This window comes from Lentinula edodes (genome assembly GCF_021015755.1).
Source record: "Lentinula edodes strain Le(Bin) 0899 ss11 chromosome Unknown C8R40scaffold_2, whole genome shotgun sequence".
NCBI classification, from domain to species: domain Eukaryota; kingdom Fungi; phylum Basidiomycota; class Agaricomycetes; order Agaricales; family Omphalotaceae; genus Lentinula; species Lentinula edodes.
Window position 1 is genome coordinate 152,755 of NW_025764308.1, and position 55,703 is coordinate 208,457.

The window sequence follows — 55,703 nt, forward strand, 5'->3', positions numbered from 1 at the left end:
AGGTGCGTACCCCTTCAATGACTGTCCTGTTACCTCTCTCTGCCATCCCGTTTGCAGGGGAGGAGTATGGGGTTATTTTTTCGATAATGATCCCCCGGTCGGCGCAATAGGCTTCCAGGAGGCTGTTATCGAATTCGCCTCCGCCGTCGACCCGTATGATCCTCATCCTCTTCCCCGTTTGGTTTTCAGCCATTACCCGGTACTTATGGAACTCTTTTAGTGATGTTTCCTTTCGTTTATCCTTGAGAAATGCGGGGACCCTCACTGATGATGCTCCGTCAGAGAAGAGCATCATGTATCTTGCCCCACCCATGCTTGTAGTGGTGGCTGGTCCCCATAGGTCGATGTGCACCCTCTCGAGTACCTCTGTCTCATGGGTGAGTCGTTCGTCAAATGGTCTACGCGTCGCCTTTCCATACAAGCAGTCAACACACATTCCGGCTAACGTTTTGGACTTGATTTGTAGTCCGTCCACAAGGCCTCGACTCTCCATTCGCAGGATTCGCGGTACGGCTACGTGTGCCAGACGCCGGTGCCAGGTGTGTATGTCGACCGCCTTCTCGTGAGACCTTGCTGAGTTAGCCTGCGTTTGGTGCAGGGTTTCCACTTCGTACATCTTGGTCTGGCCTTTCCCCAGCATCGCGATCTGTCCTTCCGGAGTCTTAACACTCAATACCCCGTCGCCCCACTCCCCTTTGAAGTTTCGTTGGTCAAGAGTTGATAAGGAGATCAAGTTGTGCCCGAATTCCGGTGTATGTTTTACGTTCGTGAGTCGGATTCGTCGCGCTGCCTCCCCTACTCTCGTTGTGAACTCAACCGTTCCTGTCCCATGTATCTTGAACCTTCCTGCATCACCTGCCAGTGCGCTAGTTCCGCTCTGCCCTTGTACTTGGTTGTAGTCTACAAAATCTGATCTGCTCACCCAGCAATGTTCGGTCGCACCGGAGTCGATGAACGTTCGAGTAGACGATGTTTTCGCAGGTGCATAGAGGAGTGTATTACTTCGGCGCGTTGTACATGCCATTGGGCTCGGTGCTACGTAGTGTGTATGTACGTCCTCACTCCCATTCGCGCCCCTCATCCCCTGATGCTCCCACCCTCTCAGAAAGGTATGATCATTGCTATCGAGGGGTCTGTTAGTTAGGGATGTGCGCTGGTGGGGAGTACTGGGGGACAACGTACTGGCGCCATCACTGGTTGCTTTAGCCGACAGGACATATGTCTCCAGCGGGGTCGCAGTCGGGTTCGTCGTGTTGGCCGTAGCTGCTATGGCGTTTCCGGCATTCTGGTTCCTATTCGGCTCGTTGTTCTTGTTGAACCTCCAGCCGTTAGGTCCTTTACCCTCTGCACCCCCTCCCTTCGCCCAGCACCTTTGGATGGTGTGACCGATTTTCTTACAGTTCGGGTTCGCACATGTCGGCCTGTTCTTGTCTGGGGCCTGGGCACTTGCTACGTGCATTGCGAGTAGTGCTTTTACTTTCTTCTCCTCTCGCTCTTCCTCCGTTCGTCTCTTTTCCCTTTGTAACCAGATTCCTTGGAGGTAGATGAACGCTTCGCTGCTCGTCTTTCCGGGGAGGTGCCTGATGTCGGCGTCCCAGTCCTTAGGGAGTGACGCAAGGACAATCACTCGGAACTGGCCATCTGTTATCACTGCCCCGGCGTTCGTGGCCCTCCGAAGTAGGTTTCGCATGGTTCTCTTGTGTTCCTCCATCGTCTCTTCGGGGTAAGCGTATCGGTGGGCTCGGAGGTTGCTGTCGTGGAATAGTAAGAGCTCTTCCGATTTTTGTTCGAATTGGTTGACGAGTTCCTGCCAGATTGCCGACGCCATTTCGGTGTAGTCTACCCCTAGTCCTGTGGGGTCGATAATATTCGAGACTATTGTACTCGCTACGTATCGGTCCCGGGCGTACCATTCCTCGGGTGAGGGTGTCTGGCTGTATGGTGGTGTCGTTACTGTGGTAGTAGTCGTAGTTCCCTCTGGCGAGGTGACAGTTACCGCGGGCTTCCCATCGCTGGGCTTGGCTATTGTTCCATGTAGGTACCCTTGTAGTCCTTTTGATTCTACTGCCAGACTGACTTCCCTTTTATAGGGCCACCAGTTATCCTCCCCTTCGAGGGCTATGCCTGTGGGGAATCGTTGGACATTCGGCATGTTTGATGACGATGACATCGTGGGGCTGGGTGGTTCAGAGGCTTTGTGAGTATATGTGGTTGCTCTTTCAGAGATCGAGTCTCATAATCTGTTAAGTAGTGAATACTCAGTTAGATGTAAAATAACTCTATTCGGTACCTGTTAAGTAGTGAATACTATGTACGTCGTGAGTATGTTATATAAGGCTAAGTAATATGGGGCTCACCTCAGTTAGATGTAAAATAACTGAGGGAGCCCCGTCCGCCGTTCGTTGGTGTGGCTGATAAACTGTATAGTACGTATGTAATCGGGCGGAAGCAAAATATGTGGTCAAAGCTGAGGACTGTGCGTACGCTGTGCGGAGGTAGAATCTAACACTTCCTGGTTCCGTGAGGCGGCGGCAAAGTAAAGCATTCGAGACATGAGAAATACTGATCACGTGCAGCAACAAACCGTTCGGTGGTTTCGGTATACCACCGCGATTCTGATCCAAACCGCCACAGTTGGATACACTTTCTCGCCGCCTGCTAGCCTCTCCATATTTTGAACTATCACCTCCCGGCGGTCCCAGTACATTGACCCGTATTGCCTGGGTGTTCTGTCGCCCAAATCCCCCCGATCGACCGAACCTTTTGCAGCGTAGATTGGAAAAGGGTGCGTGAGGTCGCAGGGGTTATCAATGAAGATGTTGCACCTAGAATAGGTTCAAAGAATTCTAGCTCAGATTCGCCCTAAACAATGTCCGCTATGGATTTCAGTCCGTATTCACCCAGCGCCTATCTACAAACTTGACACTTACCATATTCAATGTATCAAACGATGTGAGATTCGACTTATAAGTTTCCCAGTGGCAGTTTGCCAACCCAATTTTTCTCTCGTCAACATTGTTACCTGAGCACCCAACTAGCCTTCCGTTGGCCAAAGAATGGAATCAAAGGAAGTATCGAATCGTGCACAAACGGTGTAGCGCCTGTGAGGGTAGTGACAATTCTTACTGTTGGATTGACGTCGGTGCCTGAGGGTGAAAGATCCACCTTTTGTTGGAAGAACACCTTCAACGGCGCATCCTCCGAGAACGGGAACAATCCGCCTTTGAAGCCTTCAACACTTCCAGCCCATGGACCGGACCAGGGGATCCACGCCAATGCTATGCAGACGACCCACACGAGACCCAATATCCAGAACAGATACCGATGCACTCTCCGAGAGCCGATGAACGGAATGGCAGGAGGAGAAGCAATAAGTGAAATGAGAGATATCACGGCGTAGACTGTGATGCGTAGGTTTCCTTGCAATGGGACTCTGTAGCGTGAGGGTTGATGAGGATGCTGATACAGAGGAATTATGTCGATGTCCGAGTGAGTTGAGCCTTGCGCGTATACCCAAAGGTGTAGTGCCACTTCCACGGGTTATAGAAGGTGAGAGCCGTGTATTCAGTCTACCTGGCGTTCGTTCTGCTTGGTTTACTGAAGGTCCAAAAGGTGAACCAGGACGCGCATTAGGAGATATAGGACTCGACACTCGGCATAATTCATTTCCGAGAGGAATCATTTGCAGGAGGAATCATTTGCAGGAGGAATCATTTGCAGGAGGAATCATTTGCAGGAGGAATCATTTGCAAAATGTATCGGTAGCAAGACGAGTCGTCGGCAAAAGAAATCGTTGGCGAGACGAATCTCATTGGCAAGACAGATTGTTGGTGAGTAGATTGTTGGCCAGATGGATCGTTGACACAACGGATTGTTGGTGAGACGGATCGCTGGCAAAATGGATCCGGCTAGTGAAAAGGATCGTTGGCAAAAAGAATCGTTGGTGAGACGGATCGTTGGCGAGACGGCGAGAGATTTTCAAATGAAGAGCTCATGTCATGGATCTGTATGGGAAGTTATTGGGAGGAAAAGATAAGCACGTTAATGAAAAATTAGGAACTTTGGAGCGTACAAGTTCCTGATGTTCCCTGTTCCTTTTCCAACACTTCATGTAGGCAATTTGTTTGCAAGGATATAGCTGAGTTGTGAGAAGACTTCCTATTCTTGATAGGGCCCGACTTGAACCGTTTCGCGTACACGATAAGGACGCACAAAGTAGAGAACAGGATGACCGCCTCCATTCCAGTCTTCTTGCGCTCATCATGTTCAGGTTCAGCGACCCAATTCAAAAATGTCACTGCGTCCTTAGTCATCTGAGAGCTAATGGCGGGGGTTCCTGACCAGACGGTTTTAGAGCGAATAACAGAGAAACGAACGCAATCAATAGACAAACTATTATCAAAAAGGATTCGAGTCATCGACAGGGCGCTGCCGGGGAAATATGGGTCGTAATTCATGCCATCATGCACTTCGACACCAGCCGGTGGGTCGACGTAACCGGTCAGAAGAAAAAAAATATGGTCCTAGATAGATGTCAGATATTGTGTACGCGTCGGAATTCATACTAGACACTCACGTCGCCACCGCGACCCGTCTTGACGATCAGACTCGAGTCAAGAGGAGGAGCACCAGCATTGCGAGCACGAGCAGCTTCTTCATTGGGGTAGGAGCAAGCGAGCTTGCATGGACGTTGAAACATCTCTCCATTATCATTCGGTCCATTCTGCTATTGCGCGAGCTTCACCAGCGGTGTGGGGGACGGCGACGAGGTTAAGAGAGCGACACGTTGCACAGACTTCGCGGTAGACTTCGTAGTCTCGTCAAATGTTAGAATAGAAGACAGGAGAGACATAACGGGGCAATGGGAATCCGTAGAGGGCAGGATTTCGTACTCGGCATAATCGAATGTCTCGAAAAGCCATTGTGAGGCCAAGGATAGGCAACAGCATGCAATCCCTCATCGCTGAGGTGACTGGCGTGTACCTCACCAAGGAAAAGTAGAGTGCCGTAGAAGTGTGCATACCAGGCCGCGGCGCCAGCAGTGAATGAAGTTGCGGAATCAAGGGTTAAACGGGAGTTCGCGAAGGACTGATAATGATTACTACCAAAAATGAGCATAAAGTTCATTAATAGGCACCTCCAATACATTTGACGAAGACGGAGCACTTGAAGACGCAAAACGAACCTGGCAAAAGGTTAGTTGCAGAGTTTTTGATATAGTCGTGGATGAGCTCACGAAGCAGAACAAATAGTCCAGGGTGTGGCTTATGTGGGTCCTCGGGAGGTGCCATCGGAAAGCCACATAAGGATTTGAGTGGGTTTGAGAAAGAGGGGTGCAGAGGTGATGGTAAAGAGGTTAACTCGCGGCGACTTCCTTTGTAAGCTTCAATACGAGGGCATTTCCTCGCATTTCCAGATTGTGTGTTGTTTTTGCAGCGCATTCTTCCGTTCCGATCTGTATTTCGAAGCGGTATAGATGCGTGTAGAGGAAGCATGATGATTGGGTTAATGAGGTTGCCTATGTGAGGAAAAAGAGTGGGCGGGGACTGAATGCGGAAGCGGTATCTGGGACGATTGAGCTCTCAATGATGGCGCCGGCAAAATACTATCAGAGGTGTCCTAATGATTTGAACGAAGGATACGTAGCGTACTGAATCGGCCGGGCAGAGTGGATAGGGAGTCCGTCAATGGACCGAACGAAGGGAAGCCCGCCGGTGCTGATTGACATCGCATATCTTTGGTGGGAGCAGAAGGCCCAAAAAACGTGTTTTGTTCGAGACCAGCAGATAATCGACCACCTGGAGGGTGCAAGCCTGCGAACCCTCTTTCAAGGGCATATGCGCAAGACTAGAGATCCTCTAGAAAAGGAGAGACGCAGCAAACTGACATGATGTCATCCGCAGTTTGTGTTTAGCGAAGAATTATGACTTCGGTCTTTGAGCACTGAAGGCCGTCCTTGCTAGTGCCGGTATACTTAGGAGAAGTCTGTTGTTCGCTCAGGGTATCTCTGTCGTCTGTGTCGCCAGGAAGATATCTGGCCAGGCAGACTAATACACAGTATGCAATCCACTCTTCCTGCTTCAATCCTCCTTGCATCTAGCCCCGAGCGTTGATCATCACCCCGCCCGCTGCATACAATGCAAAATTCCGGGCACCGGCACCAATGCACCAAGAAGAAACGCTACTGATTCAGCAAGTGTAGAAAGTAGTATTGATGGCCCGATGAGAGACGGGGTCAGTGCGATACGAGCAGGCGGAGGTAGATATGATGGTTTTGGATACACTGAAGAGGGGGCGGATGAATAGAAGGAGAGTGAGGATGTATGATGATTATGTCGGGAGGAATTCCGAAAATATCGTGAAGAATGAGTGGTTCGTGTGGGCAACATCATGCGAGCTTCAGCATCTCCGTTTTCCGCAATGCCATCATCCTCATCAGCAGCAGCATTTCTTTCGTTGCCTCGACCTCTATGTCCCCAATTACCAGGTTCATTCAGAACATTGCTGTTCCCTGCATATAATCCATGTACTGCATCCACACGTTCCAGCTCTCCCATTAATAGGAAAACATTATCCACTCCTACTGCGAGTACCAAGAACGGTATAACCTCTGCAACCACCAAAGTCACTCTAACACCCACTAAGGAGAACAACGCAACGGACCTGCTGATCGATAGAACGACCAGGACAAGCGAGAATAGAGCCAAAAGCGTGTGCGAGGTCAAGGTGTAGCTTTGTAACCCCAAGATTGCTGCGCGCCAGTGGCGCCTCCAACGATTGGCATTATCAGGAGAAGCACGCCGAGTACTACTCGGCCCACTTCCACCTCCGCGCAACGTGAGCCCTACATATAAGAACATCGCTATATAGCTCCCCACCACAATCCTCACGTCTGTGTTTCCTTCTTTCCTGATTTCCTCTTCCCAACTGACACCAGTGCTAAAATCCACATTTAACCCAGCCTCTATTGGCGCTCGTATCTTCACTTATTCGAGGAAGACGCGCAAAGTTCGTTCCCATTCCTCAGCAGCGCGTTCGAATGTCTGCTGCTGTTCTGGATCAGGCGGGCTCAGTGACGAAGGTAGGACAGCGGTCATCACTAAAGCTGGAGCATTGAGGTAGGTGTTGAGGTTCCCGTCGCGCGTTCCACCAGGAACATAGTATGGCACCAAGGGTTGACCAAAGTCAGGCAAACATTCTACCGGGCTCCGCGTGCACCTCTCTATCCTGTCCTTGTACGTGTTTTCATCGTAACCATCTAAACTATCACCAAACCATCCCAGAACGCTTTGTACAACACATGGCGAGCCTGGACCTGCTGGAGAGAAGCACATGTCATCGAGCGTGAGGTTGTTGGGTAAAGAAACGAGTTTGTGCCGAGTGTGCTTCTCGAGTGCGAATACGTACTGTAAATGCTCAAAGGATAACACTGGCTGGTTCTCTTGGTCGGTAGAGATAATGAAAATTTGCTAAGGACGGTAGAATGGCCCGAAATGCTCATCGAAGAAATCTTTCTGTACTCGTGTTTCTGAATTTGGCGCGACCCAAAGCGGGACAGGGTCTGTTTCTATGTCGAATTTTGTCCAACTAATATTTATGAGACCAATGAATGTGAAAACCACCGCGCAAGTGAGCATGGGGTATGTAGCAGTGTTGAAACCGAGTTTATAGAAAATTTTACGAAGAAGCGTGTTGAGTTTGTACTGCTTTGGCTGTACCGTTTCTACAGGGTCAATGGGATCTCGAGCAAGATCTGCATTATGGTTGTCTAGTGAAGCAGCACCGACGAGTGCGCGTGGCGACGTTGGAGTTTCACCGGACAAAGCCAGGCGCCCGTAACGACGTTCTCGACGTTTGCGGATGGTTCGTTGGATAACGAAACCAAGAATGAAGCCACTACGGCAATCGAATATGTGAGAATGAGGGTGAAGGACAAGCAAGATAGTAAGCCGACGTGAGATGCCGAGCCCAGGTCCGGAAGGTCTGGAAGAACAGGACAAATAGAAGGACAGTCGATGCAGGTACACTGAGGGGCCAAGTCATTATCACTGCAATTCCTCGGTGAAGGACTGCGCGGCGTAAAAGACGGTGTTGAAGTGGATGGAAAGTTAATCTGGAATGGACTCCCCATGTCCTTTTCTTCTTCCAAGAACTTGAAGAAGTCGTGATAGTTCTTAGCTCCTCCACCTATAAAATCCATTGCATATCCGCTGCTAGCATCGAACTTGACGTCCTTGCAACTCTCGAAGAAACCCTGGACGAACTGAGGTCCAAAATAAAAGTCGACAGATTTGACAGCAATCTGGTCGTTGTTCGTAGTCTGTGTGGATGTAACGTTGAGAAATGAGCCTTGATTGGGTGAGCAAGTGAACTTGCAGAAGAAATCGTGAAAGTTGTTCTTGCAAGCTGGACAAGCTGAGACAATCTTGTCCACAATTCGAAAGTTATCCTCAAGAGTTGTGAGCTGGTCGTGAGTGCAACATACAGGTCCAGAGCTAAATTCTGGACCGCAAACTTCTCGTAGGACATTTCGCGTGGATGTGGAGGGCTAACAGGAAGGAATCAGAGATGCATACTGGTGCAATGAGGAGATACAGACCTCTTTCGGTGGACCATCATAAGGACAAGGAAGCTGTTTACCAAATATACTCTTGCTTCAGCAAGTATCCCGCATGCCACATCATTGAGGAGGGTCCGACATGTAAATGGTAGACACAGACTAAACTTGAAGCGCCCAAAGCGTCTTCCCATTTCCACAAAAAACATGTTCTTTGAACTACTAGTGATGTGTGTAGATTATGTGTAGCTGTGTGAAGCAGAGGACCTGCAAGGTCAAGTAAACCTTAAGGCTCCACAGTAGCTATGCAAGTCAATGGGAGGAAGGCCGCAGGGCCTCCGGGTCCCAGTGCAAATCCCCGCAAGTATTCACAGTCAGCTGCGATTCCCAAAATTGTAGGAGTGCACGACGCATCCAGGGACTGTGGATACCCAACTCAGGAGGAGATGCACTCACCATGATCCAATATGTGAAGAACTGAATGTCCAGGGTTCATGGACTCACCAGTGGGTAATGATTGCTGGCTTGAAGGTTTTGACTGAGGATCTGCAATGCATAGAGATGCCCATATAGGTAGGAGCCTGTGACACATCAAGCAGAAGCAGATATCCAGTTTAAGTAGGAGCAGGAACCAGTATTGCATCCAAGATGTGAGTAGCAAGGCCAACACAGGAATTGGCAATAAGCAGCAAATGATCAGGAAATTAACAGAGGGACCAATATCTCAGAAATAGCAAAGGGGTTTAGAAAAAAAAACTTGGAAATAGCAAGTGGAAGTTATCAATAGGACAGGCTTAGAATTAGCAAGAAAATTAACAAGTAGAAAGTTAGCAGTGAAGACTTAGCAATTAGCAGTAAGTAAAGGCTTGGAATTGGCAGGAAATCTTGCAGGCAGAAAGTAGCATTGGGCAAGGGCTCAGAATGAGCAAAAGCTCAGGAAATCAGCAGAAGGAGCAATAGCTCAAAATTAACCAGGCAATTCAGAAATTAGCAAGAAAATAGCTCAAGATTAGCAAGCAAAGGTGAGCAAGGCTCAAAATTGGCAAGAAAATAATGAGCCAGTGGAAAATTAGCAATGAGCATGGGCTCAGATTTAGCAATTAGCAATAAGCAAAAGCTCAGAATCAGCAAGAAAATTGGCAGGTAGAACATTAGCAATGAAGAATTAGTAATTAGCAGTGAGCAAAGGCTCAGGATTAACAAGAAAATTAGCAAGTAGAAATTAATTAGCAAAATTGGCAAAGGAGTTCAGAAATTAGCAAAAATAACAGCTCAAATTTAGCAAGTAAAATGAGCAAGAAAATTAGCAAGTAGAAATTAGCATTAAGCAGAGGCTTAGGATTAGCAATTAGCAAGGAGCCAAGCTCAGGATTAGCAAGGAAATTTTAAATGAAAATTAGCAATGAGCAGGGCCTCAAAATTAGCAATTAGCAATGAACAAAGCTCAGATTTAACAGGGAAATTAGCAAGTAGAAATTAGCAATAAACAGAGGCTCAGAATCAAGAAGAAAATTAGCAGGTAGAATTTAGCATGAGCAGGAGCTCAGAATTAGCAAGTAAAATTGGCAGTGAGCAGGGGCTCAGGATAGGTAAAGGCTTGGGAAATTAGCAGAAGGTGCAATAACTTATAATTGGTAAAGGAGCTCAGAATCAGCAAGTGGAAGTGAGCAATGAGAAGGCTCAGAATTAGCAGGGAAATAGCTCAAGATTAGCAAGTAAAAGTGAGCAATGGTGAAAAGAAATGAAGTAGGTGCAAAATACTAAAAATGATGTGCACATGTAATAGGCGCACCTGTGCAGAGCATCGCGGGTGATGATCTTTTGTAATGAGGATGGATGAAAGGAAGAAAGTTGAAGTGAGAGAGTTGAAGTAAGAGAGGAGAAGAAAATGGAGCTCGAGACGCTAAGGCGCCGAGTCTCTGCACAGAGTCTTCGAATGGGTGTGATGGTGGTTTGTGGCAGGAGCAACGAACTCACATCACGTGCATGTTCGAAGATAGGCAGCTTTGGGGTTCGAACCCGAAAGGTAGGGACTTTGTGCGGGTTTCGCCCTTGCGAAGGGGCTCATCAGAGGGCTTAACCGCTGCCCTAACCCGCCGGTTCTACTTTGCAATGATAGATCATGACTCCCTATTCACGGGGTGGAGTATGCCATGTGGTGCCGTCCACATGGTTACCCGATCCGATTTGCAACATCGGCATAGCATCGGGGACCACGGCATATGTGTAGGTGTTTTTGGTGTGGGTGATGGATCTGGGGGGCACCCTCCCCATTAAGCCAATATCAGAGTGCCTGCCGCACAGCTCTGATGAGAGGCCGGTCCATGGCCACCTGACGTAAGCCAGGTGGACTTCTGTGTCCGTCTATCTGTAGCTTTACTGACCGGAAGCCATGCGTAACAGTCAGTTTGATGCAACATCAGTCATTTTGATCAATTCGGCTTTCCAACAGCCGGTCGCATGACGGCGGGAATTCCGGGCGGAGGCCGTGTAGTTATTCCACTTGAGAAGTGCACTGCGATTGTCGCACTTCATCTGTATTCCCTGACATGTTTGACACACTCTCACATTCCATGGTGAATTTAGGAGTTGCTGATTCATGATGCAACCGGTGTCAGTAATGCACTTCATTGAGAGAGAATATATCTGAGCTGTGAGCTGGTGAAGGGAAGCAGGTGGCACATGGCCAGTGATACTGAATCAAAAGGTTCTGAATTTAGTCAGGAGCTTGAGAGAGTGAATTGCAGCTCACAGATTATGAACTGACCATGAACTGACCATGGGAAACATGGGTCAATTAACTAGGGCACAGTTGAGATATATTCTTGTGAAAAAGAAAGCACCATCCAGGTACTGGTTGTATATGGAATTGAATGGTCTAGCATTCAGTCCAGAGAGTGAGGAGGTGAAGTTCAGCTCACTGATTATGGACTGGGGATGTCAAAAATTCTGGACTTCCGCAGCGCCTGGCACAGAAATATTCTGGTGAGAAACAAATCACCTGCCTGGTGCTGTTGGTATATGGAATTAAATGGAGGGGAATTTGGATGAGAGTGTGGGAGAGTGAATTCAAGGCAGTGGAAGACTGTTTGATGTAATCTCACAAAGCTGAGAAATATTGTTGCTATTAAATGGCACTGGTACTGGTCTTGCACTTAGTCAAATGGTCACCCAGTGTTTCTGGGAACTAATTGAGGTTGTTTGGCCAGATTTAAGCCAGAGGAACACTGTCTGAATTAATCTCACAATGCTGAGAAATGTTGTTACTGCAGTAATCACACAACAATGGTACTGGTGGTGCACTGATTTGAATGGTCTAGAAAGTCAGCTAGTGGTTGTGGGAAGGTAATTGAGACTGGTGGACTCAATTCAATCCAGGGGAGCACTGTCTGATTTAATCTCACAACTCTGAGAAATATTGTTACTGCAGTAATTACACAACACTGGTACTGGATGTACCTTGATTTGAATGGTCTAGAAAGTCACCTAGTGTTGGGGGGAAGGTAATTGACATTGGTTGACTGGATTCAATCCAGGGGAACACTGGTTGACTCAATCTCACCAGGCTGAGAAACATTGTTACCGCAGCACAACACTGGTACTGGTCGTGCACTGATTCAAATGGTCTAGAAAGGCACTTGGTGTTTGCAGGAAGGTAGTCAACACTGGTTGACTCGATTCAAGTTAGGCTGAGAAATATTGTTGTAGGCATGAGCGCACCACACTGATACAGGTCGTATACTGCATCGATTGGTCTAGAAGTTGATCTGTTGGCTCGAGGAAGGTAGTTCACCGTTCTGAGGTGGAATCAAGCCTAGGGAACCTCTCCTGATTCAATCCCACATGGCTGAGAAATATTGTTGTAGGAGTGAGCTCACCACACTGATACAGGTCGTATACTGCATCGATTGGTCTAGAAGTTGATCTGCTGGCTCAAGGAAGGTAGTTCACCGTCCTGAGTTGGAATCAAGCCTAGGGAACGTTGTCTGATTCAATCCCACATGGCTGAGAAATATTGTTGTAGGAGTGAGCTCACCACACTGATACAGGTCGTATACTGCATGGATTGGTCTAGAAGTTGATCTGCTGGTTCTAGGAAGGTAGTTCACCGTTCTGAGTTGGAATCAAGCCTAGGGAACTTCTCCTGATTTAATCTCACATGGCTGAGAAATATTGTTGTAGGAGTGAGCTCACCACACTGATAAGGAGCGCACCACACTGATACTGGTCGTATACTGCATCGATTGGTCTAGAAGTTGATCTGCTGGCTCGAGGAAGGTAGTTCATCCTTCTGAGTTGGAATCAAGCCTAGGGAACTTCTCCTGATTTAATCTCACGTGGCTGAGAAATATTGTTGTAGGCAGGAGCTCACCACACTGATACAGGTCGTATACTGCATCAATTGGTCTAGAAGTTGATCTGCTGGCTCTAGGAAGGTAGTTCATTCTCCTGAGTTGGAATCAAGCCTGGGGAACACTTCCTGACTTAATCCCACACGGCTGAGAAATATTGTTGTAGAAGTGAGTTCATCCTAGTCTCTCCTTATTGTCGTTTCCTCTATCTTGCAGGCACTATATGTATAGCCCCTAGTAGCTAGTCTGGTGCTCTGCCCCGATACACCAAATAGTAGGTATAAATACTCCTGTACTATACTGTAGTTCCTCAGTTTGATTATCGACTTAGACTGTCACTCATTTTCTCTCTGAAGTCTTAAGGATTCTCCCTTGAGTCCTCTCTGCTCTGACCTCAGGACTTATACATTCTTTGGTTTGCTCCTTGTTGTCGGCGTTACTGCCACCTACAACCTGGCTACTCCTAGTTACCTTCTTCTGGCTGCTCCTAGTTACCTTCTTCTCTACTCTTGATCTCCAGGGACTAGCGGCGTAACGGCGGTGTTGTTAATAACTTCACTACTGTCCCACTCGTCTTCCGCACTTAGACACCTTGTGGCTTTGGCACAGTTACATGGTGTACATGATCTTAACATGCTCACCCTGTGTTTGAAGCTGATTCCATATCTAACTGCGGTACTGGCCTGTCATGCCTTGACCACAACCAGGCCAGCCTAATACCAGCTCCATGACCATAGATCACACAAGTCCCCACCCCTTAGCCTCGGGACCATCTTTTCATGGAACCATCACCTCCCCCTATCACAACCTTCACAACTCGGCGGAACCTCCCTCAACACGCCTGATAATTCCATCAACATGCCCAAGACCTCCATCAACACGCCTCCCTGTCTGACAGACAAGGCTCCTAATGTTCTCTTGTTCACTTCCTGTACCTATATAAGTACCCTTGTAACACAAACATCCCCAGCTTGGTATATTTTGAACACACACCCTTTTGCATAGGTCCAGTCCCTGTCCCTTTGTACCTGCTAACCATGCAGATTTTTCTTTACTCTCTGTTTCACTATCTCAATTTCTCTCTACTCTTGTCTATTGCCTCTATGATCGTCTATACGGTCCAATATATGCTTTTACTTCACGTCTAAGCAACCCAAGTGAGTCTCCGAGCTCCCTCGAACAATACTAAAGCTCCCCAACGCCTAATGCCTTGGTGAGCTAACCTCCCCAATTGCTCCACAAGCTCTGGGACCTCGATCTAGGTAACGTCGAACTACGTACTGCTTCTCCGTTACACACTCAATACCCACTTCCACTATGACCTATTTGATCTTACGTTGACGTTCTAGCGAGTACAACTCCTACTACGCAACACTACTTGGTTCCGTACTTCTACCTCCCCTACCTATGCCTTATGGACCTTCCTGGACCTTATAGGAACCCCTTCAAGGGTCACACCTCCCTATCCCAGCCACTACTAGGTCATTGCTGTCCTTGGTCGCAGTTCCCGTAGCTCCCTTTGAGCTCCAGCCTGCTCCTAGCACGCTACAACATAAACTACTTATACCAAAACCTACCCTAAGACCCATTCTGACCCAGGTCTTACAGATTTGGTGAGAAACTCATTGCCTGAATGCTCATGTTTGGACCAGTGGTGTTGGTCACTCCTGCAGATGTAGCAAACATTTGTGTTCGGCTTTCCTGTGGCTGAGGAGCAGGAGGAGGATCCCTTCTGAGCTTTCTTGCCCTTGGAAGCTTGACCACTGGAGGAGAACAAAGTATTACTGTATTTGGCATTGTTTACAGACCACCTTTTATTGCAGTGCATGTTGTGTGCCCAAATCCTGTTGAAGAATGAGGGATGGAAGATGTTGATGCAGAGATTCATTTCCAAGTGGGAGAACCAGAAGGAATAGATCTTGTGAGCATATTCCATATATGACTCATATGCTTCATAGAAATCTGGTTGATCCGAGAGCATGTCAAAGAACCTCTTCAACATCTGGGCGATTTTGATGGCTAGCTCAGAACAAATGCTGCATTCTCCAGGGGGAACAAAGTAATCCATCAATGCCTGCAGCATATTCTTTGGTAAAGGGTGTGTAATCAAAATATACCAAGTTCACATTTGAGACACTACATGACTGCTTAGATAGGTACAGAGAAGTCAGAAAGGGAGCATTGGGGATCTGGTACATGTAAGGTAAGCAAGGTAGGTGATTGAGACTAGTTACTAATGGATAGGGTGCCGTGTATGTGCCATGGGGAGGTCCCAAGTCCTGTTGAAGAATGCAATTAAATGAATACTAGGCGTAACTCCCTTGATAGAGTATAGGCACAATGGGTGTCTATTGAACAAGAGAAGCAATTAGTTTAATCCAGATGAATCAGATTGATAGGATTAGAATCGAGGAGAGCTGATTTGCCTCTGGACGAGGTGACAAATGATCAAACTAAGTGTTGAACACCATTCAAGTCATTCTCCAAAAACAATTAAAATTAAATGAATATTGAAGTACCTACCTATGTTTGGAGGTATACTAGAATCTTGGAACCATTATGGACCAAATAAGGACATGTAGATTCAAGTTAAATGGTATCTGACCGATTGTAGAAGTTTCCTTGCGGTTCCGAACATCTATTTTATTAAATTAATTGTACTGTGCAACTCTATATCCTGTATGTATAAATAGCAATCTGATGTATCTGGAATACAAGTGATTTTGGGACAACGTTGCAGTGCTAATCCATAAAAAGGAAAGACACACTCCTGCCAGACTGAAACCTCTTTGCTAGCAGCCATTTGGGCCTGGCACTTGTGAGTATAGGAATGTCGTGTTCTGCTCCTTGTGACTGTGAGAAGTATATCCAGTTGTTGGGTATTCTTCGAACTTAGGATCAGTTGTTGGTCTTGAGGGCAAATCACGCTGTGTGGTTGTGCCAGCACATAGTTCTAGCCCTCTGTAGGGGTCTGTGTGTATTGGTTTTAATTTACTTTGATTCAAACCCCCAATTCTTGATATACCCATATCAATACAATCAAAGCACAAATCGTGCTGAATCTACCTTAATCAAAGGAATATACCGAATCCTTAGAACAATTCAAATTGATTGATTGAAGCTTCTTACTTAGCTCTCAAAGCTTTGTGGAACCTTTGACAATGCTACCCCTTGCTATTAAATAAATTTGATAGCAGTGAACTCACATATTGTGTATTAGATTGGTTGGTTGGAGTGCCCATTTGATTCCTTCCTTTCTCTTTCACACAAAAATGAGGCAAGCTCATTACCGCTGATGAAAAACACTTGTTCCACTTCTTACCGGAAAGGAAAATGCTGAGAGGAACAAAATCCGGAGAGGCTGCCCCGAAGGTGCCTTCAGGATCATTATCTGTTGTCTTGCCTCTCCCACTCATCTCAAATTCAAAAGCCCTGTGTTCAGCATGTTCGACCCGGTCAAGCAAAAAGTCAGCAATCCTGGTGTCTAACACCACAGCTTAACCCAAAGGTTCAATCTTCCAGTTGCCGGCGAAAGGTACCAAAACGGGTTCTGTGCCTTCTTCACCCACCAAATTTGCCAAGTCTCATTCAATGTTTTCTTATGTCCCAGTTAGTAAGTTTTTGAAATTATAGATATATCTAACATGAATGCCAATTTTTTATTACAGTGCCCCATTTAATCAATTCCAATACCAGTGTTCTAAGATGACTCAACCATGCATTGACAGCTCTTTCTAAACCTCTGCCCGCTTGGGAACCAACACATCTGAATACTAGTATAGGCTTTAGCCATGGAGATCCAGGTTCCAGGATTGAATCCGAATGGTGGAGTATGGATGGTGCGTCGGAAAAGGGAAAGAACAAATTGGTATTGACAATTAGACTTGGCTGGCTGGCACCAAGCACAAGTAAAATATTGACTGCGAGTTTCAATGGCCACTCTTTCAACTCCAACCCGCATCATCTACATTTTCCTCTTCCAAAGTATACGCATAGTCAATGGGGAATGACTTCATGACCAGGCACTCAGTTGCATTGAATTAATCAGTGAGTGCACTGCTGGATGGTCAGCCTCCACTACCAACACCCCCTTGCCGAGCAAATCTTTGTAGCTTCAGTAGCTCATATCCATCTTCTGGCAACACTTATCAGCCTCAAGTTCATCCAAAAATCGTTCCCAAATTGACCGTGGTGGAAGGCTGTACAGTGTTTGTGGATGTGTAGATGAGCAATGGACAGGATACCTTATTGCTTTATATTGATATTGCAAGGAATCTGGGTGCTCGGGTATGTGGCTATTGGAAACGAATCTTTCCCCTAGTCTTATTTTGAGTATTGCTAGGTTGTCAAGAGAATTGGGCCACAGTGTACGCATGTTGTCTATATGTCTGGTCATGAGAAGACTGTGAAGCAGTATTTGTTCCTCATATATATTGTGCTCTCTTTCTTGTACTGATTATGACACATTGCTGTTCATGCCCTAGACAAAAAAAAGAGACTGAAAGTGATCGGAGCATCTGGGCTCAGAGACTGCAAACAAGTGGCTGCGCATCTAGACGAGGAGCATTATCTGGTCAACCTGGAGGAACATGAACTTGATCTGACTTGCAATTCTCTCTTCCTTAAGGGTGATAAAGATAAACAACCCAAAGTTTGTCTTGTTTATTGATAAACCCCATAAGAACCTGAATATTTTTCCAGCGTTGTCAATTGTATATTCCAAAATTTAGTGGTACAGATGACAACAGAACCGAAGATGGAGACATCTCTGTTGACTGTAATACTTGTGAGTTTCGGATCTCTCCAGATCAATGGTTCATGGCTGACTTTCATTCTTCAAGCTAAAGTCAACGATGAAATAACACCTTTGGCGAAAGCACAATTGAGACTGTCATGAAGCGGCAGAGGCGGAGTGACTAGCGGAGCAGGAAGCGGGGTGACTAAGCCAGGCAGTGAGGCGGAACGACTAAGCAGGTGAGTGAGGCGGAGCGACTAAGCGGAGCGGGGGCGAACTGGTCCCAGATAATGACAGAGATATATTGAGTATCGTAGTCATAGGTAATAATAAGTAAGCACATACCTGGTCCCAGATAATGACAGAGAGGTCAAGATAAGGGACCAGGCTGTGGAGGGTTGGCTATATATACATAATCTAGTCTGCGAGAAACAACGATGTAATACTGTACAGTTCAGGGGCAAGGAAGGAGGCGGAAGCCAATAGAAAGAGAAGGTGGGTCAGGTGGATCAGTAATAGATAGATCAGTAATCGATGGAGATTGACAGCGATGGGATGATGTATTGTACAAGTAAAGGCGTCGAGACGGTGAGAAAGGGAAAATGATAGGGGCTGCGTACTTTATGACATTACCCCCCTCCTTATGACCATTGCCCCCGATGGTCAAGGTTTTGCCGCTGTCGGATGTTTTTTGTGAAAGGCCCGAACAATTTTTGGTGCCCGGCTGAGGTTGGGTGCGGGTTCCCAAGAGTTGTGTCCTGCATCGTAACCTTTCCATTTTACTAGATATTCCAACTTCTTCCATCGTACCCGACTGTCCAAGATCTCCTCCACCTCATATTCCGGTTCATCTTCATCTTCTAAGTACACCGGCTCTGGTGGTGTTGGTATTTCGCCATTGATGGGGTTACCTTTCCATGGATATAGTTTGTCGACATGGAAGACAGGATGAAGGCGGTCTAATGACAAGGGAAGGTCAAGGCGGTAATCCAGAGGTCCGACTTTCTCCAGAATACGGTAAGGTCCTAGCTGTCGGTCTCCTAGTTTTTCACTGGATAGCTGCAGGTTAATGTCCTCCGCACTTAGCCAAACTAGGTCCCCAACTTTGATTTGATGCGCTTTTCGCTTCCCACGTTCGTATCCCTCCTTTTGTTGCTTCTTTCCTAGATGTAAGGCAGCTCCAGCATCCTGTCGCGCTTCTCGGAGAATCCGTATGCGGTCATCCACTGCTGGAATGCCGCTGCGTTGACCAACCGGGATATTGAACAGGGGAAGGTATCCGTAGGTTAACTCGAACGGGGACATGCCTAGGGCCGAGTGAGTCCGCGAGTTAATCACAAACTCCGCCATGGGGAGGTGTTCTACCCAGTCATCTTGTCGTCGTCCCACGTAGAGGCGAATGTATTTTTCCACTTCCTGATTTGCGCGTTCAGTTTGGCCATTGGACTGAGGACGATATCCGGAGGTTAGATCTGATTTAATTCCCAGTCTAGCGAGGAGGGATCGCATGAGTTTAGCTGCGAACTGAGGTCCGCGGTCGGATTTGAAGTGGAGGGGAAGACCATGGAGACGGAAGATTTCTCGGTAATAGATATCGGCGACACCTTCGGCTGTAATGGAGCTGGTGCAAGGAATAGCATGGATTTGTTTTCCATACAGGTCTGTACAGACCAAGACTGCGTCGTATCCCTGGGAGTTAGGCAATTGTGTTATCAGGTCGACCCCTACCTCTTCCCATAGGCCGGATGGTACATCCAGTGGTTGAGTCACAGCTCGTGGGTGCCGTTGGATCTTCTTGCGGGCGCAAATCTCGCATCCCTCAACGTATTTCTCCACAAAAGAACGCAGTGTCGGCCACCAGAAGTGGGTGCTGACCAGGTCAAGTGTCCCATGTAATCCGGGATGTCCAGCAGTTGGATGATCATGGCATTGACGGAGTACCTCGGTGCGTAGATTGTTGTCTGCTGGTACATATACCCGGCCCCGGTAATAGACCAACCCGTTGTCCTCCTCCCATTCAGCTATCCCATTGGCCAAGCGTTGTAACCCGTGCTTCTTGACTGTTTCCAGACCTTCCAGTACTTGTGCTTCCCGTTCTGAGGCTTTCCGAATACGATCCTCTAGGGGGTTCCGTAGGATTGAAGCGGCAATTTTGGTGAAGTGGCCAGGTTTAAGGACGGTCTGTTGCTGATTGTCATCGCTATCTGATACATGATGTACTGCCATACGAGAAAGGGCATCAGCTTGGGTGTTTACTCGGCCAGGACGGTGGATCATATGAAAATCAAACCGTGATAGATAGAGGGCCCATCGGGCTTGTCGACGGGTAAGGTCTTGTGCTGTGCGCCAGAATTCGAGGTTGGAGTGGTCGGTGATAATGTCGAATGGTTGTGGAAGTCCTTCCAGGAAATTCCTCCAGTCCTTCAATGCTTCAATGATGGCAAGCATCTCCCGATCATATATTTCATAGTTCCGTTCTGCTGGCTGCATGGATGCCGATCTGAAGGCTACCGGGTGCCACTGACCATCGTCTTGCTTCTGCATGAGGGCGCCTCCCGTAGCAAAGCCTGATGCGTCTACCTCAATTTGAGTGGGCCGATCTGGCGCCCATAGAGCAAGGATTGGTGCGGAGATGAAGGCCTCTCGAAGGGTGTCAAATGCCTCCTGTTGTGTACCAGTCCAGTTAAAGCTGGTATCCTTCTTGGTTAGGTCGTTCAAAGGTCGAGCTATTCTTGCAAAATTTCGGATAAAGCGCCGGTAGAAGTTTGCAAACCCCAAAAATCCTCGCAGTTCCCGGAGGTTGGTAGGGACTGGCCAGTCACGAACAGCCGCTACTTTGACCGGATCCATTCTCACCTCCCCTTCTGAAATGATAAGTCCCAGGTATTTGATCTGTTGCTGTTCAAATTCACACTTCTCTGGGCGCAAATAGAGGTCGTGCTTTTCTAGTCGCGTTAATACTTCCCGTACCACTTGTCGGTGTTCCTTGAGGTCGTTACTGAATATGAGGATGTCGTCTAGGTAGACTGCCACCTTGCCAGCTGCAATGAGATCAGCAAATATCGCATTCATAAGTGCTTGGAATGTGGCAGGGGAATTCGTGAGACCGAAGAACATAACCTTAGGCTCGAACAAGCCCCGAGTTGTTGCAAATGCGCCTTTCCATTCATGCCCCTTCTTAATCCGCACATTATTGTAGCCCCAGCGAACGTCAAACTTGGTGAAATATCGCGCTCCCTGAAGCCGGCTAATGATATCAGCAACTAATGGGAGAGGGTATCGGTTCTTCACAGTATACTCATTCAGTTTCCGGTAGTCCTGTACGAAACGGAGTTTCCCATCCTTCTTCTTCACGAAGAAGACTGGAGATGAGATGGGTGACTTCGAGGGAACGATGTAGCCTTTCCGTAGGTTTTCTTCTAGAAAGCGGTCGAGTTCCTCCTGCTCGTTCAAGGACATTGGGTAGATCTTTGTCCGCATGGTTGCTGGTGCTCCGGGTACAAGATCGATAGCGTGATCCCAGGGCTGATGGGCAGGTAATCGCTCAGAGGCAGATTCGGAGAAAACCTTCTTGAAGTCTCGGTACTGCTCAGGGACCATCTCCTCAAAGGTTTTAATGGGTTTATCGCGGTTAGCCTCCTCTGCTAGTTGTTGAGAATATGTGAACCCTGCTGAGCACCATACTTCCTCTGTTTGTTCTTCCAATATCCCCGCTTTCACCCATGCCCGACGCGTTTTGTGATTGGCTCGTATTCGGTGTATTGGGGATTCCTCCGTTGCTGTTATGATTTCATTCTCCTCTAGGTCTGCCTCAGTGTGATTGGGTTCACGTTGGGATCCTTCGTTCAGGAGTTCCTGGATTGGACTATCGGTAGTAGACGCCACTAGGTGAGGGTGTGAAGTCTGCTCATCTTCTACTTCCTCTATATGTACCCGGGGTGGCTTTACTGAAAGTCGTCCCTTCTCCCAGTCAATCTCTGGATTTACCTTCCGTAACCAGGGGAGTCCGAGAATAATATCCTCTCCTCCTAAGTTTGTGATCAGGAAATCCATCCATCGCTCCTGGTTATCCACTGTGAGTGCTAAGCGTGCAAAGTGGGTGATTCGCCCGGCTCGGTTAGGTGTACCATCGATATTGAATACATCGATTGGTTTATGGAGGGGTGCGCAGGTTACGTGATTTCTGGTGGCAAAGTCTTGGTTTAAAAACAGGGCGGTAGCTCCACAGTCTACCATGGCTGCGGTTGTTATACTATGGTTCCTTCCTCTCAGTTTCGCATGAATTCGGAAATGTGGGGAGCTGGAATTTAATTCCCAAATAGATGATATTGTACATGATGGGAGCGAGTCATATGAAGAGGTAGCGGACATAGTAAACTGATTATGGGGTACTCTCGGTGCAGCCGGAGCGGGTACCCTCTTTAAAAACCCTGCTGAAAACCAGAGGACGGAGGAGACATGGCATTAGCACGGTCCAACAATTCCCTTATTTGTCCAATTTGGGTGGAGAAGTCCTGATTAGCGGGGCTCGGTATAGCAGGTCCAGCGACAGGTGTTGGGATTGAGGCGGCAATCTGAACTGATTCATTTGGGAATAAGGTAAATGGTGCCGCCGTGGCTGAGATCTGCTGACGGCGAGGCTGTTGGCGTCGGCCACGGTCGCGACTAAGTCCCATGAACTTGTCCTGACAGACGGATTCTAGGTGTCCCCGGCGTCCACAGTATCGGCAGGTAGTCTCCTTGTGTGGGCAATTCTGCTTAACATGGCCTTGAGCTCCACAACCAAAACATCGTCCGCGCATACGGGCAAGGAAGGCCTCCCTGCTATTCCCAGTGCTGGTATGAGTAGCATCAATGTCCATGGCGTGAGGGTCGGCAGGGGTAATGTGAGCGGTGTGTGCGGGAGCGTGTCCGGTGTTTCGGCCGGTCATGGTGGGATCATGCAGGTAGACATCCACCGATATGGCTCGTTTGATTGCCTCTTTCAAAGTCGGAGCGATTCCTTGGGCGATGTTTACGATGATAAGGTGTTGTCGGATCTCCGGAAGTAAGGCGGTGAAGAAGCGTTCCCGTAAATCAATATCAGACATTTCAGTCCGATCTCCGATATCCTTGAACTTCTGGGCAAATTCTGCAACTGTCTGCCCTTTACTTTGTCTGAGGTTCTTGATCTCGCTACGGGCTTCCATACCTGGGTCCATTGGTTCAAACCGCTGGCTAAATTCCTTCAAGAACGTATCCCAGTTCCCTCCGAAAGGGGGATTCTCTGCACTGAAGTGTAACAGATGGGGAGTTGCCCAATCTCCAGCACTTTCTGTGAAGAAGCCCAGGGCGGACTTGATAAGTTTAACTTGGCTCTTGGCGAGATCCGGTTGTTCTGACGCCCAATTTTGGAACTGAGCCATGAAGCGACGAGCTTCAGCACCATCTTTACCCTTGAAGACCTCGGGTTTGTTCATGCTTGACTTGGAGGATGAGCGTTCCTCCATGGCTGTAGCAAGGCTGGCTACTTGTCTGATGAGCTGAGCCATGAGATCCTCAGCAGAGGTATTTGGGGCAGGCGGAACAGGAGTCGACATGATGGGAGTAGGCAATCGGGGTTGGGGAATTGGCAGGAAGGTTATATTGCTCACAGTGAGTGGCTCTCGGATCGAGTTCGAAAGGGCGTTGGGGCAAGGTTGAGACTGGCAATCACGCCAAGTATCGTTGTTGTTGTGGGCGTGAGCTTGGTCTCTGGGGTCAAGTGCGTGCGGGAGTGTGGAGCAGTCTATACTGGCAGCAGGTGTTTCAGAATCGGGCGGGACTGGGGAAGACGTGGTGTCTACGGATCCTGCAAGGACAACCTTATCGGTAGGCTGTCAGTGCAGTAATGGATCTTGACCTAATGTCACGAAGCGGCAGAGGCGGAGTGACTAGCGGAGCAGGAAGCGGGGTGACTAAGCCAGGCAGTAAGGCGGAGCGACTAAGCGGGTGAGTGAGGCGGAGCGACTAAGCGGAGTGGAGGCGAACTGGTCCCAGATAATGACAGAGATATATTGAGTATCGTAGTCATAGGTAATAATAAGTAAGCACATACCTGGTCCCAGATAATGACAGAGAGGTCAAGATAAGGGACCAGGCTGTGGAGGGTTGGCTATATATACATAATCTAGTCTGCGAGAAACAACGATGTAATACTGTACAGTTCAGGGGCAAGGAAGGAGGCGGAAGCCGATAGAAAGAGAAGGTGGGTCAGGTGGATCAGTAATAGATAGATCAGTAATCAATGGAGATTGACAGCGATGGGATGATGTATTGTACAAGTAAAGGCGTCGAGACGGTGAGAAAGGGAAAATGATAGGGGCTGCGTACTTTATGACAAGAGGGTGCGAATGCATACTTCCATTATCTTGCCTGCTCTTTGTATGCTAATTTGTAGGTAAATGAATGCAGATAAATAGCTGTAATTTACAAGGCAGAATTTTTGGACTTCTTATCACTCAGAATCCACTGCTTTGATCAGTGTTTGGCCAGCTTGAGCTTTAGCAAGCTATAGTGGAATCATACAGTCTCATCTTGTTCTCTATTGTTACGCCCTGAGTCCTGGCTTCAATTCAGTTGACACGATATTGCATGAACATGCTGAACCATTGACTCAAACCTTGTAATAATAATTCTACTAATTTTCTGAATCCGAGCTGGAATTAAACACATCTTATCCTGACTCAACTTGTCAGCATGCTCTCAAACTACTCTCTTCTCATTAAGATTCTCTTGGTCACTTCAAGACTTTGCATCCTACTGAAGTATGTAGCACCCTACTCAAACATTGTCCAAGCATTTCACCCGTAAACTTCGCCAAACTTCTGTAGTGTCCAAAATCCCATCCAAGGACCAATACTCTTGACACCCTGCATGTACCCTTCTAGGAGGAACTCCCAACGTACCACTCCTCTGAGATGTGTACAGGTCAAAATCACATGTACCAGCTGCCAAAAGGTCCACAAGAAATGTGATGAGAGATGCCCTTGTTATCGTTGTGTAAAATATGGTGTTTCACACAAATGCATGAACTCAAGGAGGAAGGAATGCCAGAAAGGTTTGAAGAAGGGGCCTTATGATGAAAACAGAAAGGTGGTTTTTGTCTCTTCTTATGACTGTCTATTTACGATTGTAGGTTACGCAGGAACAGACACTGGCATCAGTCTCTCTGATGGGGGGTGCTCATCTCCCAGAGGTGCTAAACACCAAAGGCGACTCAGGAGGAGTTTGTGATATAGAGTTCTCAACTCCACTCAGGGAGACATGCAGTCATTCACACTCAGTTGGATTTCATCACTTGGGATTTCAAATCTCTATCCCTTCCTTTGCGTGATCTGCCACAATCGATGATGGAATTAGCAAGCAATGTCCCTTTCTGCCACCAGAGCAATGCTCGTGATGAGGGTGCTCCCCTACCAGAGGTACTGAACAATAACAGCAACTTTGAAGGTGTCCGTACTATACAGTCTTTCATGCAGGGAGCCGGTTGTTTATGCAAAATGTCATGGGAAATGTCACTGTACAGATAGATAGATAGTAGTAGGTCTTAGTATTTGATATACGTAGTATGTTGCTGGAATGCGTATACTATGTCCAAGATAACAGAGGAAAGTCACGTGTGAAGATTAGATGAGCTAAGAGTTGTAATCAACCGTCACCTCGATAATTGGTTATGCCGATCACAAAGGATGTGGAATTTCACGTATCGTCTCCTTCCCTTGCTCGCCGGTAGCATCATGGTTGAGTCCTTTTGGAAACTTATGATCTTTTGACTTGCGCGGTGATTTATTCAATACCCCGACCTCGTCTTTGCGTGAACTGGAACTTCTTTCAGAAGCGGACGAGTCGGAGGAAAGAACCACAGTTGCTTCGCAGGTCCTTTTCTGAGGGTGAGCCGGAGATGTCTGAGGTGATCCTGGAGGAGCATGAGCATGGATGAAATTTAAATTGAAGGGACCATCGGAGTTATTGCTTTCTTCATCGAAAGACACGGGAAAGGGTTGAGGGGTTCTGTCGGGTGCAGTTCGAAAGCGAGATGTTTGGCGAATTTCACCCTCTTTGCTCTTCGGCATAACGATACTATCTATTATAGAAAGCAAGCTATTGCCTTGGGATACCTTCTTTTTGCTATTATCCTGTGCAGAGGGTTCAGAAATTTCGAATGAGGACCTGATATTACAGCTATGGGAAGAAGTGCCTGCACATTCAAGTTTCTGGAGAGCCGAGACAGATGCGGTGCTCGGAGAATGGTCGTTGAATGGTAGATCGGGCAAAGTAGATCCGGGTATCCGACTCATAAGATGTTTTTGAGGATGTGTTATGGAGTGAACAGGACGACTCAGAATGAACGGACGATTATCATAGTCCATATCATCATCGGACAAATCGAGGTTGATGACCTGATCAGTTCTGAGTGCAAGCTGCGACGAATAAGGCTTGGCAGTAAGTGTTGTAGTTGAGGCACCCGCTTTTAGCTTCGGTTTGACGCTCCTTGGTGGCTTGGCTTTGGGCTCCATAGTTTTGACCCTTCCTCCTTTCCCTGCCTTCTTCTCCTCCTTTTGTTTTTGCACCACTCCGTAAGCCTCAACCAAACCAGGAACTGCCTCCTTGACAAGCACTGCAGGGAGCCAAAGCTCTAGTAGCCCGGACAGGGTAGGACGAGGATGTTTCTTCTTCTTTGCCCTCCCCTTCACACCATCCTCATCGTCAGATGAGCCATTCTCCAGCTCCTCGAATTCCGCCCATTCGTCTTCATCGTCGGGACGTCGGATTCCTTTCACTCCGCAAGTAAGAAGTTGAACTAGGATGGTGGGATCAACAGCAACTCGATATTCAAGTGTGTGCGACGTGGATTCATGCGTGCGTGTTTTGCTCGCGTGTCGAATAAATTCAGGGCGTGGACACCCTGTGTCCTCGAAAACATAGTCTCCTGAGGCAAAATAGCCGCGGATGGTCTCAAAATCAATTGGCTTTGCCTCACAAGCCTGTTTAAGAATGCATGCACGCCGCATGATTCGAAGGGTGATACCATGGAAGATAACGGTACGAAAACGTTTGATGATGCTCTCGAGGAATCCCCATTCGAAATAAAATTCACATATCTCCGCAAGCAAAGGTAAGGAGGGATCTTTCTTCAACCATCTGTTGTGACCTCCAGCATTCACCACCAGGTCATCGTAGTGCGCTGAGCGGCCAAGACTCTCGCTGGTAACAGGCCTCAAGTAAGCTAGCAAAACTTTGATATCCGGGAACGAATCGGGAATGGTGCTGGCAAGTTTAGGTGACTTTCGTGGTAGCAACCCGGAGGCATTGATTTTCAACTCCTGAGCTAATTCCGACTTCCATTGCCTAAGGAAGTGTTGCAGCTCATCGGAATCTTTGTCGTAAGTCAGAGCAGCTTGGCATAGTGTTTTCCCGAACCCAGCACGCGCAAGACCGTACGATATCTTGACACCACAATTTTCTAAGCCTGTACCGTAGTCACCGCCAGAACATAGAGCAATAAAAATAAGCTCTTCGCGGTTGATATCCGAAAGGGCATGATGGGGAAGGATGTATGTGTAGACTTTCGCTTTGTCAATCGTACTTTTCGCGTGAGCGTGAGTTGAGGAACGGTTTCGAATCACGGTGTGTGCACCAAAAAGAAAATTGTCCACATCATCAGATAGAATTCCGTCGATGACCCCGATTCTGTTCAGGAATGCAAGTTCCGCCTCCGCCTCTCCAGGAGCCTAAATGTGACCAGCCTTAAGAATTTGCTCGTTGTCAAGTGTCTTAGTACATACCGTCCGATATTCAAACCCAAAGGACTCTATCATAGCCTGCATACCGGTTACCAGTTTGTTTCCATGCTTGTTGATCCGCTTGCCTCTTTTGACACCTGGCCTCAAGGGACCATCGAATACAAACAGCGGTAAAAATCCCTCACTGAGCAGCTGTGCGCACCGGAAAAATATTGTACGAAGCTCTGGGTTCTCCCCTTCTTTACCATACCCTGCATGCACGAACCATATTGAAGCATCGATGCCTATACGAAAACCACGACTAGGGGCGCCAAATTTAGTGAGGGAAAGGGCAGTAAGTGTCGTCACCGATTGAGCCGGCTTTAGAAGCTGAAAGCAGGTTTCAAACTGAGAAAATGCGAAAATCCATAGATTTCTCACCGGCCAGAGTCCTGCAACACCCATGGACCTGAGAGGAGCTACAAGAAATTACAAGCAGTACGACGCCGAGCTCGGGAGAAAGAAGAATGAAACCTACAAGAATGATACGTACATGATGAATCTTCAACCTATGTTTGCTGCTGGAGGGACGCACCTCAAATTCCACTATCGTGAACTACACCTGATTCTGGTTGATAGAATGTGGTAGAATGAACGCTGTAAACAGTGCTATTCGAACTCCAAAGACAGGTGGTGATTGACTCATGGTCAGTGTTTATGTACAATGGTTCAATTAACCTGGCCGTCTTTGGCAGAAACGCCACGCTGAGCGTGATCAACGACAGAAGCAATCGGTCTCTGCAATCCAAGGGATTTGAATTTGACCCTCTTACACCATTCACTTGAAGTGGCCGTGATGGATGAATCAGGAAATCACAGTTGCTAACTGGTTGCTAACTTATGCAGACATATTTATCCGAAAAAACCACAGATATAACGTTCTAAGATACAGCTAAAAATTCACCGCCTCGAGATTAGTTCCCTGGAAGTAGAAGTTGGTAAACGAAACAATTCCAGCAGGGGAGGGCAGGGCATACCAGTTTTGGCAGGCGGAAGTAGGCATCAGTCCCTACAACACAGTCAAATGATGTGGAAGGACTTTCGAAACTACTGTGCTTACCATAGCCATCTAAACTCTTCAAATCCAACGAACCACCGAAATACCTACAAAGGAAAAAATCAAAATCGAATGCATGGCTCGAATATTCAAAAATTACACGTCGCAAAGATATTACTCACAATCCGATACCCATTCTCGCATACCTGCTAACTCTAGCATCCTTTTCTGGGTCGGGTGAGCGGTTCCATTTCTCGACTTGTTCGTTCACTGTAGCCCAGATACCCCGACGATAAGAGCTCGCAGTACGAAGTGATATCAAACGTGAATGTTCCATTCGTGCGCTGTTTCGTATGTGGGAGAAGGAGATCAGATCAGATGGGTTTTGGACGGGATTTTGTACAGTGATCAAACCTCCGCCTGTGGAGTCAATTGAGAAATAGAAACACCATTTGAGCAAGGTTTAGTCCTAGCCTTGATCTGAAATTCGTATACCAACAGCATTGTCTCCCGCTGCTATTGTGGCTCTTATTGGAGGTAGACTTACAGAGTCTGCTTGGTTCAGCCTTGTGGCCCGTATTGACTAGCGTTTGAGCAGATTGTCAGTAGGTTTATGAGACGGTAGAACGAGGTCTACATTTTTTAGCAGCTCGAAGACGATGTACCTTTCACAAATGTCAGCACCAGAGGCAAATCAAGCCTCAAATGACGCACTCCAGATGTTCGAGTATGTAAGAAAACCTCATATCAACATCCCCTTCAATAACAACCTCCGCCGGGATCTCGGCATTCCCTTCCGCATCCTCAGCCTCTAACGACTGGTGCCTAAGGAGATTTGCACACTTCTCGATACTAGCCTTAACATTCAACCCCGTAGTGATTATGCCTACATTCGGTTCAGCAGATTTCCAAGGTTTCTGTTTGCCTGCGTAGTTTTCTGATAGAGCAATATGATGCTGAGCAAGGATACGACGAGATATCTGAGAGACGAGCATGCGACTCATGAACGGATCAAGATCATCGGGAGCTAGGTATGGAGAAGACAATGCCATCCCTAAGGATAGACTGGGGAAACGATAGCGCTGAGGGACCGAATGAACGACTGAATTGTAAAGTAGAACAAGGGACACACTGCTCATCCAGAAGTCCGGCTAAAAATTCACAAAAAGCTTCGTTTTCCTTGATGTTTGTTATTGGTGGGTACTTCCTGAACCTGGCGCATTGATTCTCAGTATCCGCAGGAAAGAAAGCGGGACGGACCAGTACTTCTCAAAGGCAGACCAATATAGCTAGGGGGGGGGAATGGTCAACCTTCAATTACCGTGTAGAGGGAGTGAAAATTACTTCGTAGACTTTTGCGATGCCTTCTTGAGTCACTACGATATATGGGAGTTTCTGAAGGTCTCGTAGTCGATGGGCTATCCGTACGGGGAGCTCGGTACGGACGTAGTTCGCACTCTGTATCATGATCTGATTATATTCGAGGATGCAGGATATAAGTACTGACTTTGACCAACCGATCCTCATCCATTGAACGACCAGAAAACACCTGTATCACATTCATTTATGAGAAGCATATTCGAAGTTCAGGTTGGCCCACAAGTTACCGGAGAGTCATTGGCTTCGGTTCTTTGGAAGCGTAAAGTTCGAGCTGCTTGTTCTGATAGAAGTGTAAAGCAGTTGATTCATTTCTTTTCGAACATTTTCGGAAGATATGTTGCATCCTATTTAGATTTACGCTGCAGCGAGTGGATGAGCGAGACATTGAAAACAGGAATAGACCAAGGTTGTGGAGGAAAAGATAACATTCATGTCCAAGTTCTGTTGCGCGCTAAATGACTCGAGCGAGGGGCCAAATTGAAACATGCGGCTGGGCTCGCATGGTTCTACTGAGTTCTACTGTACATCTTAAAGAATTCCTTCTGATTTCAGATCTCCAATAGCTAAGAAGGCAGAACGTCGATCTCTGTCTACACCAGTCCAGTCTCCTCTGCGTTTGATAGGAGAGGCCTGACCTCGTTGTGCGTTGTTGGTAGATGTCTGACGAACAGGGACCCAGCGGGCTTTCAACTGGGCTAGAAGTTGTTCAAGTGCACCGGGAGGATTTAGAGTCAAAAATGTGGTCCGATAATGAGTGGGATGGAAGTTTGGCGGGGTAGTCTTGTCAGCAATCGCTTGCACGACATCGGCACGAGTGGGAGCTAAAGGCTCCTCGAGGAGAACGAAAACATTATCGTTCATTTAAGGTGAACATAGTACGTTCCAATGGCAGATGGATTCCGGGCGTTTGACTTAACGTGGAGCGGAAGGACTTGACAGCAAGGTTCCAAGGACCTTTGAGGAAACCCTTCAAAGGGGATCAGTCAAGATAGAGATTGTAAGAAGCAAGAATATAGTGCACTTACATTGTGGTTTTCCTGAATATTGTTTCGAATAGCTAGCAAACCATCTGGAGGTGCATTGATCCAACGAGCAAGGAAAGGTCAGAGACTGCACCTAACATTCTGAATACCAGCGATATTCAATCTGTTAGGCCCATTCTGAATTGTGACCTCTATTCTACCAAAGTAGGAATCCTAGCCTTCTCCGTCGAAACAGGCTCGTTCTAATAACTATAGAAAACAACGAACTGAAGATCGCGCTGTAATTTTGATGTTTCGACCATTCTCCAGCGTGAGATGTAGGTGCGGTGACGGAACCAGTGCTTGACGAAAGGCTAGGGATAGAAGGTAGAAGATCTTTGTCTATTTCTTTGTTGAGATTCGCTAGTGAACCTTCGGGGAGAGTGACGATCCTTAGCGGAGAAGGTCCGACTATAGGACTCTTTCGACTTCGGAGGGAGGGCGATCGACTAGGTTGAACTTTAATGGGCGGGAGGGTGCCAGGGGTTTGCAAAGGACGGCGAGTGATAGTCATCCTACTGTCCGCGCCAGGAATTACGGGAGACAGTTTGGTTTCATTGAGGGAAGTTTTGTGTTTAAATCGTTCAGAATTGAGCTTCTAGCTGCTTCTTTGTGTGGTACTGTGCCTTCTCCTTGTCAATGAAGTCGAGCTGGAAAAATATAAGAATTTGAGGCAAGTAACAGCATCGGGCGCTCAGAGCGGTCGATTAATTTGAAACTCCGAAGCGGGGCCCCTCGTCAGATCCAGACTTCCCATGAGTGAACGAATTTTTCTTCACTCGTCGTGAAATTCTGGCTCGCGAGACTAATTTCTCAACGACTGTACTTAGCACCTTTTACTCTTTTCGACATGCCCCGAATCAAATTCGAAGATGGGGATAGCAAGTTGTCTTTTCCTACTGATACAGGTGGAATGGAAGTCGTTGATCTGTGAGCTCTGACATACGCTTATCTCAAGCGGACCTCCTCAAATGGGCTTCAGATCTAAACTTCTAGCCTCTGATCTTGCAAACCTTTGTAAAAGTTATGGTCTCAGGGTTTCGAAGCGATGCAGCAGTGAATATTTGAAAGTTCTGAGGGCATTTTCCAATGACCCATCGCAGTGGAGGTATGTGAGATAAATCATTCAATCTACGTATGTCCCTCACTGGCGACTAGTATTATCGACATGAATGTCAACTCCTCTACGAGTCCCTCGCGGAAAAAGCAGAAAACGGTGAAATCCAGTCGTGGACTTGATCAAGAAATGGAATTGCTCCAGAGTAAAGGTGCCGATATTGAGATCTGGGTAAAATTTTCGCCTGGGTTAAGACGTGATTTTCCAATTTGAATAGTTGAACAGGATTGATTCATTGGTTGACGATCCTTACGGGATCGTCACAGTCAACACTTCGACCTTGAGTGCGGTCTCTGTGTCTGCGATATCATCTCTTACAGCACCTTTACCTCAGACTTCTGCAAATATTCTCATGACTAATGCAGCACCTTTATCTGTACCATTTTTCCGGGAAAGGCTCCTTGCACTTCAGTCGAACGACAAAGCCTTTGTAGAAACTTTCACTGTGGCCCTTGCGGGATACCAGGCCATTACCTTCACTTCTGCAGATATTCGAGAATTTCCCGTTCTGGAAATGCCTCGCTCGCCTCATCAGTATTTAGTGAAGCTGTTGAGTGTGTGGGACAACAGCTTTCCTACTTGGGAGTCGCAAGCTTGTCCCTCGGTTGGAGGGGTCAGAATACCTGCAAAATATTGGAAAATTGTTTTTTCAAAGGCAGGGCATTGGAAAATTGGGAGATATCGAATGCAATGGCATCAATGGAAGGTGAGGCATTTGCTATCAGTTTGTGTGAAGTAAAGCTACTTAACCCTATTTTTGCTCAAACCGTTTCCTTTACTGAAGCTGTTGATTGAGGAATTGCAAAGTCACGATAATTGTCCTGAATTGCTTTGTGAAATCTATGCAAAGAATATGCATCCTGTGACCATCAGCAACATTGCCCTTGCAATCCGGAGACACAGACTGCAGCGTACCAAAGACTCTAATGACGAGCTTTTGGCTCAAGCGGGAGACGTTCGAGAGAATCTCCTTCGAGACGTATGCAGCTACAAAAGAGGAGGCCAGCAAATTATTTGTACATCTGAGAAGGCAATTTTGTGCAGGTTACGCGCACTGTATTCGTAGAAAGAATATATTTCTACCATAGTGGAACCCTGTGGAACCCTGCTTTCTTCCGTGAAATGGTGCAGACCCAGGGGTCCGCCAGTAATGATTTCGATGGTAAAAACAGGAAATGCTTGACTAAGGCTGGACGGAAGCGCAAAACGAAACTGCAATCCAATCACAAAAATGTTACAACCGTAGCATCATTTTCTCTGCTTTTGACCCAAACTCCTGTGGAACTGCACGAACCTGACATTCCATTGTTCAAGCACACGACGGATCGAGCAGTGAGTTAATTCGGCAATTCAATGAGGTGACAAATTCCCGCTACATCTTTAGAGATTGAAGGACCAGAGCATGACTGCAGCAACAACTCGCTCTAACTTACAGTCTGATTCATCAGGAGGAAGAGGAGTGCGCTGGATTTTATCATGCATGTTGATGAAAGAGTCGGATGAGTATAGCTCGCCATGAACTCGGGTTTCTACTTCTGAATTAGGGAGTTGGTGAAAGAGTTTGAATGGTGATAAATGCATTGACATCGACAATGGGCTTGAAAAAGCCTCCTTTATGACTGAAAGAAGTGGTCGATAGTGGAGTCCAGGAACAGAAAATGTTGCCGAAGGAACATTCTTCTGTCCAGAAGGAACCTGAATATCCACCGCTGTAGTGCAGAAACCTGCTAGATAACTGTTCAATGAACCAGACGTTAAGCTAGTCTTATCTGCTCGTTGATTCTCTCGATGAGCATTGAAGCCCCGGAGATCATCTACATTGAAATCATCTGTAGCAATGACCTCCTTGACTAGCCGTGTGACCTCGCCCTCGGACTTCAAAGAGCTGCCAGTATTTGACCAGCGCATTAAGCGCCAGATACTCATGTTCTTGAATGGCCAGGGAGGCTCGTAACAAGGCCCAGCATCTGGAGACTGGGACATAGAAGGTAGTGGTACAGAATGAGTGCGCGGATCTTTTGCGAGATCATCCAATGAGACAAACGCATCAGGATCGAAGGTTGGACGGTGCGGGTATAGACGATATAGACGGAATGGGTTGAGTTGAGTTTTGAGAGTATCTCGTACAATAAGAAATACACGGCGGATTCGAGTGAGCTGAGTATTCAACTCACTGTCTGCTGCTTGTTCAAGTACAGCAGGAGGTGCCTGAGGTAGAAAGTCGTGGACTGGTGCAGGCCTTGCAGCTGCTCGAATTGGTCGACCGGCCTTATTAAGTAATGGTGGCGGCGGCGCAGAAGGGGGTGAGATGGGCAGCAGCTCCGGTGGTGACAGAGATGCTCTTGCCAATGGTGAAAGAGGTATGTCTCCTGGAATATCATGAGCTTCTTCGGCCTTCAAATGGTGTCAGTAGTCATATTATCTGGTCAGAAAAATACCTACCAAAGAGATGGAAAGCGGAGCAGTTTGTGAAAGCTTCTTTGAGGTTTTAAACTTCTTGAGAGAACCTGGCACAGGGCGTATCGGTGTATCAGCAGGTCGCTTCAATGAACGATGAGAGCCTAGCGCAGCATTCTGAAACTCGGTGGTGAAGTGTACACAGGTCTGCTGGTGTTGTTGCAGAGATCGTAATGTTGTGAATGATTTGGGACAGAGAGACGTGCAGGCATGAGGATTGGGCATAGTAATGACCAAAATAGATAACAGGATCACCAAGAGGACAGTATGCCTCTGAAAGGTGTACATGTCTCCGTACAGTGCACCCACCTTACTAGTAAGGCTTCAAGTTCAAGTCGCAACCGGGGTGAGTGAAGTCTGGAAACAAAAAATATATTGCGGCGCCCGTTTGAAATATCTGTAGGTAATATACTCCTGATAAGTGGGGCCAGATAGCAACGGAATAGTACACTAAGTTTCATGAGATTGAGCGACCCTTTCAGGAGAGTTGAGAATTACTCACCTAGATTATAATATAAGAACCACTGCGGTAAATTTTCCGTCACATTTCCCCTTCCTTCTGGATATGGCTCTGAGAGAATCAATGCCTAGCTCTGGCCGTCGCAAAGAGAGCAGACATCACCACCCCCACTCTCATACTCAACCATCTCATCAATCCCAGTCTCAATCTAGGTCTCAGTCTCGGTCTCTCTCTCCTCATGGGCAGCCTCTCTTGACCTCAGGAACAGACTCCTCCAACAGGCGATTGGCTAGCGGAGATGTAGAGCAAGAAAATGAAAGGCTGAAAAGAAAAATTGATGCACTCGAACTTGAAAAAGCTGAGAGAGAGAGAGAGAGTTGATTTAACCGCCGCAGGCCACCATTTCGGAGCCAAGAGCGGGGGAAACTATGTACTAGTAACACCGAGTATCGTATAGTGGTTAGGTATGTAAACTGATGAGTCCGTGGTTTTGATATTGTCGCCTGCAGCGTATGATTACGCCTATTAGTCTTCGTCGTCGCTTGCCTCCTCGGCAATCCTACCATCCTCCTCCCAGTCTTCCTCGTTTCCTTCTTCAACCATTGCATCTTCCGGCCTTGGCTCCCTGATTTCCAGTGTTAGCTGTCCTGTCTTCTTAAATGCTCCGCTTTTTTCAATGAATTCTGCTAGTGCTTCGATTCCTTCTGCGGTTCCCAGTATTTCCCCCATATCGAGGTCATCCGACACATCCCATAGAAGGTCTCGATAGTCATCATATATTTCGCAAGTTTGGATGATGTGATCTCGAGTTTGTGTACGAGCGCCGCAAGGGCACTGAATTGATTCTGTTGGTACGAATTTGGCGTAGTATTCGCCGAGAAAGGCATGTCGAGTGCGACATTGTATGAGTCGTCCATAGACTTCTCTCGGGGTGTTATTAAAGTAGTCTCTGGGTTTCCAGCATGGTGGTAGTCCGTCTGCCAGAGCAAATCCTCCTCGAGGGGGTCTGCGCGCATGTTCCTTCTTCCAGTCTTCCAGAGCTTTGGCTTTGGCTTGTCGTTTTGCATGAGTGAACGTGTGGAATGTGGGTGCCCAGAGCTTTCCCGCTTCCTTCGCTAATCCGTCCGCTCTCTCATTGCCTACTATATCTTCGTGTCCTGGGCACCAGGCAATTTCGACTGTGTTTCGCTGGTCGGATTCGAGGAATTGTTCGATTGAGTGTCGAAATCGTTGAGCGTAACTCTGGCAGGCTGCTACTGGTTTCTGGTCATATATTGTCGTGATCGCAGAGGAGTTGTCAGCGAAGATGAGGATGTGGTGTAGTCTGAGACGGACGAGAGGGGTCCACTGAGAGTAGCCTCGGAGTTTGTAATAAGATCAAGCCGCAATGAGCCGACCATTGTCAGCTGAGTCAAATATGCTGACCTTGGCAGGTGCGTTGCGCGCCACGTTCAAATTTTCTAACTAAGCTCTTCCCCAATACACTACGCCTTTCATATGAGAGCCTGAATTATCAGCTTCCTTCTAATTCCTGCTCCCATTCCGTCTTCTGAGTCGCAAGTACCCGTGTTGGACGCGTTGGCGGAGGACACAGTTGGTACGTCTTCAGAACCAATGAAGGGGTTATTGATGCTTATTGATGTCGATCTCTTCTAGATTATCGGAATCCATGTATAATCATATGCTGGTATTAGGTATAGATAGTATTAAAGGAAATAAACATGGTCAAACGCGCGGCGATGAACAGTTCGGGCGATGAACAGGATATCGATGCAGTGGCGGTGGGAAGGAAGCTAAGCTCAGTAAGCGGCCAACCTTCGGCCAACGCTCGCCTAGATCAATTTGAAACTCCGAGGCTACCCTCAGTGGGCCTGTGAAGGACATGATTGCAGGCTTTCATGAGGCAGTTACTGGAGTCATCAATGGTGAAGTCGGTGGTGTTACCAGTTTGTGCAGGCAGGTAATGTCTTCAAGTTTGCCATTGTTTACATGAGTCGACACTGACCACCACAACTCTGTAGCTACAAAAGGGTGCTACACAGGCACGCGGTGAAGACATTCACACCCTTCAAACTGAAGTAGCTAGTTGGCTCAATTCTCGACCACCTGGCAAGTGTGCGCATCCTATTTTGTCAACCAAAAGTCGGGCCAACAGAGGTTTCAAACATGACTTGACTGGTAAACTCCTTTGTCCGATCCATCTAGATTGGAGCAACATAACGTGCGTCCATTGCAACACTTAACTTGATACTTATTACTCTATGTTGATTCTGATTCTTAAAAGAATACGTGCTCAAATCCGCGCCAAAAATATCAAGACCAGCAATTCTTTCTTTCTTCGCTGCTTCTATCATGATGAAGAGGGTGATGCAGATGATGTCGAAAAGGGTTTTCTTCGTAGTACACTACTTATCCAGGTGAGTAACTCCCCCTTTTGTGTTGCATTGTTGACGTTGTAGCGGAAGGTTTGGCGGCAGATTTTTCGGTCCAGTGGTTCAATCACCAGCGACACTTCATCGAGTCCTCACTCCTCAGAAAATGAATTCAATGATTCACGATCTGACACCGCTCTGGCCCCTGCTCCCCGCAGCAGCAAGACACGGGCTTCAACTAAACATACGGTTGCTCAAATATATGGTTTAACCAAGGTCACACCACGTACAATTGCCTATTCTTGTGTTCTAGTATGTTTGTTCTTACTACTGCGCCTTTGATTTCACTGATAATCTCACTTTCTCATGCAACCTCTTGGGGGCAGGATAGTTCTTTCAACTACGAAGGCTTGTATAATGAGATCGTTGATTATTTTGAGGGAAAGGATGAGGTACTGCAGGAAGAACTGAATGGACTTCTGGAATGGTGGAACGAGTGTGATCTCTTCTGTGTCCAGTTTTTCCCATGAATGACCATTTAACAGACAGGCTTTTGCCGAGGAGGATGCGTCAAAAAGCATAACACCTTCAGTTCATTTTCAGAATGTTTTGGATGAGCAACGTGCTGCTAAGCGAGCTGCAGCACAGGATGTTCAAGAAGGCGATAATGAGGATGGCGGTGACCGCAGGGTCGGAACAGATTCCTGAAGAGCTTGCCACTTAGATAGTTTTGTTGCTATGGTTTCTCGTTGAATATGATTGGTCTGCGACAATATCTTGTGCGAAGAATACGATTTGAATGTCCTGTAAGCTCATGCAAACCATGCAGGAGAGTATGAGTATGTACCTCGATGAGTGCCAGTGCTCATTGTACAGTAGTATGATTAATGACTACAAGCAAGATATGTAATTCTTGATACCTGGCAGAGAATGTTAACGTATGTGTAATTCCACCTTAAATCAATAAAGTTGCTATAAATTTGAACAATGTTAGGCAGGAGTAAAAATCTGAGTCGTTAGTTCAAGTAGCCAGCACAATGTAACCTGTTGACAGTTTACTACAATTTTTATCATTCAGGGGGGCAACATTTACATTCAAGATCATTCTATAAGAGAGCGCCATAATATTATGGCAATATGGTGGGTATTCTACGTGATTTCAATGATTACAGCTAGTGACAATGCCTACTAGTAGCCTCCGTGATTTAGTGATGGGGTTTAGTAGACCCTAATTTTTCAAAATTTCCATCCTACACAGGCATGCAGTTCTATCAAACAACGGGTGACTATGGGCAATTGATGTGGTGGGTAAAATTTTTGGAATATAACACATAATCCGTAACATAGCCCAGAGCTCGAATGAGCCGTAGGCTCAAATTTTCAAAGCCGGGCTTCAATGCCCATCTGCAAAACCTGTATGTTCGCCAGAGCAAGGGTACTGGCTGGAGAGCGCTCTCCAGCACCCAAAGCACCGAGAGCAAAATTTCAACCCTGCTCTGGGTGCTTTGGCTGCTGGGAAGCGCTCTCAGAGAATTAGCCGAAAAAACAGGTTTTGCAGATGCCGCGCTGGACGTTCAGACCGAATCTGACAGGCCTTTTCTTTCCCCTCCTCCTGCGCGACATAAATTGAGATGCATTTCATCGATATCTAAGTACACACAACAAACTACTAACATATGTTAATACACTACCAGTACGCACTTACACTGAAAGAAGGAGTCATAGTATGAATGTGGACATACCCATCACTGAATTACATAATCCATTCCCAAATGACTTGAAATTTTGACTTGATGGGGACTTTTCACTCGAAGTTGGAAGCTTGATGGGGTCTTTTCACTCGAAGTTTGAAGTTTGATGAGGTTCATTAGAATTTGAGTTCTGAACATTGAACATTGAGGTTGAGATCATCTTATGCACACAGTATTATTGAAAGATAGTCTTGAGGTGCATTGCAAATGTGCTGAATTGGAGTTATTCATTATAAGTCGGAATTTTACAGAATAGGAGCATGAGGTTGCATGTAGCTTTATGTTTGACATTGAAGTAGTATTGATGAAATCTTGGATGATGGGCAATCTTTTCCTGCAGAGATGGAAAGTTCATAAGAGCATTGGAGGCAGTGGTGCGAGAGAGAGATGACGCAAAAAATTTTTTTCAACAAAGATCACATGAGCAAATCAGATTTCCTGTTTCGGACTCTCACATGACTAGAGGTATAGACTAGGGATGAACAGAAATAATTGAGGCAAGAGATGACCACAAGAATGCACCGTTGCTTATTTTCAGGCGTTGAGCCCTGGCATCAAGATTTTGAAACTCAGTTCATTTGATAATTTTGTCCCTTGCTCATACTTGATCATTTGAACATGGGTTATATGAAGGTTTGACTGTGTAGTCATTGTTTTTTTTAGTAATATATCCCCTTTTAGCAATCTTTATACTTAGTTGATTAGTCACTTCTTGTGTTACACTGGCGGCCAAAACTGATGGACCCCCCGTATTTGGAAGGTTCGTTCCCACAGCCTTGGACCACTTCATTCCTTTTTGTCTGCTTCGCTGGCAGGCGCAGTGGGCACAATTCACCGTCTTTCTGTATAATTTCTTTGTAAAACAATCCTATCTACATTGTCATAAAGTACGCAGCCCCTATCATTTTCCCTTTCTCACCGTCTCGACGCCTTTACTTGTACAATACATCATCCCATCGCTGTCAATCTCCATCGATTACTGATCTATCTATTACTGATCCACCTGACCCACCTTCTCTTTCTATTGGCTTCCGCCTCCTTCCTTGCCCCTGAACTGTACAGTATTACATCGTTGTTTCTCGCAGACTAGATTATGTATATATAGCCAACCCTCCACAGCCTGGTCCCTTATCTTGACTTCTCTGTCATTATCTGGGACCAGGTATGTGCTTACTTATTATTACCTATGACTACGATACTCAATATATCTCTGTCATTATCTGGGACCAGTTCGCCTCCACTCCGCTTAGTCGCTCCGCCTCACTCACCCGCTTAGTCGCTCCGCCTTACTGCCTGGCTTAGTCACCCTGCTTCCTGCTCCGCTAGTCACTCCGCCTCTGCCGCTTCGTGACATTAGGTCAAGATCCATTACTGCACTGACAGCCTACCGATAAGGTTGTCCTTGCAGGATCCGTAGACACCACGTCTTCCCCAGTCCCGCCCGATTCTGAAACACCTGCTGCCAGTATAGACTGCTCCACACTCCCGCACGCACTTGACCCCAGAGACCAAGCTCACGCCCACAACAACAACGATACTTGGCGTGATTGCCAGTCTCAACCTTGCCCCAACGCCCTTTCGAACTCGATCCGAGAGCCACTCACTGTGAGCAATATAACCTTCCTGCCAATTCCCCAACCCCGATTGCCTACTCCCATCATGTCGACTCCTGTTCCGCCTGCCCCAAATACCTCTGCTGAGGATCTCATGGCTCAGCTCATCAGACAAGTAGCCAGCCTTGCTACAGCCATGGAGGAACGCTCATCCTCCAAGTCAAGCATGAACAAACCCGAGGTCTTCAAGGGTAAAGATGGTGCTGAAGCTCGTCGCTTCATGGCTCAGTTCCAAAATTGGGCGTCAGAACAACCGGATCTCGCCAAGAGCCAAGTTAAACTTATCAAGTCCGCCCTGGGCTTCTTCACAGAAAGTGCTGGAGATTGGGCAACTCCCCATCTGTTACACTTCAGTGCAGAGAATCCCCCTTTCGGAGGGAACTGGGATACGTTCTTGAAGGAATTTAGCCAGCGGTTTGAACCAATGGACCCAGGTATGGAAGCCCGTAGCGAGATCAAGAACCTCAGACAAAGTAAAGGGCAGACAGTTGCAGAATTTGCCCAGAAGTTCAAGGATATCGGAGATCGGACTGAAATGTCTGATATTGATTTACGGGAACGCTTCTTCACCGCCTTACTTCCGGAGATCCGACAACACCTTATCATCGTAAACATCGCCCAAGGAATCGCTCCGACTTTGAAAGAGGCAATCAAACGAGCCATATCGGTGGATGTCTACCTGCATGATCCCACCATGACCGGCCGAAACACCGGACACGCTCCCGCACACACCGCTCACATTACCCCTGCCGACCCTCACGCCATGGACATTGATGCTACTCATACCAGCACTGGGAATAGCAGGGAGGCCTTCCTTGCCCGTATGCGCGGACGATGTTTTGGTTGTGGAGCTCAAGGCCATGTTAAGCAGAATTGCCCACACAAGGAGACTACCTGCCGATACTGTGGACGCCGGGGACACCTAGAATCCGTCTGTCAGGACAAGTTCATGGGACTTAGTCGCGACCGTGGCCGACGCCAACAGCCTCGCCGTCAGCAGATCTCAGCCACGGCGGCACCATTTACCTTATTCCCAAATGAATCAGTTCAGATTGCCGCCTCAATCCCAACACCTGTCGCTGGACCTGCTATACCGAGCCCCGCTAATCAGGACTTCTCCACCCAAATTGGACAAATAAGGGAATTGTTGGACCGTGCTAATGCCATGTCTCCTCCGTCCTCTGGTTTTCAGCAGGGTTTTTAAAGAGGGTACCCGCTCCGGCTGCACCGAGAGTACCCCATAATCAGTTTACTATGTTCGCTACCTCTTCATATGACTCGCTCCCATCATGTACAATATCATCTATTTGGGAATTAAATTCCAGCTCCCCACATTTCCGAATTCATGCGAAACTGAGAGGAAGGAACCATAGTATAACAACCGCAGCCATGGTAGACTGTGGAGCTACCGCCCTGTTTTTAAACCAAGACTTTGCCACCAGAAATCACGTAACCTGCGCACCCCTCCATAAACCAATCGATGTATTCAATATCGATGGTACACCTAACCGAGCCGGGCGAATCACCCACTTTGCACGCTTAGCACTCACAGTGGATAACCAGGAGCGATGGATGGATTTCCTGATCACAAACTTAGGAGGAGAGGATATTATTCTCGGACTCCCCTGGTTACGGAAGGTAAATCCAGAGATTGACTGGGAGAAGGGACGACTTTCAGTAAAGCCACCCCGGGTACATATAGAGGAAGTAGAAGATGAGCAGACTTCACACCCTCACCTAGTGGCGTCTACTACCGATAGTCCAATCCAGGAACTCCTGAACGAAGGATCACAACGTGAACCCAATCACACTGAGGCAGACCTAGAGGAGAATGAAATCATAACAGCAACGGAGGAATCCCCAATACACCGAATACGAGCCAATCACAAAACGCGTCGGGCATGGGTGAAAGCGGGGATATTGGAAGAACAAACAGAGGAAGTATGGTGCTCAGCAGGGTTCACATATTCTCAACAACTAGCAGAGGAGGCTAACCGCGATAAACCCATTAAAACCTTTGAGGAGATGGTCCCTGAGCAGTACCGAGACTTCAAGAAGGTTTTCTCCGAATCTGCCTCTGAGCGATTACCTGCCCATCAGCCCTGGGATCACGCTATCGATCTTGTACCCGGAGCACCAGCAACCATGCGGACAAAGATCTACCCAATGTCCTTGAACGAGCAGGAGGAACTCGACCGCTTTCTAGAAGAAAACCTACGGAAAGGCTACATCGTTCCCTCGAAGTCACCCATCTCATCTCCAGTCTTCTTCGTGAAGAAGAAGGATGGGAAACTCCGTTTCGTACAGGACTACCGGAAACTGAATGAGTATACTGTGAAGAACCGATACCCTCTCCCATTAGTTGCTGATATCATTAGCCGGCTTCAGGGAGCGCGATATTTCACCAAGTTTGACGTTCGCTGGGGCTACAATAATGTGCGGATTAAGAAGGGGCATGAATGGAAAGGCGCATTTGCAACAACTCGGGGCTTGTTCGAGCCTAAGGTTATGTTCTTCGGTCTCACGAATTCCCCTGCCACATTCCAAGCACTTATGAATGCGATATTTGCTGATCTCATTGCAGCTGGCAAGGTGGCAGTCTACCTAGACGACATCCTCATATTCAGTAACGACCTCAAGGAACACCGACAAGTGGTACGGGAAGTATTAACGCGACTAGAAAAGCACGACCTCTATTTGCGCCCAGAGAAGTGTGAATTTGAACAGCAACAGATCAAATACCTGGGACTTATCATTTCAGAAGGGGAGGTGAGAATGGATCCGGTCAAAGTAGCGGCTGTTCGTGACTGGCCAGTCCCTACCAACCTCCGGGAACTGCGAGGATTTTTGGGGTTTGCAAACTTCTACCGGCGCTTTATCCGAAATTTTGCAAGAATAGCTCGACCTTTGAACGACCTAACCAAGAAGGATACCAGCTTTAACTGGACTGGTACACAACAGGAGGCATTTGACACCCTTCGAGAGGCCTTCATCTCCGCACCAATCCTTGCTCTATGGGCGCCAGATCGGCCCACTCGAATTGAGGTAGACGCATCAGGCTTTGCTACGGGAGGCGCCCTCATGCAGAAGCAAGACGATGGTCAGTGGCACCCGGTAGCCTTCAGATCGGCATCCATGCAGCCAGCAGAACGGAACTATGAAATATATGATCGGGAGATGCTTGCCATCATTGAAGCATTGAAGGACTGGAGGAATTTCCTGGAAGGACTTCCACAACCATTCGACATTATCACCGACCACTCCAACCTCGAATTCTGGCGCACAGCACAAGACCTTACCCGTCGACAAGCCCGATGGGCCCTCTATCTATCACGGTTTGATTTTCATATGATCCACCGTCCTGGCCGAGTAAACACCCAAGCTGATGCCCTTTCTCGTATGGCAGTACATCATGTATCAGATAGCGATGACAATCAGCAACAGACCGTCCTTAAACCTGGCCACTTCACCAAAATTGCCGCTTCAATCCTATGGAACCCCCTAGAGGATCGTATTCGGAAAGCCTCAGAACGGGAAGCACAAGTACTGGAAGGTCTGGAAACAGTCAAGAAGCACGGGTTACAACGCTTGGCCAATGGGATAGCTGAATGGGAGGAGGACAACGGGTTGGTCTATTACTGGGGCCGGGTATATGTACCAGCAGACAACAATCTACGCACCGAGGTACTCCGTCAATGCCATGATCATCCAACTGCTGGACATCCCGGATTACATGGGACACTTGACCTGGTCAGCACCCACTTCTGGTGGCCGACACTGCGTTCTTTTGTGGAGAAATACGTTGAGGGATGCGAGATTTGCGCCCGCAAGAAGATCCAACGGCACCCATGAGCTGTGACTCAACCACTGGATGTACCATCTGGCCTGTGGGAAGAGGTAGGGGTCGACCTGATAACACAATTGCCTAACTCCCAGGGATACGACGCAGTCTTGGTCTGTACAGACCTGTATGGAAAACAAATCCATGCTATTCCTTGCACCAGCTCCATTACAGCCGAAGGTGTCGCCGATATCTATTACCGAGAAATCTTCCGTCTCCATGGTCTTCCCCTCCACTTCAAATCCGACCGCGGACCTCAGTTCGCAGCTAAACTCATGCGATCCCTCCTCGCTAGACTGGGAATTAAATCAGATCTAACCTCCGGATATCGTCCTCAGTCCAATGGCCAAACTGAACGCGCAAATCAGGAAGTGGAAAAATACATCCGCCTCTATGTGGGACGACGACAAGATGACTGGGCAGAACACCTCCCCATGGCGGAGTTTGTGATTAACTCGCGGACTCACTCGGCCCTAGGCATGTCCCCGTTCGAGTTAACCTACGGATACCTTCCCCTGTTCAATATCCCGGTTGGTCAACGCAGCGGCATTCCAGCGGTGGATGACCGCATACGGATTCTCCGAGAAGCGCGACAGGATGCTGGAGCTGCCTTACATCTAGGAAAGAAGCAACAAAAGGAGGGATACGAACGTGGGAAGCGAAAAGCGCATCAAATCAAAGTTGGGGACCTAGTTTGGCTAAGTGCGGAGGACATTAACCTGCAGCTATCCAGTGAAAAACTAGGAGACCGACAGCTAGGACCTTACCGTATTCTGGAGAAAGTCGGACCTCTGGATTACCGCCTTGACCTTCCCTTGTCATTAGACCGCCTTCATCCTGTCTTCCATGTCGACAAACTATATATCCATGGAAAGGTAACCCCATCAATGGCGAAATACCAACACCACCAGAGCCGGTGTACTTAGAAGATGAAGATGAACCGGAATATGAAGTGGAGGAGATCTTGGACAGTCGGGTACGATGGAAGAAGTTGGAATATCTAGTAAAATGGAAAGGTTACGATGCAGGACACAACTCTTGGGAACCCGCACCCAACCTCAGCCGGGCACCAAAAATTGTTCGGGCCTTTCACAAAAAACATCCGACAGCGGCAAAACCTTGACCATCGGGGGCAATGGTCATAAGGAGGGGGGTAATGTCATAAAGTACGCAGCCCCTATCATTTTCCCTTTCTCACCGTCTCGACGCCTTTACTTGTACAATACATCATCCCATCGCTGTCAATCTCCATCGATTACTGATCTATCTATTACTGATCCACCTGACCCACCTTCTCTTTCTATTGGCTTCCGCCTCCTTCCTTGCCCCTGAACTGTACAGTATTACATCGTTGTTTCTCGCAGACTAGATTATGTATATATAGCCAACCCTCCACAGCCTGGTCCCTTATCTTGACCTCTCTGTCATTATCTGGGACCAGGTATGTGCTTACTTATTATTACCTATGACTACGATACTCAATATATCTCTGTCATTATCTGGGACCAGTTCGCCTCCACTCCGCTTAGTCGCTCCGCCTCACTCACCCGCTTAGTCGCTCCGCCTTACTGCCTGGCTTAGTCACCCCGCTTCCTGCTCCGCTAGTCACTCCGCCTCTGCCGCTTCGTGACATACATATGATACATGATTATCACCAAATTCCAAGAAAAGCTGCACAAAACAAGAATTTTTACTATCTGTCAATAACCAATCCACATGAAGTCATTCTTGCGCAGAGCAACCAGGTGGCGAGGGAAAGACTGATACAAGTGCCGAGCATACACCTGAAAGTCCTCAGACCCTCATTCAGCCTTGATAGCATCAAAATACTGATTGGAATTGAGAAGATTTGGGTTTTGTAGGCAGATATGGCACTGCATTTCATACCAAGCATTCTCGATGGGGAAGAGGTCAGGAGAGTTGGCGGGCCAAGGAAGAATGGTGGTGAAGTGTTTGCTGAACCATTTCATGGTCTTACTGGAAGAAGAAATTATCTGGGTGATGAGGTGGAAGTTTGGCAAGGAAAGGGAGCAAATTGGCCGCAAGAACTGCAATATACTGGTCCAAATTCACCAGTCCTGTCAGCTGTACAATAGGCCCAGTGCCCCAAGGTCCAATACAAGCCCAAACAAGCACACTACCCTTGTTTTTTCCCTTTCCAGCCCCATGTGCAGTCCATTTCTGAACACAGTGCTCATCTAACTGGCCTTCTCCTCTCTTTCTTCGAAAATATCACCCTCCGTCTGAGTGCTTGAGTTTGAACTTCTTCTCATCTGAGAAGATGACTGTATTTTGGTTGAAAATCTTGACTGATTCCCAAGCAATGTGATTATTCCACACAGACGAAGACAAGCAATATGCTCTGGCTTCAACAAAGGCTTTTTTGGTTGGGCAAAACCCTCATATCCAACCTCGCAAAGGTTCTGGCAGACTGTGCACTCTGAAATATCAGGAAAGTAGCAATGTTGCACATGTGCTCCATCGCGCAGTTTCCCACTGTCAAACTGGTCTGTAACCTCTTCTAAAGTAGCTATATTGATTTTCCGTGGTCTCCCTCCAGGTTTCTCCTTTCTGGCAGTCCAATAGCAGTCATTCCCATGTGCTTTTGCCTCACGATAGTGCTTTTGAATGGTGTTTTTTGAAATAGATGTTTTGGCAAATAAAGGCTGGCCTGTCACGAAGCGGCAGAGGCGGAGTGACTAACGGAGCGGGAAAGCGGAGCAACTAAGCAGAACGGCGAGGCGGAGCAACTGAACAGGGCAACAAGGCGGAGCGACTAAGCAGAACGGCGGCAGGCTGGTCCCAGATAATGTCAGAGATATATTGAGTATCGTAGTCATAGGTAATAATAAGTAAGCACATACCTGGTCCCAGATAATGACAGAGAGGTCAAGATAAGGGACCAGGCTGTGGAGGGTTGGCTATATATACATAATCCGGTCTGCGAGAAACAACGATGTAATACTGTACAGTTTAGGAACAAGGAAGGTGGCGGAAGCCAGTAGAAGGAGAAGATGGGTCAGGTGAATCAGTAATCGATGGGGGTTTGACAGTGATGGGATGATGTATCGTACAAGTAAAGGCGTTGAGACGGTGAGAAAAGGAAAATGATAGGGGCTGCGTACTTTATGACATTACCCCCCTCCTTATGACCATTGTCCTCGATGGTCAAGGTTTTGCCGCCGTTGGGTGTTTTTTATGAAAGGCCCGAACAATTTTTGGTGTTCGACTGAGGTTGGCTGCGGGTTCCCAAGAGTTGTGCCCTGCGTCGTAACCTTTCCACTTAACCAAATATTCCAACTTCTTCCATCGAACCCGGCTGTCTAAGATCTCCTCTACTTCGTATTCCGGTTCGTCTTCATCCTCTAAGTATACCGGCTCTGGTGGTGTTGGTATTTCACCATTAATGGAATTACCTTTCCAGGGGTATAGTTTATCAACATGGAAGACGGGATGGAGGCGATCTAGGGATAGGGGAAGGTCAAGGCGGTAGTCTAAAGGGCCAATTTCCTCCAGAATGCGATAAGGGCCAAGCTGTCGATCTCCTAACTTTTCACTGGAAAGCTGAAGGTTAATGTCCTCTGCACTGAGCCAGACTAGGTCTCCAACTTTAAATTGATAAGCTTTCCGCTTCCCGCGTTCATATCCTTCCTTCTGTTGTTTCTTTCCTAGGTGTAAGGCAGCCCCGGCATCTTGTCGCGCTTCTCGGAGGATCCGTATACGGTCATCTACAGCTGGAATACCGCTGCGTTGGCCCACTGGGATATTGAACAGGGGAAGATAGCCGTAGGTTAGCTCGAACGGGGACATGCCTAGAGCAGAATGAGTCCGCGAGTTAATCACAAACTCCGCCATGGGGAGGTGTTCTGCCCAGTCGTCTTGTCGTCGTCCCACATAGAGGCGGATGTATTTCTCTACTTCCTGATTTGCTCGTTCGGTTTGGCCATTGGACTGAGGACGGTATCCGGAGGTTAGATCTGATTTAATTCCTAGCCTAGCAAGAAGGGATCGCATGAGTTTAGCTGCAAACTGGGGTCCGCGGTCGGATTTAAAGTGAAGAGGAAGACCATGGAGACGGAAGATTTCTCGGTAGTAAATATCGGCAATGCCTTTGGCTGTGATGGAGCTGGTGCAAGGAATAGGTGTCAAATGCATTCTGTCGAGTGTCGGTCCAGGTAAAGCTGGTGTCTTTCTTCGTCAGGTCGTTCAAAGGTTGTGCTATTTTGGCGAAGTTCCGGATAAAGCGTCGGTAGAAGTTTGCAAATCCCAAGAACCCTCGTAGTTCCCGAAGATTAGTAGGGACTGGCCAGTCGCAAACAGCCGCTACTTTTACCAGATCCATTCTCACCTCCCCTTCTGAGATGATGAGTCCGAGGTATTCAATCTGTTGCTGTTCAAATTCGCATTTTTCGGGTTGTAGGTAGAGGTCGTGCTTTTCTAACCGAGTTAATACTTCCTGCCGGCTGCAATGAGATCAGCAAATATAGTATTCATAAGTGCTTGAAACGTGGCAGGGGAATTTGTGAGACCAAAGAACATGACCTTAGGCTCGAACAAGCCTCGGGTTGTTGCGAACGCGCCTTTCCATTCATGCCCCTTCTTAATCCGTATGTTATTATAACCCCAGCGGACATCAAACTTCGTGAAGTATCTTGCTCCCTGAAGTCGGCTAATGATGTCAGCAACTAATGGGAGAGGGTATCAGTTCTTCACAGTGTACTCGTTCAGTTTCCGGTAATCTTGTACAAAACGGAGTTTCCCATCCTTCTTCTTTACGAAGAAGACCGGTGATGAGATTGGTGATTTTGAGGGGATGATATAGCCTTTTCGTAGGTTTTCTTCTAGGAAACGATCCAACTCCTCCTGCTCGTTTAGGGACATGGGATAAATCTTGGTACGCATGGTTGCCGGTGCTCCAGGTACGAGATCAATTGCATGGTCCCAAGGTTGGTGGGCAGGTAATCGTTCGGAGGCGGATTCTGAGAAAACCTTCTTGAAATCACGATACTGCTCAGGGACCATTTCTTCGAAGGTTTTAACGGGTTTGTCTCGGTTGGCTTCCTCTGCTAGCTGCTGGGAGTAAGTGAATCCTGCGGCGCACCAGACTTCCTCCGTCTGTTCCTCTAGAATTCCTGCTTTTACCCATGCGCGGCGAGTTTTATGATTGGCTCGAATTCGGTGTATTGGTAGTTCTTCAACTGCTATTGATTCGCTCTGTTCAAGGGTCGCTTCTAGTGGCACCTCAATGTGGGGGTTTTCTGCGGGAGATTCCGGTTCTGGGAGTTCGAGGATCGGGCTTTCTGTGTGAGTGGCGGCTAGATGAGAGTACAAGATCTCCTCGTCTGGGACTTCTTCTATCGTTACTCGAGGAGGCTTTACTGAGAGTCGTCCTTTCTCCCAATCAATCTCCGGGTTTACCTTCCGTAGCCAGGGGAGTCCAAGGATAATGTCTTCACCCCCTAGGTTGGTGATCAGAAAGTCCATCCATCGCTCTTGATTATCCACTGTGAGTGCTAGACGTGCAAAATGGGTTATCCGTCCAGCTCGGTTAGGTGTTCCATCGATATTAAAAACGTCGATTGGTTTATGGAGGGGTGCACATCTTACGTGGTTCCGGGTGGCAAAGTCTTGGTTTAAAAACAGGGCGGTAGCTCCACAGTCTACCATGGCTGCAGTTGTTATACTGTGATTCCTTCTTCTTAGTCTCGCATGAATTCGGAAATGTGGGGACGTGGAGTTTAATTCCCGGATCGACGATATTGTACATGATGGGTGCGAGTCATACGAAGAAGTAGCAAACATAACAAACTGATTACGGGGTACTCTCGGTGCAGCCGAAGCGGGTACCCTCTTTAAAAACCCTGTTGAAAGCCAGAGGACGAGGAGGACATAGCGTTAGCACGATCAAGTAATTCCCTTATTTGACCAATCTGATTGGAAAAGTCCTGGTTAGGAGGGCTCGGAGTAGCAGCTACAGGTGCAGGAGCAGATGTTGGGGTCGAGGACGCGATTTGGACGGATTCGTTTGTGAATAGGGAGAATGGCGCGGGTCCCGTAGCGGATATCTGTTGGCGTCGAGGTTGCTGGTGTCGGCCTCGGTCTCGTCCGAGTCCCATGAATTTGTCTTGGCAGACTGCTTCCAGATGTCCTCGGCGTCCGCAGTAGCGGCAGGTGGTTTCTCGGTGTGGGCAGTTTTGCTTAACATGACCTTGGGCACCGCAGCCAAAGCATCGTCCTCGCATGCGAGCTAGGAATGCCTCCCTAGTATTCCCATTACTGGTGTGGGTTGCATCAATGTCCATAGCGTGGGGGTCAGCAGGGGTAGTATGAGCGGTATGCGTGGGAGGGTATCCAGAGTTCTGGCCAGTCATGGTGGGATCGTGCAGGTAGACATCCACCGATATGGCCCGTTTGATTGCCTCCTTCAGAGTCGGAGCAATTCCTTGGGCAATGTTTACGGTGATGAGGTGTTGTCGGATCTCTGGGAGTAATGCAGTGAAGAAACGTTCCTGTCACGAAGCGGCAGAGGCGGAGTGACTAGCGGAGCAGGAAGCGGGGTGACTAAACCAGGCAGTGAGGCGGAGCGACTAAGCAGGTGAGTGAGGCGGAGCGACTAAGCGGAGCGGAGGCGAACTGGTCCCAGATAATGACAGAGATATATTGAGTATCGTAGTCATAGGTAATAATAAGTAAGTACATACCTGGTCCCAGATAATGACAGAGAGGTCAAGATAAGGGACCAGGCTGTGGAGGGTTGGCTATATATACATAATCTAGTCTGCGAGAAACAACGATGTAATACTGTACAGTTCAGGGGCAAGGAAGGAGGCGGAAGCCGATAGAAAGAGAAGGTGGGTCAGGTGGATCAGTAATAGATAGATCAGTAATCGATGGAGATTGACAGCGATGGGATGATGTATTGTACAAGTAAAGGCATCGAGACGGTGAGAAAGGGAAAATGATAGGGGCTGCGTAATGATAGGGGCTGCGTACTTTATGACATTACCCCCCTCCTTATGACCATTGCCCCCGATGGTCAAGGTTTTGCCGCTGTCGGATGTTTTTTGTGAAAGGCCCGAACAATTTTTGGTGCCCGGCTGAGGTTGGGTGCGGGTTCCCAAGAGTTGTGTCCTGCATCGTAACCTTTCCATTTTACTAGATATTCCAACTTCTTCCATCGTACCCGACTGTCCAAGATCTCCTCCACTTCATATTCCGGTTCATCTTCATCTTCTAAGTACACCGGCTCTGGTGGTGTTGGTATTTCGCCATTGATGGGGTTACCTTTCCATGGATATAGTTTGTCGACATGGAAGACAGGATGAAGGCGGTCTAATGACAAGGGAAGGTCAAGGCGGTAATCCAGAGGTCCGACTTTCTCCAGAATACGGTAAGGTCCTAGCTGTCGGTCTCCTAGTTTTTCACTGGATAGCTGCAGGTTAATGTCCTCCGCACTTAGCCAAACTAGGTCCCCAACTTTGAATTGATGCGCTTTTTGCTTCCCACGTTCGTATCCCTCCTTTTGTTGCTTCTTTCCTAGATGTAAGGCAGCTCCAGCATCCTGTCGCGCTTCTCGGAGAATCCGTATGCGGTCATCCACCGCTGGAATGCCGCTGCGTTGACCAACCGGGATATTGAACAGGGGAAGGTATCCGTAGGTTAACTCGAACGGGGACATGCCTAGGGCCGAGTGAGTCCGCGAGTTAATCACAAACTCCGCCATGGGGAGGTGTTCTGCCCAGTCATCTTGTCGTCGTCCCACATAGAGGCGGATGTATTTTTCCACTTCCTGATTTGCGCGTTCAGTTTGGCCATTGGACTGAGGACGATATCCGGAGGTTAGATCTGATTTAATTCCCAGTCTAGCGAGGAGGGATCGCATGAGTTTAGCTGCGAACTGAGGTCCGCGGTCGGATTTGAAGTGGAGGGGAAGACCATGGAGACGGAAGATTTCTCGGTAATAGATATCGGCGACACCTTCGGCTGTAATGGAGCTGGTGCAAGGAATAGCATGGATTTGTTTTCCATACAGGTCTGTACAGACCAAGACTGCGTCGTATCCCTGGGAGTTAGGCAATTGTGTTATCAGGTCGACCCCTACCTCTTCCCACAGGCCAGATGGTACATCCAGTGGTTGAGTCACAGCTCATGGGTGCCGTTGGATCTTCTTGCGGGCGCAAATCTCGCATCCCTCAACGTATTTCTCCACAAAAGAACGCAGTGTCGGCCACCAGAAGTGGGTGCTGACCAGGTCAAGTGTCCCATGTAATCCGGGATGTCCAGCAGTTGGATGATCATGGCATTGACGGAGTACCTCGGTGCGTAGATTGTTGTCTGCTGGTACATATACCCGGCCCCAGTAATAGACCAACCCGTTGTCCTCCTCCCATTCAGCTATCCCATTGGCCAAGCGTTGTAACCCGTGCTTCTTGACTGTTTCCAGACCTTCCAGTACTTGTGCTTCCCGTTCTGAGGCTTTCCGAATACGATCCTCTAGGGGGTTCCATAGGATTGAAGCGGCAATTTTGGTGAAGTGGCCAGGTTTAAGGACGGTCTGTTGCTGATTGTCATCGCTATCTGATACATGATGTACTGCCATACGAGAAAGGGCATCAGCTTGGGTGTTTACTCGGCCAGGACGGTGGATCATATGAAAATCAAACCGTGATAGATAGAGGGCCCATCGGGCTTGTCGACGGGTAAGGTCTTGTGCTGTGCGCCAGAATTCGAGGTTGGAGTGGTCGGTGATAATGTCGAATGGTTGTGGAAGTCCTTCCAGGAAATTCCTCCAGTCCTTCAATGCTTCAATGATGGCAAGCATCTCCCGATCATATATTTCATAGTTCCGTTCTGCTGGCTGCATGGATGCCGATCTGAAGGCTACCGGGTGCCACTGACCATCGTCTTGCTTCTGCATGAGGGCGCCTCCCGTAGCAAAGCCTGATGCGTCTACCTCAATTCGAGTGGGCCGATCTGGCGCCCATAGAGCAAGGATTGGTGCGGAGATGAAGGCCTCTCGAAGGGTGTCAAATGCCTCCTGTTGTGTACCAGTCCAGTTAAAGCTGGTATCCTTCTTGGTTAGGTCGTTCAAAGGTCGAGCTATTCTTGCAAAATTTCGGATAAAGCGCCGGTAGAAGTTTGCAAACCCCAAAAATCCTCGCAGTTCCCGGAGGTTGGTAGGGACTGGCCAGTCACGAACAGCCGCTACTTTGACCGGATCCATTCTCACCTCCCCTTCTGAAATGATAAGTCCCAGGTATTTGATCTGTTGCTGTTCAAATTCACACTTCTCTGGGCGCAAATAGAGGTCGTGCTTTTCTAGTCGCGTTAATACTTCCCGTACCACTTGTCGGTGTTCCTTGAGGTCGTTACTGAATATGAGGATGTCGTCTAGGTAGACTGCCACCTTGCCAGCTGCAATGAGATCAGCAAATATCGCATTCATAAGTGCTTGGAATGTGGCAGGGGAATTCGTGAGACCGAAGAACATAACCTTAGGCTCGAACAAGCCCCGAGTTGTTGCAAATGCGCCTTTCCATTCATGCCCCTTCTTAATCCGCACATTATTGTAGCCCCAGCGAACGTCAAACTTGGTGAAATATCGCGCTCCCTGAAGCCGGCTAATGATATCAGCAACTAATGGGAGAGGGTATCGGTTCTTCACAGTATACTCATTCAGTTTCCGATAATCCTGTACGAAACGGAGTTTCCCATCCTTCTTCTTCACGAAGAAGACTGGAGATGAGATGGGTGACTTCGAGGGAACGATGTAGCCTTTCCGTAGGTTTTCTTCTAGAAAGCGGTCGAGTTCCTCCTGCTCGTTCAAGGACATTGGGTAGATCTTTGTTCGCATGGTTGCTGGTGCTCCGGGTACAAGATCGATAGCGTGATCCCAGGGCTGATGGGCAGGTAATCGCTCAGAGGCAGATTCGGAGAAAACCTTCTTGAAGTCTCGGTACTGCTCAGGGACCATCTCCTGAAAGGTTTTAATGGGTTTATCGCGGTTAGCCTCCTCTGCTAGTTGTTGAGAATATGTGAACCCTGCTGAGCACCATACTTCCTCTGTTTGTTCTTCCAATATCCCCGCTTTCACCCATGCCCGACGTGTTTTGTGATTGGCTCGTATTCGGTGTATTGGGGATTCCTCCGTTGCTGTTATGATTTCATTCTCCTCTAGGTCTGCCTCAGTGTGATTGGGTTCACGTTGTGATCCTTCGTTCAGGAGTTCCTGGATTGGACTATCGGTAGTAGACGCCACTAGGTGAGGGTGTGAAGTCTGCTCATCTTCTACTTCCTCTATATGTACCCGGGGTGGCTTTACTGAAAGTCGTCCCTTCTCCCAGTCAATCTCTGGATTTACCTTCCGTAACCAGGGGAGTCCGAGAATAATATCCTCTCCTCCTAAGTTTGTGATCAGGAAATCCATCCATCGCTCCTGGTTATCCACTGTGAGTGCTAAGCGTGCAAAGTGGGTGATTCGCCTGGCTCGGTTAGGTGTACCGTCGATATTGAATACATCGATTGGTTTATGGAGGGGTGCGCAGGTTACGTGATTTCTGGTGGCAAAGTCTTGGTTTAAAAACAGGGCGGTAGCTCCACAGTCTACCATGGCTGCGGTTGTTATACTATGGTTCCTTCCTCTCAGTTTCGCATGAATTCGGAAATGTGGGGAGCTGGAATTTAATTCCCAAATAGATGATATTGTACATGATGGGAGCGAGTCATACGAAGAGGTAGCGAACATAGTAAACTGATTATGGGGTACTCTCGTTGCAGCCGGAGCGGGTACCCTCTTTAAAAACCCTGCTGAAAACCAGAGGACGGAGGAGACATGGCATTAGCACGGTCCAACAATTCCCTTATTTGTCCAATTTGGGTGGAGAAGTCCTGATTAGCGGGGCTCGGTATAGCAGGTCCAGCGACAGGTGTTGGGATTGAGGCGGCAATCTGAACTGATTCGTTTGGGAATAAGGTAAATGGTGCCACCGTGGCTGAGATCTGCTGATGGCGAGGCTGTTGGCGTCGGCCACGGTCGCGACTAAGTCCCATGAACTTGTCCTGACAGACGGATTCTAGGTGTCCCCGGCGTCCACAGTATCAGCAGGTAGTCTCCTTGTGTGGGCAATTCTGCTTAACATGGCCTTGAGCTCCACAACCAAAACATCGTCCGCGCATACGGGCAAGGAAGGCCTCCCTGCTATTCCCAGTGCTGGTATGAGTAGCATCAATGTCCATGGCGTGAGGGT

General features: G+C 47.7%; 10 protein-coding genes across 10 annotated transcripts; 3 read left to right on the forward strand and 7 right to left on the reverse strand.

Annotated features, from left to right (window-relative positions):
• Positions 1 to 4,052: 4,052 nt before the first annotated feature.
• C8R40DRAFT_1191268 (cytochrome C1 family-domain-containing protein) lies at positions 4,053 to 6,392 on the reverse strand (the record flags this gene model as incomplete). The annotated part of the gene is made up of 8 exons (XM_046233055.1): positions 4,053 to 4,336; positions 4,394 to 4,523; positions 4,577 to 4,726; positions 4,761 to 4,816; positions 4,893 to 5,088; positions 5,147 to 5,231; positions 5,573 to 5,605; positions 6,388 to 6,392. 8 exons carry the CDS (start codon positions 6,390 to 6,392, stop codon positions 4,053 to 4,055), a joined length of 939 nt encoding a protein of 312 aa, XP_046091331.1.
• Positions 6,393 to 8,158: 1,766 nt separating this feature from the next.
• On the reverse strand, positions 8,159 to 8,653 carry C8R40DRAFT_1010238 (uncharacterized protein; the record flags this gene model as incomplete). Its single annotated transcript, XM_046222845.1, has 2 exons — positions 8,159 to 8,548; positions 8,600 to 8,653. Coding segments are annotated over 2 exons (444 nt in total), but the record flags the coding sequence as incomplete, so codon positions are not given.
• An 8,489-nt stretch (positions 8,654 to 17,142) lies between these two features.
• Positions 17,143 to 17,494, forward strand: C8R40DRAFT_1011142 (uncharacterized protein; the record flags this gene model as incomplete). The annotated part of the gene is made up of 3 exons (XM_046222856.1): positions 17,143 to 17,196; positions 17,252 to 17,344; positions 17,405 to 17,494. Coding segments are annotated over 3 exons (237 nt in total), but the record flags the coding sequence as incomplete, so codon positions are not given.
• Positions 17,495 to 26,199: 8,705 nt separating this feature from the next.
• On the reverse strand, positions 26,200 to 27,852 carry C8R40DRAFT_1018817 (PIN domain-like protein; the record flags this gene model as incomplete). Its single annotated transcript, XM_046222970.1, has 3 exons — positions 26,200 to 27,396; positions 27,451 to 27,777; positions 27,829 to 27,852. Coding segments are annotated over 3 exons (1,548 nt in total), but the record flags the coding sequence as incomplete, so codon positions are not given.
• Positions 27,853 to 28,424: 572 nt separating this feature from the next.
• C8R40DRAFT_1191289 (branched-chain alpha-ketoacid dehydrogenase) lies at positions 28,425 to 30,138 on the reverse strand (the record flags this gene model as incomplete). Its single annotated transcript, XM_046233056.1, has 11 exons — positions 30,045 to 30,138; positions 29,952 to 29,993; positions 29,789 to 29,902; positions 29,711 to 29,733; positions 29,573 to 29,657; positions 29,159 to 29,526; positions 29,082 to 29,109; positions 28,940 to 29,027; positions 28,627 to 28,864; positions 28,508 to 28,584; positions 28,425 to 28,456 (listed from the first exon to the last, which is right to left on the reverse strand). Coding segments are annotated over exons 2-11 (1,077 nt in total), but the record flags the coding sequence as incomplete, so codon positions are not given.
• Positions 30,139 to 30,352: 214 nt separating this feature from the next.
• On the reverse strand, positions 30,353 to 31,360 carry C8R40DRAFT_1165147 (uncharacterized protein; the record flags this gene model as incomplete). Its single annotated transcript, XM_046230646.1, has 4 exons — positions 30,353 to 30,645; positions 30,704 to 30,791; positions 30,850 to 30,893; positions 31,075 to 31,360. 4 exons carry the CDS (start codon positions 31,358 to 31,360, stop codon positions 30,353 to 30,355), a joined length of 711 nt encoding a protein of 236 aa, XP_046091336.1.
• A 336-nt stretch (positions 31,361 to 31,696) lies between these two features.
• Positions 31,697 to 33,304, forward strand: C8R40DRAFT_1165148 (uncharacterized protein; the record flags this gene model as incomplete). Its single annotated transcript, XM_046230647.1, has 6 exons — positions 31,697 to 31,776; positions 31,829 to 31,954; positions 32,005 to 32,134; positions 32,181 to 32,669; positions 32,748 to 32,942; positions 33,008 to 33,304. The coding sequence occupies 6 exons, from the start codon at positions 31,697 to 31,699 to the stop codon at positions 33,302 to 33,304; spliced, it is 1,317 nt and encodes a 438-aa protein (XP_046091337.1).
• Positions 33,305 to 33,343: 39 nt separating this feature from the next.
• On the reverse strand, positions 33,344 to 34,111 carry C8R40DRAFT_1032809 (uncharacterized protein; the record flags this gene model as incomplete). The annotated part of the gene is made up of 1 exon (XM_046223285.1): positions 33,344 to 34,111. A coding segment is annotated over one exon (768 nt), but the record flags the coding sequence as incomplete, so codon positions are not given.
• Positions 34,112 to 36,901: 2,790 nt separating this feature from the next.
• Positions 36,902 to 37,123, forward strand: C8R40DRAFT_1032624 (uncharacterized protein; the record flags this gene model as incomplete). The annotated part of the gene is made up of 1 exon (XM_046223277.1): positions 36,902 to 37,123. A coding segment is annotated over one exon (222 nt), but the record flags the coding sequence as incomplete, so codon positions are not given.
• A 9,136-nt stretch (positions 37,124 to 46,259) lies between these two features.
• Positions 46,260 to 46,442, reverse strand: C8R40DRAFT_1033229 (uncharacterized protein; the record flags this gene model as incomplete). Its single annotated transcript, XM_046223329.1, has 1 exon — positions 46,260 to 46,442. A coding segment is annotated over one exon (183 nt), but the record flags the coding sequence as incomplete, so codon positions are not given.
• Positions 46,443 to 55,703: the final 9,261 nt, after the last annotated feature.